The 72,089-nt window shown below is 38.8% G+C and overlaps 3 protein-coding genes and 1 pseudogene across 3 annotated transcripts in view; 2 read left to right on the plus strand and 2 right to left on the minus strand.

Moving 5' to 3' along the window:
- LOC110199668 (olfactory receptor 1S1-like) overlaps positions 1–494 on the minus strand; it is a 947-nt gene extending 453 nt beyond the window's left edge. Inside the window, 1 exon segment of the mRNA XM_020974546.1 lies at positions 1–494. This exon segment is cut by the window's left edge and continues 146 nt beyond it. Within this exon segment, the coding sequence (XP_020830205.1) occupies positions 1–494 (494 nt within the window).
- Positions 495–20,440: 19,946 nt separating this feature from the next.
- LOC110199669 (olfactory receptor 9I1-like) lies at positions 20,441–21,430 on the minus strand. Its single transcript, XM_020974547.1, has one exon. The coding sequence runs from the start codon at positions 21,425–21,427 to the stop codon at positions 20,441–20,443; it is 987 nt and encodes a 328-aa protein (XP_020830206.1). The 5' UTR covers positions 21,428–21,430.
- A 13,613-nt stretch (positions 21,431–35,043) lies between these two features.
- Positions 35,044–36,021, plus strand: LOC110199464 (olfactory receptor 9I1-like). Its single transcript, XM_020974337.1, has one exon. It carries the CDS (start codon positions 35,044–35,046, stop codon positions 36,019–36,021), a length of 978 nt encoding a protein of 325 aa, XP_020829996.1.
- A 16,554-nt stretch (positions 36,022–52,575) lies between these two features.
- LOC110199700 (olfactory receptor 9I1-like) lies at positions 52,576–53,509 on the plus strand (annotated as a pseudogene).
- The last annotated feature ends 18,580 nt before the right edge of the window (positions 53,510–72,089 follow it).

Raw genomic sequence — 72,089 nt, forward strand, 5'->3', positions numbered from 1 at the left:
AGAAGGGTATGAGTCAGGGCAACAAGGTTGCTGAGAACCCAGGAGGTGGCCATCAGCAGAGCACAGAGTCTGGGTCTCATGACTGTGACGTAGCTCAAGGGGGAACATATAGCCACAAACCGGTCATAGGCCATCACCCCCAAGAGGAAGTTGTCAATGACAACAAATACAATGGAAAAATACAACTGTGTGACACACTCCCCAAAGGAGATGGATTGGCTCTTGGTCTGGATGTTCACCAGCATCTTAGGGACTGAGGTGGAGATGCAGGAAATGTCAGCCAAGGACAAGTTAGCAAGGAAGATATACATGGGGGTGTGAAGGCAAGAGTCCAGACTGATGGCCAGGATGATGAGCAGATTCCCAACCACTGTCACCAAGTACATGCCCAGAAAGAGGACAAAGAGAAGTTGCTGTTGCTCAAGCTCTTCAGAAAGTCCCAGAAGGAGGAATTCAGAGACCTTGGTTTGGTTTCCTTGGTACATATCTCCCATGGTCATAGGCCTGAGGGAAAAAAATGGATTGACAAAGAAAACCATTGGATGTTTTCTATCATTTAATAGGCTTGGATACATAGGGTTAATGCTTCAGGCAGCTAGGTACTACAGTAAAGAGAGGACTGAGCCTGGAGTCAGGAAGACCTGAGTTCAAATTTAGCCTCAGACACTTACTAGCTGGGAGAACTCTGAGCAAGTCACTTAACCTCTCTCTGCCTTAGTTTTCTCAACTGTACAATGGGAATTATAGCAGTACCTACTTCCTGGAGTTGTGAGAATCAAATGAGATATTTGTAAAGTCCTTAGCTCAGTGCTTGGCACACAGTAGTCACTTAATAAATGTGTCCTTCCTTCCTTCCTTCCCTCCTATTTCATGCGAATGTCAGTGACTAGGATTTTGATACCAGCCAGATAGGGGGTCTAGCTAATATGGCATTTGTGGAGGAGTCAGAGATCACAGCCCATTCTTCCAGTGAGATAACCTTTTTTGTTTTTCAAAGTGATCCTAGCCTATATTAGAATGCCACTTCATTTCTTTTAAAATTTTTTTTTTTTTGCTTTTAGGCAGTTGGGGTTAAGTGACTTGCCCAGGGTCACACAGCTAGTAAGTGTCAAGTGTTTGGTCTGAGGCCGGATTTGAACTCAGGTCCTCCTGACTTCATGGCCAGTGCTCTATCCACTGCGACACCTAGCTGCCCCAGAATGCCACTTTAAAAACAAATGTAAGAGAATTCTTGGGAGATGGCAGAGTAGGTCAAAAAACTTTTGGCTTTCCAAATTTCATTTACAAAAAAAGACAGAACATCACTTCAGAGTAGAAGAAATAAACACTGGGTAAAGCAGTTGTCCTCCTAAGATAATTTGAGAAGACCGCAGGAAAGACCTGACCTTCAGGGGCACAGGTTTAGCCTGAGTGAAATGCAAACACCTGCAGGCTGACTCTGCAGAATCAACCAATGACAACCAGCTGGGTTAAGAGGTAGCCTCAGCATTAGAAACTTTCATCTCACATACAGTGTAGGGGTCAGAAGGCTAAAGAGGAAAAGATTGGAAGACCCTCCACTGTCAAGGGATGCCAAGCACAGCTGTGCTGACTGAACACATCCCAAGCTGTGGCTACAGAGGAGAAGGAGCTAGCACATGCCTGGTGAGTGCAGTAGCAAGGGGGCAGAGAACCTGTTGGCTCTGGGCACTTTAAGGACAGCTGAGTCTCTGGTTTCAGTTCCAGGGTAGAGAGGACAGCTGTAGTTTGTAGCCACTGGAGGGACCACAGGGAGCATGATCATTTGCAGGACAGTGTGGCTGGGGGCCCTAGCCATGGCTTAGGAGTGGAGAGGAGAGCCCAAGGTTGGGCCCTGAGGCAAACCTCAGAAGATAACAGTAAGAAGGACCTGAGACTTGGGGCATCATTCTCCATACCTCAGGACTATGACTTGATTACACTAATAGACACTAAAAACAAAACAAAACAATAAATAAATAAAAATGAGTAGGCAAAGGAGAAAGAACCCAACCATAGATAGTTACTATGGGGATAGAGAAAATCTGGGTTCATATTCAGAGGAAGATAATGGAGCCAAAGAGCCACTCCTTTTTCAATGAGAAATGTCAAATGGTCCCAAGCACAAAAAGAGGACTTAAAAAGGACTTTAAAAATCAAATAACAGAGATCAAGGGAAAATTAGAAAAAAAAATAAGAGCAATCCAAGAAAATCAAGAAAATTATGAAAAGAAAATCAACCACCTGGAATTAGAGGATCAAAAACTTAAGGAAGAAAATAATTCCTTGAAAACTAGAATTGGGCAAGGGGAAGCTAGTGATGTTCTAAGACACCAAGAAATCATAAAACAAAATCAATAGAATGGAAAAACAGAAGAGAAAGTGAAGCATTTCATCAGAAAAAGAACCAATCTGGAGAACAGATCAAGGAGAAATAATACAAGAATAGTCAGACTACCTGAAAATTATGATTAAAAAAGAAATCAATACAATATTACAAGACATTATCAAGGAAAATTGTCCTCAAGTTGTAGAACAAGAACGCAAAGTAGAAATAGAAAAAAATCAACTGATCACCACCTGAAAGATATCCAAGGAGGAAAGCTTACAGGAATATCATAGCCAAACTTCGAAACTTGGCTTAGGTTAAGGAGAAAATATTGGAAGTAAAAAGAAAAAAAACCAATTTAAATATCATGATGTTACAATAAAGATTACACAAGACCTAGCAGCTACTATGTTGAAGGATTGTAGGTCTTGGAATATTATATTTCATGGCATAAAAGAGCTGGAGTTATGATCATGGGTAACTTACCCAGCAAAGTTAAGTATAATCTTTCCAGTTTTAGTGACAAAATCCCCAGAAATTAAGGGAGAATTTGACCTGTAACATCCAGGAAGTAGCAGGTAGAAGTAAAGAAGAGGAGTGAGGAGAGATAGGGTAAATAGGGTTAGGAGTATAGTGAGGAAAAATAGGGAGGAGGAAGATAAACAAGTAATTGTAGCTTAGAATGTGAATGGGAAGAATTTACCTATAAAACAGAAATGGATAGCAAATTAAAAATTTGAATTCAACAATATGTTTCTTTCAGGAAACACAGATACACACAAAGATAAAATAAAGTGCAAGAGTAGAATTTAGTATGGAAAAAAGCAGGGATAGTAATCATGATCTCAGACAAATTTAAAGTTAAAATAGATTTAATCAAAAGTGAAAAATAGAGAAACTACACCACGTGTTAGGAATATTATTCAATATTGTTTTAAACCACTTAAAATACTTAGACAGTATAAAATACCCGAGTGTATACCTGCCAAAACAGACAGAGGAACTATTTGAACATAGGACACTTTTATACAAACAGACTTAGATCTAAATAATTGAAGTTATAGTTATTGTTCATGGGTAGGTAAAGCAATTATAATTTTTAAAATGACAGTTTACCTAATCTATTTATTCAATATCATCCCAATTAAATTACTAAAAAATATTTTACTGAGTTAGAAAAAATAATAATATTCATTTGGAAGAACAAAAGTTCAGGAACTTCAAAGAAATCAGGGGAAAAAGATGTAAAATAAGTAGATTCAGCAGTTATCAGGCCTTAAACTATATTATAAGATGAGAGCATTGTTGAATTGTAAAAAGGATAATATCAGTTATTTTAAATTAAAATTTTCTTGTATAAATAAAACCTATGTAGCCAAGAACAGAAGGAATGTAGAAAACTGAGAAAAAAACTTTCATAGACAATTTCTCAGATAGGATGTGTTTGGGTTGGAATATTGCTGTGGTATAAAAAATGATGAGCCGGTTGATTTAGAAAAACATGGAAAGACTTTGACTTCTGAAGGAAGATGCTATCCACCTTCAAAAAAACAGATGATAGGAGGAGATAAGCATAGTATGGTCTTACATATATGTGTATGAATGTATGTGTGTATATACGTGTATGTTTATAGATATCTACATATATGTATACACATGCACACATATATATACATACTCATTTAATTATAGCCTTATTTAGGGTGGGGGGGGAGAAAGGGGAAAAATAAAGTAAAAAGTGCATAGTAAAGAACAAAAGAAAACCAATGAGGAAGCAAAGAAATGCTAGGCAGCATTGAAATCAATGTTTAGTATTTATTACATAGGTTTTCTCAAAATGGAAATTTATTGTTTTATATTGAATTCTCTTATGGTTTGATGTGTACATGGCAATATTTCTTTTTTCTCATTTCATATTTAAGTTTAAAATTAAAAAAAATTTACAAGAAAAACAAAAAACAAATGTAAACTTCTGTTGTCTCCCTTGTAATGTATGATGTTGGGGTTAGGTGATCTCCATGGTCTCCTTCTAAGGTCCCTTCCATCCCTGCAGTTCTCTGTTCTTTGATCTAAGGTCCTTTCCAGAACTGGTATTCTGAGTTGTGTGGTCTATGGTTCCTTCAAGCTGAAATTGTATATTCAATGTTCTAAGGTCTTTCCCATCAGGGACATTCTATACTATTTATTCTAATGCCCTGTCCAGTTTTGGTATTCCAAGTTCTATGTTCTAAGGGTTTTTCTGACTCTAATCTTCCTCATTCTCAGGTTCCTCTCATCCCAGATATGGTACATTCTTTGCTTAAAGTTACTTCTAGCTCTGATAGTCTATGTTCTTCACTCTAACATCCTTTCCATATCAGACATTCAATGTTCTTTGTTCTAATATCCCTCTCATTCCAGGCATTTGAAGTTCTTTGCTTTAAGGTCTCTCCCAGCCCTGACAATCTATGGTTTTTATTTTAATGTCCCTCCTGGCTCTGATTTTCTCTATATATTTTTTTGTTGTTGTTAAAAAGTTCCTCTCATCTCAGACATTCTATGTTCTGTTTTAAGATCTGCCTTGCTCTCCTATAATATTTGCTCACATTCCTATAAGGATTATAGTTTATAAGGCATTTCTTCATTATAAATTCAATTGTACCCCCTATTTTACACAAGAAGAAGCTGAGATCAAGTGATGGAAAGTGACTTGACCAAGGTCATGCTGCTACTGAGTGGCAAAAGAGCCTTGCAGGGCTGGAAGGGACCTCAGAGGCCAGCCAGTCCAACCCTGGGCATTCAACCACTAAGTATTTGAGGTGGGATTTGAACCCAGACCTTCCTAGCACTTACTCTATTTGCTATGCCCTACTGTTTTCTTTCAGTATTTACTTAAAAATTTTGATCAGCTAGTGAAGGAATGATTTTACTGACTGGAAGAAACTAGAGGAGGCACTTTCACAGTCCAGACTTGAAGAGTAAGATTGGGATTTGGAGGGAGCCCAGATTGGACTGGCTTGGGAATGGACTATATGCATCTTTGAGTGAGAATCTCCTATCTCCTCCAGTACCCTGAGTCATATTTCCAGTTGTCCCTGAGGAGAGTGATCTTTTCTTCTGATGATCAAAGCTGATGGAAAACGCAGAAACACCTTACCTTTAAATGATGAGACATTCTCAGCAAGGCCCTATCTAGAGACTCAGGATTCTTCCCGGATATAACACAGCAGAAGTGAAGTTAGTGGCTGTGAGGATCCTTGAGAAGACCTGGAATGGCTTAATTCTTCGGTCACTAGATGTGAAAGAGTAGATGAATGTGGAGGAATATGTCTGGTTTATTCACTGGGTTCTTAGACCTCTGGGAGCAGATCCCTGAACATCTCATTATAGGAAAACTCAGAAATCCTCCCATCCAGTCCTCCTGAGTCATATTCTCTGATGGGATGGATAGGGGTAGTTAGGGATGGTTTTCTCCTCTGAATCTCTTTCTAACATTTATCATCTGGGCCATTCACATGGGGCATACCACTAGCTATCTACTCTTGCTATTTCCACATGTAGATTTCTTCTTAATAGGACTATGTAGTCAAATGGCAAAGATTTACCCTGTAACCTTCCCCAAGAGGATTGTGCCATCTTTTTATATAGCTCTCATAACACTGGGCTCATAGCAAAATCATAGAACTTGGAGATGGAAGGGAACCTAGATATTGTCCAGTCCAACTATCTTTTTTTATACTTGAAGAAGGATTTTCCATGAGATCACCCAGACAATAAATAGCAGATATGAAATTAAAGCCTGGATCTTCTAGCCTCAAATCCAGTACTGATGCCTCTTACAGAACTGAAGTAATTCAAGTGCAATATTAGGTATCACTAGCATTAGCTATCACTTTCTCCCTTCTAATCAGGAAATAGCCCAGTTGGAATTCCTTAGATTGTAAGCTCCTGGAAGGCAGGGACTGTGTTTAACCTCTTTTTGTATCTCCAGCATTTAGCATAGTGCCTAGGATTTAGTACGTGCTTAACAAATGTGTATTGATTGAAAATCTCAAGAACAATGCTTACTGCGCTGGCTTGGAGGTGAGACTTTCATCTTTAGTCCCACCTAGCTCTCTCCCTCCCTTCAAGTAAATGAAGTAAAATTTCATTTCTGGGACCTGTGCTCACATCCTTGGAGACACCATTGCTCCATGAAATATCTAAGTGAGCCCTAAGATCAAACTTCCTAGCTCTAGTTGGGAAAGTTCTAGGTTCATTCACAAAACTAAACCATGACTTGATAGCCCCCCAAAAGGTCTTTTAACCTCTCAACCAGAACTCCAATATCCTGGTATAGATGGTCTGGAATTCTCAGTACTATCCTCTCATACACACTCTGAACTCTGCAGACTATGGAAACAAATTCTTCCATAAAAAGAGGTCAGGCTTACAAAATTCCCTCAGATATCTCATCAGTACCTAGAAAGCTGAAGGAGGGGCTACACAGGGTTTAGAGATTTTTTGAGGTGGAGGTGGTACCATTTGTGTATGTCCAGGAGAATGTAAGCTTCTTGTAGGTGGGAACTAATTCATTTTTCTTTGTATTCACAAGACCTGGTACTGGACTATGCATGGTCATGCATGCAAACAATAGTTACTTAATATATTCTTGCTGATTTCCACGGAATTGAATTATATTTTTCCAAATGACAGTCATTTCTTATTATACCGTGATTTATCATAGAATCCTCTTTTGTAACAAAGAATTTCAGAGTTCACGAAGGGGGAAGTGGAACACTTATAGCTGATGGAAAGACAAAGAATATAAGTATTTCTTTGTGTAACTGATGTGGTGTGGAGAAAGTTGATCATGGGAATTGGATTGACTGAGAAGTTAGAATATTTGAGGGAGCATCCAGAAGTAGTCCTCTAGTATGAGGGCAGGAGATGGAGAGGAAAGAGACTGCATGTGAGCCTTGCACTGAACTCATTGCACAAGGAAGGAGCATGCTTTGGAGCAGGGTGTCAAAAGATAAATGTCAACAGGAGCTAAATTAGGTAACAGATTGGACCTCAAAGGAAACTGTTGCTTAGTAAAGTGATAGAGGTAGAGTGAGGAAGTGGTAGTAAGGAGCAGGTAGAATTTCTACTCCCTACAGTGACCCATGAACTGGGCAATATGAAAAAAAGTGTAGTCAGTACTGGGAAAGGTAGGAGGGAATGAGAAGTCGTGTCTAAGTAAAGGATAGGTGATGGAAGGGGTGAGAAAGGAATAGATTTAATATGGAAGGAAGATGGTAATCATGGAGCAGTTGTATCAGAGAGCATAGTGCAAAGGGCACACAGATCTGGAGTTGAGCGGAATGTCAGGTGGCGGCGGTGTTATGACTGAGGTGGATAGAAATGAGAGAGTGATGAGTTGAGGATAGAGAATAGGGTTTGTACAGCAGCAGCCAGGGGCACAGACTGACTGGAATGAGGCAGTATTAGGGGCTTGGAGTATGCTAACCAATGAGAAGTGAGTCTAGGCAGAGTATCAGTGATTGGAAAGAGATCCACTGAGGGAAGCATGAAATTAATTCAAAGGCCTCCCTTGAAGTTCAACATTTTGTGAGGTGGAGATGCATCTTGTGAGATGCAAGGAGGCCAATCTTACAGGGGCAGGAGCAAGCTGAGGTAAGAGAAACCAGTTAAGAGGCAGGTGTGTCTTGCTTATCTTAGAGAAGACTTTGAAGGAAGTAGATGGACGATGTCTTGTCTCCAATGGGTAGCCCTGGTGCTGGAGATGGTCTTGGGGCAGGACCAGGCTGAAGTATAGGAGGCAGTATGTGCTAGAGCTAGTGGTGGGACAGGAGGGTCAGATTGGAAACTTCATGCATGAGGGAAGCAGGGATTAGGTTTCCAGACCAATGGTGGGCCTGGAAGGGAAACCTTCAACTGAATGGTATTGTGTATTTTTTAGAACTTGGGTTCTGAGCAATTTGCATATTGCCTGGTGATTCCTGCATCTGGAAGAGCCTGGGGACATGTAGCTCTGTGATTTATGCTTTATTGTATATTACTTATCTTTTTAATTGACTATATATCAATAATTTCATAATCTTTTAATAAGAGTAAAACTGAACATATACAGATGAACATTTGTTTGTTTCAGTGGCAGAGAGATTCCACTGTGCCAAAGTGTTGTGACTTGTACCAATTTAAATACTGCAACTTCCATAGGGAAGAGATAAGGGTTTGCAGAGGCGTAGGCTGAGAGCTGATTCAGATTCAATAGTCCATACGTGCTAGGTAGCAAGCTGGCGCTTGGTGTGATCAACCAGAGAGGTGGAGCTGGGGCACAGATCATCAATCTTCTAAGAATTGTAGAGAGCTTGGCATTTCTCCTGCCATTCCATGCAGCAGGGTGGATAGCCATAACTGTCAGGATGAGCACAGGAATACCCAGTTCTGCAGCCTTAACAGCATCAAGCTGGTAGTTAGCACCACCTGGTGGCTAAATTGCACTTTACCATCTTTCCTAACACAAATGAGCCTCTGGTCTGCCACTGTTTTCTTCTTCTCAAGACTCAATTGTCTGGGGTGGGGGCAGAGAAGGGTTGGAAGGATAGAGACAGAATTCAGGATCCTGAGGAACAGCACAAAATGGGGCTGAAGGTACTCTGGCCGGACAATCCTGGAAAGAGGAGGACCTTAGAAATGTGCCCAAGGCTTTACAAAGAACTTCACTCTCTCACAATATTAGAGCTGGAAAGGACTGCATATGAGCAAGAATCCCTTCTACATCCCTGACAACAGATATAAGAGGACATTAGGCTAGGACAGGCCAATGTACAGGACACTTTTGAGCAGCTCGCGTGGAAAAATGCAGGGTTGCTACTGTACATTCTTTCCTGTTTGTCACGTAACCCGTGGCCATCAACCTTCCTCAGTCTGTCTCTACTCTAAAGTATCTTCAGCCTGAAGAAGTTTAGCCTATTTTATTTTTGGCCCCTACCTGCCTCCAGTGAGGGAGAACATTGAGGCAGCGAGCTGTACTTTTGGGTAGCTCTCATTGCTGGGAAGTTTGTCCTTCAATCACATTTAAATCTGAATCTTTGGAAAGGTACCCTTTGCTCCCAGTTCTGTCCTTTTGGGCCCAAAGCAATTCTAATTCCTTATCTGGTTCAATTCCCACATTTTATAGATGAGGCAACTAGAGGGTGCCTTGTCCCTTGGTGAATGACACCATCTATACCGTCTCCTTGAAATGGCCATTCATCCTCTGCTGGTAGACCTGTAGTAATGAGGAGTGACCTGTCACCTCAGACAGTCAATTCCACTTCAGAAATGCCCCAAGTGGTAGGAAATCTTTCATTACGTGGAACCAAATAAGCCTCTCTTCCACTTCTCCACCCTCACATTGTAAACCCATTATTCATTGCACAGATATGTAGTAAAATGTAGGTTCTTTCCAAACCAGACTGACCTGTGGTGGAGAAGGATACACCCTCAGAATCTATCTGGAGACACAGGTCTCTTTGTGATCCTTCAGTGAATTCAGATGCCCTTTGAAAGCACTGGGGCAGATTGCAACCTCTCCATACTATTTTGTCTGTTGTTTTCATCTATGGCTTTCTACAAACTATACATGAAGTATCACCTCTGCAATGGGCTAGAGGCCTTCCTCCAGGACTTTTAAGATTCCATGGGTACCAGCATCACAATTGGGCTTTCCATTTGTAGCTTTTACCACAATAATCATCCTACATTCTTTTAGAAATAGCTACATTTTACAAATAAAATGAGAATTGCTTCTAAAGACTGGCCAAGTGATTAATAGTAATGTAAGTGATTTAACTTTAATTTTATTTACAAGATAGGTATATTTTTAATTGAGAAATATACCAAACTACTTTTAAAAGTTGTTATCTGTAATTCTAACTTTTTCTTTAAAGCAGTTACTTTATCTCTCAGGATCAGAGTATAAATCTGAGGACTTTGCATTAATTAATTTTACCTACTCAAAGAAATATCCTACCACTATGCAAGTTTGAGGAGAAAAATTTTGTTCTAAAATGAATTTGCTTCATTTTTATCATTATCACTAAGAAAAAGTCAATTTATTATTTTAGCTCAAACACTCTTTAAAATATTTTAGCATAAAAGAGCCAGGATAGTTCACTATAATATAGAAGTGGGTTGTCTTCAGCCCTTATTACCACACAATTTTGTAAAGAGCCTTCATTTTAATGAACTCTCCCCTCCAATTGATTACTCTTGTAATAACTTGAAAAAATATATGTTGCTCTTACTGATATATCTTGATTAGCATTGCATGCTGATCATGAAGCATGCAATGTGTCAAAATTACCTGAGATGCAATGCATCATAATAGAACTGTTTTTAATTTTGATATCTATTTGAGCACTACCAGTATAAAGTCCAATGCAGTTCTCCCAAAGTATATAATTTTCATTTATAATTTTAACAGGATTAAAAAATTCTTTGAATGTATCATTCTATCAATAGGTGTGCAAAGTTGTAGTAAAAGTCAAATTGAATTTGTTATTTTTATATACACACAGATTAAAAAATCCTTTTACCTATTGATACACAGCTCTTTATGAGTTGTGTATCAAAAAACCCCGGATAATCAATTGGTGTTGAACCTCAGAAGACAATCAGATAATCTGTTTGCACTCAAGATCTTCTCAGTTTCCCACCAGCTACAAGGGCATAGATTTAAAGATTCTAGGGTCAATTTGATAATTTGCTAATTTATGCAGAACTCTGATTCTTTGTAGAATTCCTGTAGTTTTTTATCCTCTGTAACAGATGTGCAGTCATAAAATTCAGTTAACTTTCTCATTTTCCTATATTTGATATTCAGAAAAATATGAGTATCAACTCTGCCAATGATTTCTTTGGCAGAGAGAATTCCTGGTTAGGAGAGTTGCAAGTTTCCCATGATATAGGTTTTCACAGTACATTGCACACATAATCAAAAGAGCATCTTTAACTGTATATGTTGCTTTATCACTAGCAATGCAAAAGGGGAAAGATGTCAATTTCTCAATTAGTTTATTGAAAAAGTATTTAGACATACAGGCAATGCTTTCTACTCTATTATGTAGAAATGGAGAAATCTGAAGCTATGTTAGCTATCATTCTGACTATATCAATAATAGCTGGTAGTATGAATACTTCGTTGAGAGAATCATTTTATACTTTGCAATTTTGTAAAGAGCCTTGAATAATGCAAGCAATCATTGTGATGTTGCATGCATGATTTTTGGAAAAGTATGTTTTTGCTTACTCAAAACATTTAATTTTCTTTAGAAAAAATTATGTTTCCAATATATTTTTTGCATGTGCACTTTCCAGATTTTATTTCAATTCATTAGGTTTCATGTTTTCTATGGTTAATATGTTCATAAAACCAAACACATCATTATTTGCTCTCTGTTAACAATAGAACTTGTGGATCCCAATGACAAATATAATAAGTTTTGGGATCTGGGCATTTTACTCAACATTTCTGTATTTCCTCTATATAAATTGTTTCCATTGCTTTTGCTTATACTAGTTTCAGTGGATCTAGTAGATTTCTTCTTTAGAGTAGTTTTGCTTTTATTCATCAAGAAGTAATGTAATTTCCTTTTTCATTATTAAATTTTATTTTTAATTTATGGAATAAAGCAAACATTTCCTTAATTTAGTATAATAAGAAGATGATGGTACATGAAAGTTCAATTAGACCATGCACAACTCACTACTCCTTTTAACAAAGTAATATAATTTCATTAAAATTATACAATAAAAATGAAGGCAGTCTGTTTTAAATTCAATTGCTGAAGATATCAAATAATTATCTGTTGACTGTTCTCTAATTGTTTCATTTTTTAAAAAAAGTTGCAGCTTTTATGGAAAGCAAGTGATTTTTGTTGTACTTAGCAAGATGAATTCCTCTGAAGAGCTGCATGGTGAAATGGTAACTTGGGAATTGGGAAGGCCTGAGCTTGAATCTTCCTTCAGATATCCATGGGCTGCATGACTCCAGTCCAATAACTTAGCCTCTTAGTGTCTCAGTTTCCTTACATGTGAAATGTGGGAGTTGACTCATCGACTTTAACATCCCTCCAGACTCAAAGTCTGTGGTATTCTGAGAAATAAATTGTATCGATGTTATAGTACCTCCATCCAAAGACTGTCCAAATTCAAGCTTTCACATTTCACAGTCAAATGTAGAAAGCACTACAAAGAAATTATGCATCTGTGCTGAGTCTGATGTGACTAATGATGATGGTGCCCACAATGAGAAGCAGCATTTGATTTGGGATGCTTATATCATATTAATTAATATACTTTACCCGCTGTCAGTTGGAGGGAATTAGCCATGTTAATCTCACTTTTGTTGACTTTCCTTTGGACTTCGCTTCCACTAGAACAGTAATATATTTACATGTGAACTTTACTTAAAATACATAAAAATCATGGCCATTGCTTTGTGTTCCTTTCCTCTGGAAGGTCTCTCCTATCCAATCCCCCCATTTAGGGGATAGGTGCACCCTCTAGTTTGGAAAACTCTGAGTTAGGCTAAGAGATAACTATGTTTATATGACATATAGTATTATAATTAATATAGCCTCTGTAACATGGGAATCTTGCCATAACAAAAAGATTTCCAAGTCTCTACCCTTGACCTACTTAGTACAGTACTATTCAGAAAAATAGCATTCCAGGGCAGAGCAATAACTGAAATATCTCTTCCTCTGAAAATAATTAAAATTGGAACAGAATCTCTCATTTATATTTACATACCTACACATACCCATACATACCTACAAAGTTATGTTCTTTGGGGGTAGCTAGGTGGCACAGTAGATAGAGTACTAGCCTTTGAATCAGGAAGATCTGAGTTCAAATGTAATCTAGGAGTCTATTTGAGATGGCAGACAGGAGTTCAGGAAAGACATAAGGACTAGATTTGTGAGTCATCTGTATAGGGATGATAAAAACTTAGAAGCTGATGAGATAATTGAGAGAGTGGATAGAAGGAGAGGAGGAGAGGGCCAGGACTGAGATCTAGGAGACAGCCCTAGTTTGGGAGTGGTTATAGATGATGATCAGAGAAGCAGTGGCCAGATAGGTAGAGGACTAGGAGAGGGTTCTAGATGGTGACAAGGAGCTTTCATGATCATTCATCTATCTGAGTTTCACAAAAGACCGAGACTTGGGTTAGCGTGATTCTTATTATCTCTATTTTGCTTACATGAACACAGAGGTAGAGAGAGAGGAGAAGGGACCTGTTCAAGGCTGTTCAGCTCACGAGGAGCAGTGTCAAAACTCAAACTCATACCTTATGATTTGAAGACTAAGGTTCCTTTGGCAATACCAAACTGCTTTTCACATAAAGAAAGCTCTGGTGTGAAAGACCAGAGAAATGGATTCCAGTCCCAGATCTAGTTCCATTGAACTTGCCAATCTACTTAGGAGATATGGGTCTCAGTTTCTCCATTTTTCAAATGAGGATAATGTCTTTCCTACATACCTCAGGTAGAGGCTTAGTTGCTAATATAACATAGAAACTGAGGTATAGAGAGAAGAAACTGACCTTTTCTAGTCATACATTTACTATGAGGACAAAGCCAAGACTCAAAACCAGATATTTTGACTTCAAATCCACTGCTCCATTGTTTCAGCCACTTCTCTTGATAAGTGTGGAAACTAAGGTTCAAGGTTAATATACACACAGATATCTAATGCCCTTGGCCTCCCTTGTCCCCAATGCCAGGAGCTCTGAATCTTATTTCTTCTTTCTTAAAATATATGTTTTATTTTTCTCCAATCACATGTTAAAACAGTTTTTAAACAATTGTTTTTTTTAAAGTTTTGAGTTCCAAATTCTATCTTTGAATTTACCCTCCCTCCCTTACCCTCCCCCTTCCTGAGATTGTAAGCAGATATAGATTAGACATATGCAATCATGTAAAACCTTTCCATATTAGTCATTATGTACAAGAAGAATCAAATAAAAAAAAGAATGAAAGAAAGTGAAAGACAGCATGCTTCAGTCTTTATTCAGTCTTTATAAGTTCTTTCTCTAAAGGTGGGTAGTAGGCTTCATCATTACTTCTTTGGGATTGTCTTGGGTTATTGTACTACTGAGAATAGCTAAGTTATTCACAGTTTTTCGCAGTACAATATTACCGTTACTGTGTACAGTGTTCAAGTGGTTCTTTTGACTTCACTTTGTATCAGTTCATGTAAGTCTTTCCAGGTTTTTCTGAAATCATCTTACTTGTTTCTCATAGTACAATAATATTCTATCACAATCATATCCCACAGCCATTCTCCAATTGATGGATATTCCTTCAATTTACAATTCTTTGCTACCACAAAAAGAGCGGTTATGAATATTTTTGCACAAATAAATACCCCCCTCCATTTTCTGAAATCTTTGTGATATAGACCTAGCAATGTTATTGCTGGATTAAAGGGTATGCACAGTTTTATAGCCCTTTGGTCATAGTTCCAAATTGCTTTCCAAAATGATTGGATCAGTTCACAACTCCACCAACAGTGAATTAATGTCAAAGGTTCCCCCTGTCCCCTTCAACATTTATTATTTCCCTTTCTTTGGTCATATTAGCCAATCAGATAGGTATGAGATGATATCTCAGAGTCATTTAAATTTTCATTTCTTTAATCAGTTGTGATTTAGAGCATTTTTTCCATATACTATAGATAGCTTTGATTTCTTTTTCTGAAAACTGCTTGTTCATATGCTTTGACTATTTATCAGTTGGGAAAAGATCTGTATTTTTTTGTTTTATAAATTTGACTCAGTTCTCTACATATGGAGGAAATGAGGCTTTTATCAGAGATACTTGCAAAATTCCCCCCCCCCCGTTTTTTGCTTGTCATTTTGGTTGCATTGGCTTTGTTTGCACAAAACTTTAATTTTATGTAATTCAAATGATCTATTTTACATTTTGTAATGCTGTATATGTTTTCTTTGATTCTAAATTCTTCCCTTATCCATGGATCTGATAGATGAATTATTCCATGTTCTCCTAATTTGGTCATGGTATTACTCTTTAAGCGTAACTCATGTCCCGTTTTGATCTCCTCTTGGTATATGGTGTGAGATATTGGTCTATGCCTAGTTTCTGCCATATTGTTTTCCCCGGACCTTATTCTAATTCCAGTTCTTTCATTTATTACTTGTGTGACCTTTCTCAAGTCACTTAATACCTCTCCCACTTTATTTCACATGAGCTCTATGGTCTCTTCCTGCTCTAAATCTATGACTATTTCATTCTAAAAGGAAAAATTCTCACTGGAGAGCCAAATTGTTCCTTTCTAGGCTAACACATTTCCTGGTTAAGGGCAGAACATGACATTTACATTAGGTGCTCTGAGTCCCAAAGAAAAGAACTATTCTAATTCATAGCTCAAGCTCCATGGCAGCTGCAGTACACTCAATGAATATGATTTAGCATTTACCAACCCTATTCAGAGACTGGATCCTCAGCCCATGAAAGATACTTGGTGGTCTGGAACATAGGCCTTTTTAATTTTATTGACATCTACATAATTCTGCCCAGAGACAGGACAAAGAATGATTTTGGGAGAGATTATTTTTAAGGGTCCTTGGACCAGAATTTTACCACAAATCTGCTAAGATGGGTTTCAACTATAAAAAAAATTATAATTCATAAATAGGAATATATTAACAGAGTGTATCTACAACTCTAGAATCTGTTTTGAGGCATTATTTTAAAATTGTTCAGAAGGGAATTTGGGAGAGCTCAGGTGAATCCCTGCTTTTCCTCTACCAAGTTGGCTGTGCCTCCAATAATGGAAAGAACATTGAGTTTGGTGTCAGAGGACATGAGTTCAGATCTGGGTTTTGCTACTTACTACCTGTGTGACCTTGGATAAATAATTTAACCTCTTTGTGACTCAGTTTCTTCATATATAAACTAAAGGAGTTGCTTTAGATAGTTTCTAATGATCAATCCTGCCATCTCTTAATCTATAATTGAGAGACATTGTGGTACAGTAGAAAGAATGGTGGACTTGGAGTTGGAAGACACAGTTTTGAATACCAGATCTGTCCCTTACTACTTGTGTAAACATGGACAAGTAACTTTACCTCTCTGATATTCAGTTTCTCCACCTTTTGAGATGAGGGGCTTAAATCCAGTGGCCTCCAAGATTCCCTTCAGTTATAAATCTATTAATCTTCAATTCAGCACTTCTTAAACTGTTACTAGATCAACAGGTCCAAATCTGGGCTCAGCACCTGAAGATGTCACATTTGGAAAGCCTGGATAGATTATGTAAGTTTGGAATAAGAGGAAATGAGTTAAACTAATGCTTGAGAGAATTGGCTGGATATGTAGAATGGTACCTTGCCAACATGGATTTTCAAACATGATACTAGAGAAGGATAGTCATGGGATTGCCTTCTGTGCTTTTCATGCCTTTCGTAAGCACTTACTGAGCAGTATATTTTAATGTATAAAAAAAAAACCTGAATGGTTGTGTGCAGCATATTTCCTTATCTGTGAAATGGGGTAATACATTTCTTGCAGGGGAGATGTGCCTTAGCTAAATTGATTGAAGGGGAAAGCAACAAATGTTGGAGGGGATGTGGAAAAATTGGAACACATTCATTGTTAGTGGAATTGTGAACTTAGCTAACTGTTTTGGAGAGCAACCTGCACTGCCTGTACCCTTTGACCCAGCAATGTCACTATGTGGTCTAATTCCAAAGATGATAATTGAAAAAGGAAAAGAACCTATATGTTCTAAAATGTTTATACCAACTCTTTTGTGGTGGCAAAGAGCTGGTAATTGCAGGGATGCCCATTAATTGGGGAATGGCTAAACAAGTTGTATATGATTGTGATGGACTACTACTGTTCTATGAGAAATGTTGAGCTCAGTGTTCTTAGAAAAACATGGAAAGACTTGACACAATAATGAAGAATGAAATTAGCAGAACCAAGAGGACATTGTGTACAGTAACAGCAAAAGTATTTTAAGAATGACTTTAAGTGAATAAGTTATTCTGACTATTATAAATATCCACATTACCAATAAAGGAAATATAAAGAAAAATGCTATCTACATCTAGAGAAAGAACTGATAACTAGAAGTATATATAGAATAATGTTATACGTATATGGATATACATACATGTTATGTATAACATACTTGTTGCTTACACACACACACACACACACACACACACACACATACATATGTAATGATTGAAATCTCTAGGGCAGGTGCCCACAATGGGAAGCTCTTGGCATTTGTGGGGGTTTGGGGTAAAGGTTTTTTTTGTGAGAAAGAGGTGGCAAGGTGCTGAAATCAAACTTTGCCTGGATCACAGGGTTGCTGGGACTGAATCTATCCTGCAGGACATTTGGGAAATGTCCCAAGATTGAAGGAAGAGAAGTAATCTATGGTTCATGGAATAGAATAGAACTCTTGGGCCCAAGCAGGGGTGGGGCCCATCGCTTTATTCTCAGACACAGAACTCTAACCCCCAGACAATTAACTTAGGAATTGGTGGACATAAAAATGGTGGGTTTAGACACAGGAAAAGACTAGACACAGTTTTTACCACCCAGGAAGATATCAGTAAAGATGGCAGCATGACCTAATGGGAAGAGCCAGAAGACCGGGAATTTTGTTTTTGGTCCAGACACTTCTTGAATATAATACTCTTAATTAAATACCTTCCCTTGGCTAAGCATCAGATGTAGATGCAATTATCTGTAAGGTCCCCTGAAGTTCCACATTATATTATTGCAGGAAGTATCCTCATGAAAAAATGAAGACTAGAAAGTCATAGTCCTCCTCTTTTATACTTATACCTACTCTTCTACTCTTTTCTCTTATATCAATCATAGCATCTCCTCCTTAGTCATTTGGTCAATCAAGTTATTAAATTATTAAGTGCCTATTATGGGCTAGGGCCTAGTGGCTAGGCACTATGATAAGCATTGAAGAGAGAAGAAAGGGGAAAAAGAGGGTTTTCTCTCAAAGGCTCAATGTCTAATGAGGAATACAATAGGTATTCCTCCAAAAGCCTACACTCAGTCACCCAATTCTGTAAGAAATGCCTCCTGTTATCACTCTTCCAACAGGGGTTTCTAAAGATGGCTAGAAATAAGAACTTTCTCTCTTTCTTGGACTTATTTTCCCCTATCCTCCAATCTAACTCATAGATACGCCTTCACATAGACTCTCAGGCTTCTTGAACAGAAAACAGACTTGCCTATCCTGTGGGGAAGGTGCTTGGTTCAATAACAGCTGGTTTCTCCTCCTCAGTTTTGTGTCCCAGAAGTGACCATGGAAGAAGAGGGCTGGGGTTAGCAGAAGACAAGGACATAAAAAGTCCTTTGTTTCTGGGCAAAAATGGTACAGGGTCAAATGGGATGGACCAACCTTCCATCAAGTGGGTATGTCTCCCAGAAAGACAGCTCTCTCCCAGTTATCCCCAACAGTGTGGCATGTGAGGAAATGATTCCAAAGGTCATCCTCCTTTTCCTAAACATCACTTCATGCTTAAGTTCAGTTCCTTTCCAAGCCCTTGACTCAGTCACTGCTGGGAATGCTACAGACTTTGGGTTTCCATTTCCCTCCCAGACTACATACCACTGCAGAGAAGCCACCTTCCAGAGTGAACCACATGGCCCTAAGGCAGACATCAGAAGCTTAAAGGGGTAGAAGAGCAGAGTATTCGAAGACAAATACAGTGTTTTTATGAGAAAAAAACAGACAGTGAGAACAATACAAAAGAGGGTGATATATGTCTTCAAAGTGATCATAGAGGTTAGCTGCTCCAAGGCCCTCATTCTAGAGTGAGGCTCAGAGAGCAATGACTGGCCCATGGTCACACAAACCACAAATGCAGTAAGTGCAGAGGGAGGATTTGAAGCCAGATAGTCTAATTCCAAATCCAATGGACTTTCCTAGAGTGATAAACAGGGTAGTGTTGTCAGGACTCTGTCCAGGGTGCTGAACCTGGATGGTGCTTACAATATTTCTTTCTACTCCTTAGCACATAATATGAATAATTAGGAATACTTGATAATTAGGCTCCCTGATGATGGGCTGAGGTCAGATACTTCTCTACCTGCTGCCCACTCAAGTGTGCACTTTCTATGTGGCTTCTGTTGTGTACAGGTATAGAAATGCCTCCAGCACACTGTTTCTACTACACCACAGTGCCTCTCAGAATGGAGTCAAATAAGCCTCAACTAGGAAAGATTATTTGAAGATAATAACAATAAAATTTTTCAGTTTTTGCCATTACAACTCATATTTTATAGAAGGTAGGATTGACAAAGCACAAAAAAAGGGTCATTCAAATATCATCCCCAATAAATATTAGCAATTTTTTTTTCACGGGGCACCCACCTGCTTCCTGCTGCTTGATGTCCTGGTAAATCACTGTGCCTTTCATGTGTCACTCTTATGCATTTACCACTTCTTGTCTTGCAGTATAGTTATCTGGATATGGAGAGTCATTGAATAATAGTTCTACCCAACTCTCAACCTTGTAGAGGTGGGAATTAAGGCCAAGAGAAGAGTAGTGATATTTCCCAAGTCACACAGCAAGTTTTTGGCACAGCTGCATCTCATGACTCCTACTTCAGTGGCCTTTCATATCACCACACCATGTTTACCTCTCTTAATTTCTTCCCTGCTAAGCTATAACGTTGTTGAACGATTTTGTTTTACATATGCAAATGAGACATATGCAGGTAATCTCTAAGACCTCTTCCAGTTCTAGACCCTATGATCCTTCCCAGATTTTAACAGAGCATCTGTAAAAAAAAAAAAAGAATTTCATAAATGTTCGCTATTCTTACTTCTGAGCAGCTAGGTGCCACAGTGGATAGAGTGTTGGCCTTGGAGTCAAAATGAGCTGTGTTCAAATCCAGCTTCAGACTCTTACTAGCTCTGTGATCCTGGGGAAATCACTTATCCCTGTTTACTTCTGTTTCCTCATCTATACAACAAGTTGGACAAAGAACAAGAATACCACTCCAATATTTTTGCCAAGAAAACCCCAAATGGGGGTCACAAAAAACAATTTTTACATGGAGAAAACAGTCAAGATGAATAATGACTCACCCAGAACTACATCTCCTGGGTTACCCGGAGTCTATTGATGACTTTTTTGAAGGCAGCTTTCACCTCCTTGTTCCTCAAGCTGTAGATAAAAGGGTTCAGCATGGGGATGACAACTGTATAGAAGACAGACACCACCTTGTCCTCTTCCAGAGATTTATTTGAGTTACTGCACATATACATGAATGTGAGGGTCCCAAAGAAGAGCATCACAGCTGTGAGGTGGGAGGCACAAGTGGAGAAGGTCTTGGCTCTGCCTCCAACTGACTTGATATGCAGGATGGCCCTGATGATGAACAAATAGGATACAAGGATCACTACAGCATTGGCCAAAATCACAAAGTTCCCAAAGAAGAGAATCAGAATTTGGGTAGTGGTGGTATCACTGCATGAAAGCTCCAGCAGGGGTGGCAGATCACAGAAGAAGAAGTTGATCTGGTTGGGCCCACAGAAGGAAAGTGTGAATGTGCAGACTGTGCGAAGGATAGCTCCTGATAAACCACCACCATAGGCCCCTGCCACCAAGCCCCAACGGGTGCCCAGTGTCATGGCTGATGAGTACAGGAGAGGACTGCTAATGGCAACATAACGGTCATAGGCCATCACTGATAACAGGAAACACTCAGTGCCAGCACAGACTGTGAAAAAGAAGAACTGAGTAGCACAAGAGTTATAGGAGACACTCGTTCTGCCAATAATCAGTGTGACCAAGATCTGAGGGATGATGATTGAAGAGTAGCAGGCATCCAAGAGGGAGAGGTGGCTCAGGAAGAAGTACATGGGGGTGTGAAGATGGAAATCCAAGCGAATCAGTAGGACCATGCCCATGTTGCCCAGCAGGGTGATGAGATAGAAACTGAGAAATATCAGGAAGAGAATAACTCCCAAATTAGGATGGTCAGTGAAGCCAATGAGAACGAACTCTGTCACAGTGGAATGATTCTGCTCAGCCATTGACTCCACTATTGCCTGATTGGGTAAGGGAGAAAATGGCATTAAAGATCCTGGATCTGGCAGGCCATGACAATCAATCTTGCTGGGAAGGAAACTGAATGAGGGGTTAAGAGAAACTTTAAGGAAAAGGGTAATTATCTCATATCACACTAGGCAGGGTGAAAGTATATCTATGATTATTGAAAACATTGTCATAGGGTGTGGGAAGGCTAGGGTGATCACAAGTGGGAGTAGAGATGGAGTTCTTAGTCAGGAATTGATCTAGCCAAAACCAAATAATGAGATTGCAATAATGATAGCAACAAGAACAACACGGGGCAGCTAGGTGGCACAGTGGATAGAGCACTGCCCTGAAGTCAGGAAGACCTGAGTTCAAATCCAACCTCAGATCAAATACTTGACACTTACTAGCTATGTGTCCCTGGGCAAGTCACTTAACTCTAATTCCAAGAAAAAAAAAGAACAACAACAACAATTATAACACACTTACTAAGTGCCAGGCACTGTGCTAAGTGCTTCACAGTCATTATTTTATTGGAGCTTCACAACAACCCTAAGAGGTAAGTGCTGTTATTATCCTCATTTTACAGATGAGGATTCTAAGGCAAACAAGTTAAGTGACTTCCCCAGAATCAAACAGCTAGTTAGTGTCTGAAGCTGGATTTGAACTCATGTCTTCCTGCCTGCAGCCATCTGCAGCCCAGTTTATATTTAGTGTTAAAAAAAATCTAAAAGACTAAGACAGTCAGGAAGATTGATTCCGGTAGCAGGACATTCAGGCTGAAAAGTCATAAAGGAATCAAGAGACAAAATACGGAGCACAGTAAAGGAGCTGACCATTTGTTTGATAGTGTGGAATAAAGGGACATGAATTTAGAGAGAGGGGGATCTATTTTCCTGTAGAAGACAATCCTAAAGGCAATGAATAGCAGTTAAAGAGAGCAAGATTTCAGTCTTTTAAGAAAAAGGTTCCAAGAAGTATGACCCCCCTGAAGTGCCTTGAGGAAATAGAGCCCAATCACTGGTTGTCTCTAATTCCAATGCTGGAAGACTACCTAAGAGGAGATGCCTGTTCAGATAAGAACTGCATCAGATGACATTTGAGATCCATTCCATCTCTGAGATTCTACATGATTCTAAAAGGATGCCGACACTGAGGGCTTAATTACCAGACAGACATACAATTTGGAAGACCAATTTGCCTCATTATTCTGCCTGCTTAATTACTTGAACACCTTGAGTGCAATGATTTTATTTTGTCTTTCTTGTTTCCCCAGCACCTAGCACCATGAGTGACATCTAGTAGTCACTTAATAAATACGAGTTGGTTGATTGTTTGACCATATGGTAGCTAGAGTTTCTGCACAGAAAATAATCCCATATTTCTGAAGGAAATGACTTTAAATATTCTAGTGCAAATTTATAATTTCATCACTCTGGGTTATCTCCATTGGATCTTGCTTTACTCCTCATAATGAACTTGCATTCTAAGGATCAGACACATGTATGCAAGTGTGTCCTCATGTACACATTATTCATAATGTTTACAAAAGATACTGTCACCACAATTACTGACTCTCCCCTATATTTTATCATCCCTCTGGCATCAATGTAGGATTTACAATACCTGTGCTGGTAAATAATCTTTTCTCAAGTTCCTGCAAGGTGGAAGGATTCCTTTGTAAGACACTACATGTATTTCCTCAAATCTTCTCAATAACAAAATGGTCCACGGAGATCAATGCCATAGAGGATTAGAAGTCACAAGAGATGTAATTATTCATTTTCCCTTTTCCATTGAATTACTGAAATCCAGATTCTGAAGAGCTTTCCCACAAGTTTACAGGCTAAGATGGCAGACCTGGCTGTTACTTTGGATACATATGATTTCAGATGATGTATCAGTGGGGTGATTCACCAACAACTTTGTCTGAATTGTTTAGTCAAACAACGAATGGGATTGATTTGTCCTCTCTGAATTTAAGAGGCATGTGTCTGCATGATCCACCATGGTCCAGGTGAAAGTCAGAGTGGCAGTAACAGCTTGCCTTGCTATATAGAGCAAAGGGGTGTTGCAATTACCTCTCATGATGGCTGTGGGCTAGTGGTTTGAAGCCCATACCTTTGCTACTAAATCCCAGAGAAGTATAACAGATAGACTCCCAATCTAAGGAAAAGGGGAGCAGAACCTCAAATCCAAGGGACAACTCATCAAGGAATTCATTATCTCCTCCTCTCCACAACAGAGGAAGGAATCTACATCTTGAGAAATCACGAGGCTCAGGGGAGCTGGTGGCAGCATGTTCCTGATGTTACTTCTGTGAGGTGCTCTGTGGCCCATGAGAAATGCAGCTTTGTCAATGCTTCAGAGATTGCACCACTGATCTCACCAATACAATCAGGACAGCCTGTCCTGGATGAACAGCACCTGAGCAAGGAAGCTAAGGCACATCTCCACAGCAAGAAATGTATTGCCCCATTTCACAGATAAAGAAATATGTTCCGAATAACTCACACACAATCAGTCAGTGTTCTTTCAATTAAAATACACTGCCTCAGTAAGTTCTTAGTAAAGGCCTGAAAAGTACAGAAGGCAATCCCATAACCATCCTTCCCTAGCACCACATCTGAAAACCCATGTTGGCAAGGTACCATTCTTCATATCTAGTCAACTCTCTCGAGCTTTAATTTAATTCATTTCCTCTTGTTCCAAGCTTATGTAATCTATCCAGGCTTTCCAAATGTAATGTCTTCAGGTGCTGAGCCAAGATTTGGACTTGTTGATCTAGTAACAGTTTTCAAAGTCCTGAATTGAAGATTCAAAGATTTATAACTGAAGGGAACCTTGGAGGCCACTGGATCTAAACCCATAATATCAAAAGTTGGATAAACTGAATATCAGAGAGGTAAAGTTACTTGTCCATGGTCACACAAGTAGTAAGGGACAGACCTATTATTCAAAACTATGTCTTAAAAAAACTATGTATTCCCACTACCATTCTTTCCACTGTAACACAATATCTCTCAATCATTGATTAAGAGCTGGCAAAATAAGTCATCTGGGGTCATCTAGTTCAATTAGTTTTTTTTGTTTTGCAGATGAAGAAACTGAGCGAGAAAGAGGTTAAATGATATATCCAAGGTCAAACTAGAAGTACATAGCAAAACACAGATCTGAACCCAAATCCTCTGACACTGCATTTAATGTTCCTTCCATTGTTTTGGGGCAGAGCCACAATGGTGGAGTAAAGGCAGGAGCTTATCTGAGCTCTCCTAAATTCCTCTCTGAACAACCTTAAAATAATCCCTCAAAATGAATTCTGCAGCTACCTATCCATTATGCCAATATGCTCCTATTTATCTATTATAATTTTTTATTTGAAACTCATCTTTGCAGATTTATGGTAAAATTGTGATCCTCTGGTGCCTTAGAAATAATTCCTCTCAAAGATATTCTTTGTCTTGTGTCTGGGAAGAACTATGTAGATGCAGATAAAATGGAATACCTCAGTCCAGGTTATAATTCTTTGGTAATCTAAAGCTGAGCTTAGACATTAGCCCCTAAGGAACCAAACTTTAAGGCTCTTCTTCCGAAGCAGCTTTCTTTCAATTCTACAATTTCAATTCAGAATGCTTCCTCAGGAAGATAGAATGGGGAAGTGGAAAGTACAGCAGATTGAGTCACAGAATCATAAATTTAGAGCTAAAAGGGAATATAAAAGCCACAATATTCAAGCCCTTCATTTTATAGGTGAGGAAAACCGAGAGTTAGAGAAGCTAAGTAATTTTCCCAATCATAAACTGAGTGTTACCAGCAGGATTCAAACCTAAGTCCTCTGGACAGAATGTCTAATGCTCTATCCAAGACCTGAGCTAAAATTCTTTATTTACCACTTATTACACATGGTGCCAAGGACAGCTCACTTAAGTTCTTGGAGCACAATTTTCTCATTTGTCAAATGAGCATAGTAACTCTTGCACTAACTTCCTCACAGGGTCGCCTTAAGGAAAGAATTTTTTAAAACTTTAAATCACCATGTAAATGTGAGCTATTATTATCTAACTAGGTCCCTTAGAGCTAATTTTCTAATGGGCTACCTTGTAACAATGAGGCATCTATGATGGAGAAATGGAAAAAAATAAATAGCTTTCACGGCATCTCCCCTGAAGACAATATTTTAAAAGCTTGATTAATTTTCTTCATTCTTATATATTAGCGACTGTCTAATATGTTCCCTTAATACCTGTTTTAGCCTCCCATCAGGGTTATTATGAGAATCAAATGAAATAATATCTGTAAAGTGCTTAGCATAGGACCTGGAACTTAGCAGGTGTTTAGTAAATACTTGTTCTACTAAAAAATTACTTGAAATTATTAATGACTTTAGCTAACTGGCAGGACGTAAGTAAAGCCACATAAATCATCAGAATTTCTACATATTACCAACAAAGTCTAGCAGCAAGAGATAGAAAGAGAGCTTCCATTTAAAATAACTGTAGACAATATAAAATACCTGGGAGTCTACCTGTCAAGGCAAACCCAGGAACTATATGAACACAACTATAAAACATTTTTCACACAAATAAAGCCAGACCTAAACAATTGGGAAAGTGTTATTTGCTGATCGGTAGGCTGAGCCAATATAATAAAAATAATTAATTCTGCCCAAATTAATGTATTTTTCAGTCCCATACCCATCAAATTATCAAAAAGTTATTTTATAGAGCTAGAAACAATAATAACAAAACTAATCTCAAAGAACAAAACCTGAACAATATCAAGGGAATGAATGGAAAAAATGTGAAAGAAGGTGGTCTAGCCATATCAGACCTCAAACTTATTATAAAGCAGTAATTTATCAAAAACAATCTGATACTGGCTAAGCAGTAGAGTGGTAGATCAGTAGAATAGATTAGGTATAAATTACATTAAATGACCATAGTAATCTAGTATGTGGTAAACACAACAATCCAAGCTTCTGCAACAAAAACTGATTATCTAACAAAAATTGTTTGGAAAACTGAAAACAGTTTGGCAGAAATTAGGTATAGAACAACATCTCACACCATATACCAGAATAAGGTCAAAATGGATACATGATTTGAACATAAAGGGTGATGCTGTTAGCAAATTAAGAGAGTACAGAATAATTTATCCATCAGATTTGTTCTATCAGATTTTTGGAGAATGAAAAAATTTAGGACCAAAGAAAATATAGAGAGCATTATGAAATGTAAAAGAGATCATTTTGATTACATAAAATTAAAAAGTTTTTGCACAAACAAAACCAATGCAACAAAAATTATAAGGAAAGCAGAAAACTGGGGTGTGGGGGTTGCAACAAGTATCTCTGATAAAGGTTTCAGTTCTCAAATATGTACAGAACTGAGTGAAATTTATAGGAATACAAGTCACTCCCCAATTGATAAATGGTCAAAGGATATGAACAGGCAGTTTTCAGATGAAGAAATCAAAGCTATCCATAGTCATATAAAAATGCTTTAAATTATGACTGATTATAGAAATGAAAATTAAAACAATTCTGAGGTACCACCACACACAACAAGAAAGGAAAATGTTGGATGTCGGAGGGAATGTAGGAAAATTGGGACACTAATGCGTTATTGGTAGAGCTGTGAACTGAACGAACCATTATGGAGAACAATTTGGAACTATGCCCAAAGAGCTATAAAACTGTGCATACCCTGTGATCTAGCAATACCATTGTTAGGTCTGTATCCCAAATAAAAAGGGGGAGAAGGACCTATTTTTAGAAAAATATTTATAGCAGCTTTTTGTTGTGGCTTAAGAACTGGAAATTGAAGGGATGCCCATTAATTTGGGAATATCTGAACAAGTTGTGGTATATGATCGTAATGGAACATTATTGTGCTATAAGAAATGACAAACAGGTGATTTCAGAAAAACCTGGAAAGATCTATATGAACTAATGTACAGTGAAGTGAACAGAACCAGAACAACTTGAAAAAGTATGTTGCCCTCATTAATATATCTTGATCAGCATTGTAAGCTAATTATGAAGGAGGCAATGTGTTAAAATTGTATGAGAGGCCATGCAATAAGCTAATGCTTGTAGAACTGCTTTTAATTTTGATATCTATTGAGCACTGGTAGTATAGAGTTCAATGCAATCTTCCAAAATTATATAATTTTTATTTAAAATCCCAATAGAATTGTTGAAAATTTCCTTGAATGTGTCATTCTATCACTGCATGTGTAAAATTATATGTTTGCAATGCTGGAGATTCCCTGAACATATTGGACACATCTAATCAATTAGCATCTCTAACTATATCTGTTCCTCCATCCACTTGCAGTGCAAATGTGAGAATATCAATTTCTCAATTAATTTATTGAAAAAGTATGTAGACATACAGGAAATATTTTTCACTCTAGTTTCTATAAATTGAAAAATTAGAAGTTACTTTGCAAATGATTCATCAACTATCATCCTGACTATAATCAATGGTTGCTAGTAGTATGAATGTTTTTCTCATTGAAAGAATCATTTTATACTTAGCAATTTCATAAAACACCTTATAAAATGCAAGCAAGAATGATACTGCATTTATGATTTTAAGAAAAAGTATGTTTTTGCTTATTCAAAATATTTAATTTTGTTTGGAAAAAATTTTATTTTTCCAATATGTTTTTGCATGTTTACTTTCCAGATTTCATCTCAGTTTATTAGGTTTCATGTTTTCCCTGGATAACATAACCATAGAACCAAACATGTTGTTTTTTGCTTTCTTTTAGTAATAGAATTTGTGAACCCCAATGATAAACAGTCAGTTTCAGGGTCTGGGCATTTTACTTGATGTTTCTATATTTCCTCTATATAAAAGGTTTCCATTGCTTTTGCTTACACTAGTTTCAGTGAAGCTAGTAGATTTCTTCTTCAGAGTAATTTTGCTTTTTTTGTTACAGAGAACTAAAATTTCATTAAAATTATATAATACAAATAGAAGATGACTTGTTTTTAATTCAGTTGTTAAAGATATCAAGTAAGTATCTGGTGACTGTTCTCTAGTTGTTTCATTTTTAAAAAAAAGTTGTAGTTTTTATGGAAAGTTGATGATTTGTTATTTTTAGCAAGATGAAATTCACTGAGAAGCTGCATGGTGAAGGGATGGAGTGCTGAGCTGGAAGTCATGAAGGCCTGAGTTCAAATCTTGATTCAGATATCCTGTACCTGCATGACCCCAATCAGGTCAACTAGCCTTTTTATGCATCAGTTTTTGGACTCAGTTGACTCTGACAACCTTCCCAACTTTAAATCTATGATATTCTGAGAAATAAATTATATCAGTATGATGACACTTCCATGCAAAGATTGTTCATATTTAAACATTTATTTACTTTTCAATTTTTTTACATTTTTATGTAAAATTTTAAGTTCCAAATTCCACCCCTCCCTCCTTCCGTACCCTTCCACTTCCTGAGATTATAAGCAATCAGATGTGGGTTTTGCATGTACAGTTCTGTGAAACATTTCCATATTAGTCATTTTGTATAAGAAGACAAACAAAAACAGAAAGTGAAAAATAGTATGCTTCAGTCTGTATTCAAAAATATCAGTTCTTTCTCTGAAAGTGGATAGTATGCTTTATAATTAATCCTTTGGGATTGTCTTGGATCATTGTATTGTTTAGAATAGCTAAGTCATTCACAGTTCTTTATCAAACAATATTGTTGTTACTGTGTACAATGTTCTCCTGGTTCTGTTCACTTCATTATGCATCAGTTCATGTAGGTCTTTCCAGGTTTTTCTGAAATCATCCTGTTTGTCATTTCTTATAGCACAATAATATTCTATTCCAATCATATACCACAGGTTGTTCTTACATTCCCAAAGTGATGGACAGCCCTTCAATTTCCAATTCTTAAGCCATCACAAAAAGAGCTGCTATAAATATTTTTGTAAAAATGGGTCCTTCTCCCCTTTTATCTTTGGGATAGAGACCTAACAATAGTGTTGCTAGATCACAGGGTATGCACAATTTTATAGCCCTTTGGGCATAGTTCCAAATTGTTCTCCATAATGGTTGTGTCAGTTCACAACTACACCAGTAGTGCATTAGTGTCCCAGTTTTCCTACATTTCCATCAACATCCAGCGTTTTCCTTTCTTGTTGTGTTAGCTGATCTGATAGGTGTGTGGTGGCACCTCAGAGTTGTTTTAATTTTCATTTCTATAATCAGTAATAATTCATCACTTTTTTCTATGACTATGAATAGCTTTGATTTCTTCATCTGAAATATCCTTTGACCATTTATCATTTGGGGAATGTCTTGTATTTTTATAAATTTGACTCAGTTCTGTATATATTTGAGAACTAAAGCCTTTATCTGAGATATTTGTTGCAAACCACACAGCCCAATTTTCTGCTTCCCTTATAATTTTTGTTGCATTGGTTTTGTTTGTGCAAAAACTTTTTAATTTTATGTAATTGAAATGATCTCTCACATTTTGCAATGCTCTCTATATTTTCTTCGGCCTTAAATTCTTTCATTATCCATAAATATGATAGATAAGTTATTCTGTACCCCCTTAATTTGATTACAGTATCACCCTTTGCATTTAAATCATGTATGCATTTTGACCATAACCTTGTATGTGGTGTGAGATGTTGGTCTATACCTAATTTACGCCATACTTTTTTCAGTTTTCCAAGCAATTTTTGTTAATCAGTTTTTGTTGCAGAAGCTTGGATTGTTGGGTTTTCCATATACTTGATTACTATGGTCATTTAATGTAGTTTATACATAATCTATTCTGCTGATCCCCAACTCTATTGCTTAGCCAGTACCAGATTGTTATTGATAATTAGTGCTTTGTAATACAGTTTGAGGTCTGATATGGTTAGATCACCTTCTTTCACATTTTTTCCCCATTGATTCCCTTGATATTGTTCAGGTTTTGTTTTTGAAGATTAATTTTGTTATTATGGTTTGTAGCTCTATAAAATAATTTTTTATAGTTTGATATGGCACTGAATAACTGGATTAATTTGGGCAGAATTAATCATTTTTATTACATTGGCTCATCCTACCCATCAGCAAATAACACTTTCCCCATTGTTTAGATCTGGCTTTATTTGTGTGAAAAATGTTTTATAGTTGTGTTCATATAGTTCCTGGGTTTGTCTTGGCAGGTAGACTCCCAGGTATTTCATATTGTCTACAGTTATTTTAAATAGAACCTCTCTTTCCATCTCTTGCTGCTGGACTTTGTTGGTAATATGTAGAAATTCTGATGATTTATGTGGCTTTACTTTATGTCCTGTCACTTTGCTAAAGTCATTAATAATTTCAAGGAATTTTTTAGTGGATCAAGTATTTATCAAACACCTACTATGTTCCAGGTCTTTTGCTAAGCACTTTACTGATATTATTTCATTTGATATTCACAATAACCCTGATGGGAGGCTAAAAAAGTTATTAAGGAATCATATTAGACAGTAGCTAATATATAAGAATGAAGAAAATTAATCAAGCTTTTAAAATATTGTCTTCAGGGGAGATGCCCTGAGAGCTATTTCTTTTCTCCATTTCTCCACCACAGATGCCTCATTGTTACTAGATAGCCCATCAGAAAATTAGCTCTAGGACCTAGTTAGATAATAATAGCTCATATTTACAGGGTGATTTAAAGTTTTAAAAAATTCTTTCCTTAAGGGGACCCTGTGAGGAAGGTAGAGCAAGAGTTATTATTCCCATTTGACAGATGAGAAAATTGTACTCCAAAAACTTAAGTGAGCTGTCCTTGGCACCATGTGTAATAAGTGGTACATAACTTTAGCTCAGGTCTTGGACACAGCATTAGACTTTCTGTCAGGAGGACTTAGGTTTGAATTCTGCCAGTGACACTCAGCTGTAGGTTTGGGAAAATTACTTAGCATCTCTAACTCTCAGTTTTCCTCATCTACAAAATGAAGGGCTTGAATATTATGGCTTTCATATTCCCTTTTAGCTCTAAATTTATGATTCTGTGACTTAATCTGCTGTACTTTCCACTACCCCATTCTATCTTCCTGAGGAATCATTCTGAATTGAAATTGTAGAATTAAAAGAAAGCTGCTTCTGAAGGAGAGCCTTAAAGTTTGGTTCCTTAAGGGCTAATGTCTAGCTCAGTTTAGATTAATAAAAATCATAACCTGGACTGAGGTATTCCATTTTATCTGCATCTACATAGTTCTTCCCAGAGACAAGACAAAGAATACCTTTGGGAGAAATTATTTCTAAGGCCCCAGAGGATCACAGTTTTACCATAAATCTGCAAAGATGGGTTTCTAATAAAAAAATTATAATAGATAAATAGGAGTATATTGACATAATGGATCGGTAGCTCCAGAATTCATTTTGAGGCATTATTTTAAAGTTGTCAGATGGGAATTTGGGAGAGCTCAGGTAAGTTCCTGCCTTTACTCCATCATTGTGGCTCTGCCCCCAAACAATGGAAGGAACATTGAATGCAGTGCCAGAGGATTTGGGTTCAAAACTGTGTTTTGCCACGTACTTCTAGTTTGACCTTGGATATATCATTTAACCTCTTTCTTGCTCAGTTTCTTCATCTGTAAAACAAACAAAAAAAATAATTGAACTAGATGACCCCAGATGATTTATTTTGCCAGCTTTTAATCAATGATAGAGAGATATTGTGGTACAGTAGAAAAAATTGTGGACTTAAAGTTGAGGACATAGTTTTTTTAAAGACATAGTTTTGAATAATAGGTCTGTCCCTTACTACTTGTGTGACCATGGACAAGTAACTTTACCTCTCTGATATTCAGTTTATCCAACTTTTGAGATTAGGGGTTTAGATCTGGTGACCTCCAAAGTTCCTTTTAGTTATAAATCTTTGAGTCTTCAATTCAGCACTCCTCAAACTGTTACTAGATCAACAATTCCACATCTGGGCTGAGCAATTGAATATGTCATATTTGGAAAGCCTGGATAGATTACATAAGCTTGGAACAAGAGGAAATGAATTAAATTAAAGCTCGAGAGAGTTGACTAGATATGAAGAATGGTACCTTGCCAACATGGGTTTTCAGATGTGGTGCTAGGGAAGGATGGTTATGGGATTGCCTTCTGTACTTTTCAGGCCTTTACTAAGAACTTACTGAGGCAGTGTATTTTAATTGAAAGAACACTGACTGATTGTGTGTGAGTTATTCGGAACATATTTCTTTATCTGTGAAATGGGGCAATACATTTCTTGCTGTGGAGATGTGCCTTAGCTTCCTTGCTCAGGTGCTGTTCATCCAGGACAGGCTGTCCTGATTGTATTGGTGAGATCAGTGGTGCAATCTCTGAAGCATTGACAAAGCTGCATTTCTCATGGGCCACAGAGCACCTCACAGAAGTAACATCAGGAACATGCTGCCACCAGCTCCCCTGAGCCTCGTGATTTCTCAAGATGTAGATTCCTTCCTCTGTTGTGGAGAGGAGGAGATAATGAATTCCTTGATGAGTTGTCCCTTGGATTTGAGGTTCTGCTCCCCTTTTCCTTAGATTGGGAGTCTATCTGTTATACTTCTCTGGGATTTAGTAGCAAAGGTATGGGCTTCAAACCACTAGCCCACAGCCATCATGAGAGGTAATTGCAACACCCCTTTGCTTTATATAGCAAGACAAGCTGTTACTGCCACTCTGACTTTCACCTGGACCATGGTGGATCATGCAGACACATGCCTCTTAAATTCAGAGAGGACAAATCAATCCCATTAGTTGTTGGACTAAACAATTCAGACAAAGCTGTTGGTGAATCACCCCACTGATACATCATCTGAAATCATATGTATCCAAAGTAACAGCCAGGTCTGCCATCTTAGCCTGTAAACTTGTGGGAAAGCTCTTCAGAATCTGGATTTCAGTAATTCAATGGAAAAGGGAAAATGAATAATTACATCTCTTGTGACTTCTAACCCTCCATAACATTGATCTCCGTGGGCCATTTTGTTATTGAGAAGATTTGAGGAAATAAATGTCGTGTGCTACGAAGGAATCCTTCCACCTTGCAGGAACTTGAGAAAAGATTATTTACCAGCACAAGAATTGTAAATCCCACATTGATGCCAGAGGGATGATAAAATATGGGGGGGAGTCAGTAACTGAGGTGACTTTGTATTTTTTTATGAACATTATGGATAATGTGTACATGAGGACATCCTTGCATACATATGTCTGATCATTAGAATGCAAGTTCATTATGAGGAGTAAAGCCAGATCCAAGGGAGATAACCCAGAGTGATGAAATTATAAATTTGCACTGGAATATTTCAAATCATTTCCTTCAGACATATGTTGCTACTTTCTAGTGCAGAAACTCTAGCTACCATATGATCAAACAATCAATGAACTCGTATTTATTAAGGGACTACTAGATGTCATGTACTGTGGTAGGTGCTGGGGAAAGAAGAAAGGAAAAATAAAATCATTGTGCTCAAGGGGCTCAAGTAAATAAGCAGGTGGAATAATGAAGCAAATTGGTTTTCTCAATTAAGTAATGAAGCCCTCAGTGTCTGCATCCTGTTAGAATTATGTAGAATCTCAGAGTGTGAGTAGATTTCAAATGTCATCTGATACAATCCTTATATGAATAGGCATCTCCTCTTATTAGTCTTCCAGCATTTGAATTAGAGAGAACCAGTGATTGGGCTCTATTTCTCAAGGCAGTTCAGGAGGGTCATAATTCTTGGAGCCTTTTTATTAAAATGTTGAAATCTTGCTCTCTTTAACTTCTCTTCATTGCTCTTAGGATTGTCTTCTACAGGAACATAGATCATCTCTCTCTCTCTCTAAATTCATGACCCTTTATTCCACACTATCAAACAAATGGCCAACTCCTTTACTGTGCTCCATATTTTGTCTCTTGATTCCTTTCTGACTTTTCAGCCTGAATGTCCTACCACTGGAACCAGTTTTCCTGACTAACCCTTTGGATTTTTTTTTTTAACACTAAGTAGAAACTACGCTGCAGATCGCTGCAGGCAAGAAGACCTGAGTTGAAGTCCACCTTCAGACACTAACTAGCTGTTTGATTCTGGGGAAGTCACTTAACTTGTTTGCCTCAGAATCCTCATCTGTAAAATGAGGATAATAATAGCACTTACCTCTTAGTGTTGTTGTGAAGCTCCAATGAAATAATAATTGTAAAGTGCTCATCACAGTGCCTCGCACATGGTAAGTGTGCTATAAATGTTGTTGTTGTTTTGTTGTTCTTTTTTGACAATTAGTGTTAAGGTACTTACCCAGGGTCACATAGCTAGTAAGTGTGAAGTATTCAATCTGAGGTTGGATTTGAACTCAGATCTTCTTGACTTCGGGGCCAGTGCTCTATCCATTGTGTCACTTAGCTGCCCTATAGTTCTTGTTATCATTATTGCATTCTCATTATTTGGTTATGGCAAGCTGAATTCCTGACTAAGAACCCTGCTATCTCTATTCCCACTAGCAACCACCCTAGCCTTCCTACACCCATGACAATGTTTTGGACAATCATAGATATACTTTGACCCTGCCTATTGTGAGATGAGATAATTACCCTTTTGCTTAAAGTGTCCCTTAACCCCTCATTCAGTTTCCTTCCTAGCATGATTGATTGTCTTGGCATGCCAGATCCAGGATCTTTAATGCCATTTTCTCCCTTATCCAATCAGGCAATAATGGAGTCAATGGCAGAGCAGAATCATACCACTGTGACAGAATTTGTTCTCATTGGCTTCACTGACCATCCTAATTTGGGAGTTATTCTCTTCCTGGTATTTCTCAGTTTCTATCTCATCACCCTGCTGGGCAACATGGGCATGTTCCTGCTGATTCGCTTCGATTCCCATCTTCACACCCCCATGTACTTCTTCCTGAGCCACCTCTCCCTCTTGGATGCCTGCTACTCTTCAGTCATTATTCCTCAGATCTTGGTCACACTGGTTATTGGCAAGACGAGTGTCTCCTATAACTCTTGTGCTACCCAGTTCTTCTTTTTCACAGTCTGTGCTGGCACTGAGTGTTTCCTGTTATCAGTGATGGCCTATGACCGTTATGTTGCCATTAGCAGTCCTCTCCTGTACTCATCAGCCATGACACTGGGCACCCGTTGGGGCTTGGTGGCTGGGGCCTATGGTGGTGGTTTATTAGGAGGCATCCTCCGCACAGTCTTCATATTCACACTTTCCTTCTGTGGGCCCAACCAGATCAACTTCTTCTTCTGCGATGTGCCACCTCTGCTGGGGCTTTCATGCAGTGATACCACCACTACCCAAATCCTGATTGTCTTCTTTGGCAGCTTTGTGATTTTTGCTAATGCTCTAGTGATCCTGGTATCCTATTTGTTCATCATCAGGGCCATCCTGCATATCAAGTCAGTTGGAGGCAGAGCCAAGACCTTCTCCACCTGTGCTTCCCACCTCACAGCCGTGATGCTCTTCTTTGGGACCCTCACATTTATATATATGCGCAGTAACTCAAATAAATCTCTGGAAGAGGACAAGGTGGTGTCTGTCCTCTATACAGTTTTCATTCCCATGGTGAACCCTTTCATCTATAGTCTGAGGAACAAGGAGATGAAAGCTGCCTTCAGAAAAGTCATCAATAGACTCTGGGTCACCTAGGAGATGTAGTTCTGGGTGAGTCATTATTCATCTTGACTGTATTCTCCTCTAAATAATTATTGCTATTGTTAAGTTGTTTCAGTTGTGTCCAACTCTCTGTGACCCCCATTTGGGGTTTTCTTGACAAAAATACTGAAGTGGTTTGCTTTTTCTTTGTGCAGCTTGTTTCAAAAATGAGGAAACAGAGGTAAACAGGAATAAGTGACTTTCCCAGGAACACACAGCTAGTAAGAGTCTGAATCTGGATTTGAACACAGATCCTCCTGACTCCAAGGCCAACATTCTATCCACTGTGTCACGTAGCTGCTCAGAAGCAAGAATTGCTGACGTTTTTTTTTTACAGATGCTCTATTAGAATCTGGGAAGGATCATGGGGTCTAGAACCAGAAGAAGTCTTAGAGATTACCTGCATATGTGTCATTTGCATATGTAAAACAAAACCGTTCAACAACATTATAGGTTAGTAGGGAAGAAATTAAGAGAGATAAACATGGTGTAGGAATATGAAAGGCCACTGAAATAGAAGGCATGAGACACAGATGTGCCACAAACTTGCTGTGTGACTTGGGAAATATCACTACTCTTCTCTTGGCCTTAATTCCCACCTCTACAAAATTGAGAGTTGGGCAGATCTATTATTCAATGACTGTCCACATCCAGATAACTATACTGCAAGACAAGAAGTGGTAAGTGCATAAGAGTGGCACATGAAAGGCACAAGGATTCACCAGGACAGCAGACAGCAGGAAGCAGGTTGGTGCCCCATGTACATAAAATTGCTAATACTTATTGAGAATGATATTTGAATGACCCATATTTTGTACTTTGTAAATCTTACGTTCTATAAAATATGAGTTGTAATGGCAAAAACTGACAAATTTTATTATTATTATCTTCAAATTATCCTTCCAAGTTAGGGCTTATTTGACTCCATTCTGAGAGGCACTCTGGTGTAGTAGAAACTGTGTGCTGGTATGAGGCATTTTTGCACCTGGGGAACACAACCGAAGCCACACAGAAAGTGCACCCTTAGGTGGGCAGCAGCTAGAGAAGGAGCTGACCTCAGCCCATCGTGAAGTAGCCTAATTATTAAACATTCCTAATTATTCTTATTGTGTGCTAAGAACTAGAAATACTGTAAGCACCATCCAGGTTCAGCACCCTGGACAGGGTCCCCAAACCACTACCCTGTTTATCACTCTAAGAAAGTCCATTGGATTTGGAATTAGACTATTTGGCTTCAAATCCTTTCTCTACCACTTACTGCCTTTGTGACCTATGTGACCATGGGCCAGTCATTACTCTGTGGGCCTCACTGAAGAATGAGGGCCTTGAAGCAGCTAGCCTCTGTGTCTAAATGCTATGATCACTTTGAAGACATATATCACCCTCTTCTGTATATTGTTCACACTATCTCTGTTGTTTTGTTTTGTAGACACTTCATTTGTCTTCTCAATACTCTGCTCTTCTACCCCTTTAAGTTTCTGATGTCTGTCTTATGTGGTTCATTCTGAGAAGTGGCTTGTATGCAGCGGTATGTAGTCTGGGAGGGAAAGAGAAACCCAAAGTCTGTAGCACTCTCAGAAGTGGCTCAGTCAAGGGCTTGGAAAAGAACTGAACTGAAGAATGAAGTGGTGTTTGAGAAGGAAGGTGACCTCTGCAATTAATTTGTCACATGCCATACTATTAGGGATAACTAGGAGAGAGCTGTCTTTCTGGGAGACATACACATCTGATGGAAGGTCGGTGATCCCATTTCACCCTGTACCATTTTTGCCCAGAAACAAAGGACTTTTTATGTCCTTGTCTTCTGCTAACCCCAGCCCTCTTCTTCCATGGTCGCTTCTTGGACCCAAAACTTGAACCAAGCACCTTCCCCACAGGATACGCAAGTCTGTTTTCTGTTCGAGAAGCCTCAGAGTCTTTGTGAAGGTGCATCTGTGAGTCAGATTGGAGGAGAGGGGAAAAGAAGTCTAAGAAAGAGAGTAGGTTCTTATATCTAGCCATCTTCAGTCACCCCTGTTAGAAGAGTGATAACAGAAGGAATTTATTACAGAGTTGGGTGACTGATTGTAGTCTTTTGGAGGAATACCTATTGTATTTCCCATTAGACATTGAGCCTTTGAGAGAAAACCCTCTTTTTTCCCTTGTGCTTATCATAGTGCCTGGCCTGTAGGCTGTAGCCCATTGTAGTCACTTAATAAGTGCTTCTTGATTGGCCAAATGACTAAGGAGGAGATATTATGATTGATATAATAAAAAAGAGTGTAAGAGTAGGTGTAAATATAAAAGAGTAGGACTATGACTTTCTAGCCTTCATTTTTTCATGAGGATACTTCCTGCAATAATATAATGTAGAACTGGAAGGGACCTTAGAGATAATTATATCTAAATCTGATGCTTAGCCAAGGGAAGGTATTTAATTAAGAATATTATATCCAAGTAGTGGCAGTGCCATAAAGAGCCTCCTGACTCTTCCCTGTATATCATGCTGTCATCTTTACTGACAGCTCCCTGGGTGGTAAAAATTGTGTCTAGTCTTTTCCTATGTCTAAACTCACCATTTTTATGTCCACCAATTCCTAAGTTAATTGACTGAGGGTTAGAGTTCTGTGTCTGAGAATAAAGCGATGGGCCCCACCCCTGCTTGGGCCCAGGAGTTCTATTCTATTCCATGAGCCATAGATTACTTCTCTTCCCTCAATCTTGGGACATCTCACAAATGTCCCTCAGGATAGACTCATTCCCAGCAACCTTGTGATCCAGGCAAAGTTTTATTTCAGCACCTTGCCACCTTTTTCTCACAAAAAAAAATACATTTACCCCAAACCCTGAGAAATGCAAAGAACTGCCCATTGTGGGCCCCTGCCCTAGAGATGACTAACATTGTATATATGTGTATGTAACATGTATATTATACATAACTTGTATGTATATCCATATATGTGTAACCTTATTCTATATATACTTCTATTTATCAGTTCTTTCTCTGGATGCAGATAGCACCTTCATATTTCCTTTATAGGTGATGTAGATATTTATAATAGTCAAAATAGCTTATTCACTCAAAGTCATTCTTAAAAGCAATATTGCTGTTACTGTATACAATGTTCTCTTGGTTCTGCTAATTTCATTCTTCATTATTGTGTTCAAGTCTTTCCATGTTTTTCTAAGAACATTGAGCTCAACATTTCTCATAGAACAGTAGTAGTCCATCACAATCATATACAGCAACTTGTTTAGCCATTCCCCAATTAATGGGCATCCCTGCAATTACCAGTTCTTTGCCACCACAAAAGTGTTGGTATAAACATTTTAGACCATATAGGTTCTTTTCCTTTTTCTATTATCATGTTTGGAATTAGACCACATAGTGATATTGCTGGATTAAAAGGTATAGGCAGTTAACTCTTTCGGCATAATTGCAGATTGCTCTCCAAAATGGTTGGCTGAGTTCACAATTCCACTAACAATGAATGTGTCCCAATGTTTCCCAAATCCCCTTCAACATTTGTTGCTTTCCCCTTCAATCATTTTAGCCAATCCTGTAAGTGTAAAATGATATCTCATGGTTGTTTTAATTTGTATTTCTTTAATCAATAATGATTTAGATCATTTTTTCATGTGATTATAAATTGTTTTGATTTCTTCATTGGAAAACTGCTTGCTTATATCCTTTGACCATTTATCAATTGGGGGATGACTCATGTTCTTATAGATCTGACAAAATTTTTAAGTATATTTTTGATACACAACTTTCATCTGAGAAATTGTCTATAATCATTTTCCCCAATTTTCTCTTTCTGTCTGATTTTGGTGACATTTGTTTTATTTGGACAAAATCTTTTTAATTTCATGTAATCAAAATTATCCATTTTTGCACCTAATTTTACTTTCTGTCTCTTGTTTACTTATAATTTTTTTGCCTATCCATAAGTCTGCTAAGTAATATGTTCCATGTTATAATTTTCTTTTAATATTTCTCTTCATATCTAGGTCATATATCCATTTTGATCTTGGTAAATGGTATAAGATATTGGTCTGTGTTCTGTTTCTGCCATTCTGCTTTTCAGTTTTCCCACCTTTTTTTTTGGTAAATAATGAATTATTATCCCAAAATCTTAAGTCTTTACACTTGTCAAATAGAAAGTTATTATGTTTATTTGATGTTGTAACTTGTATGTCTATTCTGTTCCATTGATCCACCTTTCTATTTCTTAGGCAGTGCCAGATAATTTTGAGAATTACAGTCTTGTAGTGTAAGCTCTGGTACTGGTAAACCTACTTTCTTTATTTATATATTTTTCATTATTTCCTTTGTTTGGCTTGACTTTTTGGTCTCCCAAATGAATTTTGTTATATATTTTTTCTAATTCTGTAAAATAAGTTTTTGGCAATTTAATTGGAATGGTATTGAATATACAAATTAATTTAGGTAAAATTGTCATTCTTAGTATATTGATCCTGCCAAACCATGAACAATTAGTATTTTTCTAATTATTTGAATCTGACTTTATTTGTACAAAAGCTTTTTTTAAAAATAATTTTGTTCATGTAGTTCCTGGGTTTGTTTTGGCAGGTGTATTACAGGTATTTATACTGTCTAGAGTTATTTTGAATGAGGTATCTCTCACTATCTCTTCTTGCATAGTTTTGTTTGTGATATATAGGAATTGTGATGATTTATATGGATTTACTTTATACCCTGCTATTTTTGAAAGTTATTACTTGTTTCAACTACCTTTTTAGTTCAGTCTTTGGGGTTTTCCAAGTAAATCATCATATCATCTGCAAAAATTATAATTTTAGTACCTCATTCCCTGTTCTGATTCCTTCTATTTCTTTTTCTTCTCTTATTGCTATTGATAGGATTTCCAATATAATACTGAATAATATTGATTACAGTGGGCATCCTTATTTCACACCTGTTCTTACTGGGAAGCCTTCTAGTTTATCCCCGTTACAATAATGCTTGCTGATGGTTATAGATAAATGCTTTTTATTAATTTAAGGAAAAAATCCATTTATGCCAATACTTCCAAGTGTTTTTAATAGAAATGAGTGTTGAGCTTTGTCAAGAGCTTTTTCTGCATGTACTGATATAAGATTAAAAAACCTTTTATTATTGATGTAATCAATTATGTTAATAGTTTTCCTTATGTTTAACTGTCTCTGCATTCCTGGCATAAATCCCATTTGATATTAATGTATAATCTTTGTAACAGTATCTTTCAGCTAGTATTTTATTTAGGCTTTTTGCATCCATATTCATTAATGAAATTCATCTATAATTTTTTATTCTGGTTTTATTCTTTGGGCATCAATATAATATTTGTTTTTATAAAAGGAGTTTGGTAGGACTCTTCTTTTTCTATTATTCCAAATAATTAATTTAATATTGGAATTAGTTGTATGATAGAATTCACTTGTTAAATACATCTGGTTCTGGTACTTTTTTCTTAGGGAGCTCATTTATGGTCTATTAAATTTATTTTTCTAAAATAGGTTTATTTAGATATACTATTTTCTCTTTTGCTAATCTAGGCAATTTATATTTTCATAAACATTTTTCTATTCCACTTAAGTTATTAAATGTATTGGCACACAATTCTGAAAAATATCTCTTTTTAATTAATTTCATCTTTGTTAGTGGTATATTCACCCTTTTCATTTTTGATATTGTTGATTTGTTTTCTCTCTTTTTAAAGTCAAATTAGCTAATTGCTTATCTATTTTATTTGTTTATTCATAAAACCAATTCTTAGTTTTATTTATTAATTCAATGGTTCACTCTCAACTTTATTAATGTCATCTTTAATTTTTAGGATTTTCAATTTTGTATTAATTGGGATTTTTAATTTGTTCTTTTTCTGATTTTTAAAATTACATACCTAATTTATTCATCTGCTTTTCCTCTCTTTTATTGGTGTAAGCATTTAGAGATATGAACTTTCCTCTAACCACTGCTTTTCCTGTATCCCATAGGTTTTGATATGATGTCTCATTATTGTCATTCTCTTTAATGAAATTATTGATTTTTTCTATGATTTGTTCTTTAATCCACTCATTTGAAAGATTATATTGTTTAGTCTCCAGTCAGTTTTTAATCTAGGTTTCCTTGGTCCATTATTAAATACAATTTTTATTACATTATTATCTGAGCAGGGTATTTTTAATATTTCTTCTTTTAACTACAAAATTTTACATACTAATTTATGATCAATCTTCATACATTTAAATGTACCATAAGCCATTGAGAAAAATGTGTATTCCTTTCTATTTCCAATCAGTTTTCTCCAAATATCTATCATATTTTTGTTTATCTAAAATTCTATTAACTTCTTTAACTTCTTTCTCACTTTTTTTTGGATATCTAGTTCTGGGAAGGGAAAATTAAAGTTCACTAGTATTAGAATAATACTATCCATCTCCACCTGTAATTAATTTAACTTTTCTTCTAAAAATTTAGGTGCTATATTATTTGGTGCTTATATGTTCAATATTCATATTCTTTAATTGTCAATGATGCCTTCTTATTAAAATATGGTTACCCTGTTTACCTCTTATTTTTAGGGAATTGGGGTTAAGTGACTTGCCCAGGGTCACAGCTAGTAAGTGTCCACTGTTTGGTCTGAGGCCGGATTGGAAGTCAGGTCCTCTTGACTTCAGGGCCGGTGCTGTATCCACCTATGCCATCTAGGTGCCCCCCTGTTTATCTCTTTTAAATAAATCTACTTCAGTTATAACTTTATTTGAGCTCATAATTGCTACCTCTACCTTTTTTATATCAGTTGAAGCCTAATAAATTCTACTCCAACTATCCAGTTTAATTCTCTGTGTGTCGTTCATTCTTAATCGTGTTTCTTATAAAAAACATATTGTTGCATTCTGATTTTTAATCCATTCTAATATCTGTTTTTCTTTTATGGGTGAATTCATTCCATTCACATTCTAAGTAATGATTACTATTTGTGAATTTCTCTTCATCTTTATTTTACTCACTATTTTCTCTTCTTTCACCTCTCCTTCACTTCTCCAACTTCACATTGTGAACCCATTATTTATCCCGCAGATATATCGTAAAATGTGGGTTCTTTCCAAACCAGGCTGACCTGTGGTGGAGATGGATACATCCTCAGAGTCTAGCTGGAGACACAGGTCTCTTGGTGATCATTCAGTGAGTTCACTGGGACCCTTTTAAAGCATTGAGGCAGACTGCAGCCCCTACATACTATCTCATCCTATGTTCTTTTCACCTATGTCTTTCTATAAACCATACATAAGGTATCACCTGTACAATAGGCTGGAAGCTTTACTGGGTACCAGTATCACACTTGGGCTTTCCATTCATAGCTCTAACCACAAAATCATTGAGAAATAGCTACATTTTAAAGAAAATAGCTACATTTTACAAACAAAATAAGAATTCCTTCTATAGACTAGCCAAGTGATTAATAATAAGGTAAGTATTTTAATTTTATTCATGAAATAGGCATCTTTAGAATTGAGAAACATACCAAAGTGTTACTGCTAAAATTTGTTATCTAGAGTTCTAACTTTTTTTTAATGCTGTATTAATACTCTCTGGAACAGAGTATATACTTGGGAACTTTGCATTAATTTATTTAACCTACTCAATTTAAGAAATATCCACCTACTGTGCAAGTTTCAGAAGAAAAATTTTGTTACATAATGAATTCAATTCATCTTTATTATTATCACTGAGAAAAAGTCAATTTATTATTAGGTCAAAGTATTTTGGCATGAAAAAGCTGGCATAGTTCATAGTAATGTAGAAGTAGCTTATCCACTGCTCTTATCATCACACAATTTTGTAAGGAACCTTAATTTTTAACAACCCCTCCAACTGATTACTCTTATAACCACTAAAAAATGTATGTTGCCCTTATTAATATATCTTGATAAGCATTGCATGCTAATTATGAAGGAGGCAATGTGTTAAAATTGTATGAGAGGCAATGCAGTAAGCTAATGCTTGTAGAACTGCTTTTAATTTTGATATCTATTGAGCACTGGTAGTATAGAGTCCAATGCAATCCTCCCAAATTATATAATTTTCATGGAAAATCCCAACAGAATTGTTCAAAATTTCTTTTAATGTCTCATTCTGTCAGTGCATGTGCAAAATTATATGTTTGCCATGATGTAGATTCCCTGAACATATTGGACATATCTAGTCAATTAGCATCTCTAACTGTATCTGTTCCTCCATCCACTTGCAATGCAAATGTGAGAATATTAATTTCTCAATTAGTTTATTGAAAAAGTATGTAGACATACAGGAAATACTTTTCACTCTCATTTCTATAAATTGAAAAGTTAGAAGTTACTTTGCAAATGATTCGTCAACTATCATCCTGACTATAATCAATAATTGTTAGTAGTATGAATGTTTTTCTAATTGAAAGAAACATTTTATACTCAGCAGTTTCATAAAACACCTTATATAATGCAAGCAAGAACGCTACTGCATTTTTGATTTTGAGAAAAGTATGTTTTTGCTTATTCAAAACATTTAATTTTGTTTAGAAAATTTTTTTTTCCAATATACTTTTTGCACATGTACTTTCCAGATTTCATCTCAGTTTATTAGGTTTCATGTTTTCTATGGATATGTTATCCATAGCACCAAACACATTGTTTTTTGCTTTCTTTCAATAATAGAACTTTAAATAGACATTTTACTTGATGTTTCTATATTTCCTCTATATAAAGGGTTTCCATTGCTTTTGCTTACACTAGTTTCAGTGGATCTAGTAGATTTCTTCTTTGGAGTAATTTTACTTTTTTTTGTTACAGAGAAATAAAATTTCATTAAAATTACGTAGTACAAATAGAAGACAGTTTGTTTTTAAATTCAGTTGTTAAAGATATCAAATAAGTATCTGGTGACTGTTCTCTAGTTGTTTCATTTTTTAAGAAAAGTTGTAGTTTTTATGGAAAGTAGATGATTTTGTAGTTTTTAGCAAGATGTATTTCACTGCGAAGCCGCATGGTGAAGGGATGGAGTGCTAAACTGGAAGTCATGAAGGCCTGAGTTCAAATCTTGCTTCAGATATCCTGTGGCTGCATGACCCCAGTCAAGTCAATTATCCTTTTTATGCATCAGTTTCCTTACCTGTGAAATGAGGGAGTTGGACTCAATTGACTGTAATGTCCTCCTCAACTTGAAATCTATGATATTCTGAGAAATAAATTATATCAGTATGATGACACTTCCATGCAAAGATTGTTCAAATTCAAGCATTTATTTATTTTTTGTTTTTTTTACATTTTTAGGTAAAATTTAAAGTTCCAAATTCCACCTCTCCCTCCTTCCCTATCCTCCCCCTTCCTGAGATTATAAGCAATCAGATATAGATTTTACATGTACAATTCTGTGAAACATTTCAATATTAGTAATTTTGTACAAGAAGACTAAAACAAAAAAAGAAAGAAAGTGAAAAATAGCATGCTTCGGTCTGTATTCAAAAATATCAGTTCTTTCTCTGGAAGCTGATAGTATGCTTCATCATTAATCCTTTGGAATTGTCTTAGATCATTGGATTGTTTAGAATAGCTAAGTCATTCACAGTTTTCATCAAACAATATTGCTGTTACTGTGTACAATGTTCTCCTGGTTCTGTTCACTTCCCTATGCATCACTTCATGTAGGTATTTCCAGTTTTTCTGAAATCATCCTGTTTGTCATTTCTTACAGCATAATAATATTGCATTACAATCATATACCACAGGTTGTTCTTACATTCCCAAATTGATGGACAGCCCTTCAATTTCCAATTCTTAAGCTACCACAAAAAGAGCTGCTATAGATATTTTTGTAAAAATAGGTCCTTCTCCCCATTTATTTTTGGTATACAGACCTAACAGTGGTGTTGCTAAATCACAGGGTATGCATAGTTTTATAGCCCTTTGGGCATAGTTCAAAATTGTTTTCCATAATGGTCGATCAGTTCACAACTCCACCAACAGTTAATTAGTGTCCCAGTTTTCCCACATTTCCTTCAACATCCAACGTTTTTATTTTTTGTTGTGTTAGCTAATCTGATAGGTGTGTGGTGGTATTATCATTTTTATAATCAGCAATAATTTATCACATTTTTATATGACTATGAATAGCTTTGATTTCTTCATCTGAAAACTGCCTGTTTATATCCTTTGACATTTATCAATTGGGAAATGATTTGCATTTTTATAAATTTAACTCAGTTCTCCATATATTTGAGAACTGAAGCCTTTATCAGAGATACTTGTTGCAACCCCTGCACCCCAGTTTTCTTCTTTCCTTATGATTTTTGTTGCATTGATTTTGTTTGTGCGAAAAGTTTTTAATTTTATGTAATCAGAATGATCTCTTTTATATTTTGTAATGCTCTCTATATTTTCTTTGGTCCTAAATTCTTTCATTATCTACAAATCTGATAGATAAATTATTCTGTACTCTCTTAATTTGCTTACAGTTTCACCCTTTACGTTTAAATCATGTATTCATTTTGACATTATCCTGGTATATGGTGTAAGATATTGGTCTATACCTAATTTCTGCCATACCGTTTTCAGTTTTGCAAACATTTTTTGTTAGATAATCAGTTTTTGTTGCAGAAGCTTGGATTGTTGTGTTTACCACATACTAGATTACTATGGCCATTTGATGTAATTTATACCTAATTTATTCTACTGATCTACCACTCCATTGCTTAGCCAGTACCAGATTGTTTTTGATAAATTACTGCTTTATAATACAGTTTGTGTTCTGGTATGGCTAGACTGCCTTCTTTCTTATTTTTTACATTGATTCCCTTGATGTTGTTCAGGTTTTGTTCTTCCAGATTAATTTTATTATAGTTTTTAGTTCTATAAAATATGTTTTGATAATTTGATATGGCACTGAATAACTGGATTAATTTCGGCAGAGTTATTCATTTTTATTATATTGGCTCAGCCTACCCATGAGCAAATAACACTTTCCAAATTGTTTAGATCTGGCTTTATTTGTGTGAAAAATGTTTTATAGTTGTGTTCATATAGTTCCTGTGTTTGTCTTGGCAGGTAGACTCTCAGGTATTTTGTATTGTCTACAGTCATTTTAAATGGAAGCTCTCTTTCTATCTCTTGCTGCTAGACTTTGTTGGTAATATGTAGAAATTCTGATGATTTATGTGGTTTTACTTTATGTCCTTCCACTTTGCTAAAGTAATTAATAATTTCAAGTAATTATTTTAGCGGAACAAGTATTTATTAAACACCTACTATGTGTCAGGTCCTAAGTTAAGCACTTTACAGATATTATTTCATTTGATTCTCACAATAACCCTGATGGGAGGCTAAATAAGGTACTAAGGGAGCATATTAGAAATAAGCTAGTATATAAGAATAAAGAAAATCAATCAAACTTTTAAAATACTGTCTTCAGGGGAGATGCCCTGAAAGCTATTTATTTTCTCCATTTCTCCACCATAGATGCCTCATTGTTACAAGATACCTCATTAGAAAATTAGCTCTATGGTACCTAGTTAGACAATAATAACTCACGTTTACATGGTGATTTAAAGTTTTTAAAAAATTCTTTCCTTAAGGGGACCCTGTGAGGAAGTTAGTGCAAGAGTTACTATCCCCATTCGACAGATGAGAAAATTGTGCTCCAAAAACTTAAGTGACCTGTCTGTACTTGGCACCATGTGTAATAAGTGGTAAATAAAGAACTTTAGCTCAGGTCTTGGATAGAGCATTAGACTTTCTGTCAGGAGGATCTAGGTTTGAATTCTGCCAGTGACACTCAGCTGTAGGTTTGGGAAAATTACTTAGCATCTCTAACTCTCAGTTTTCCTCATCTACAAAATGAAGGGCTTGAATATTATGGCTTTCATATTCCCTTTTAGCTCTAAATTTATGATTCTGTGACTTAATCTGCTGTACTTTCCACTACCCCATTCTATCTTCCTGAGGAATCATTCTGAATTGAAATTGTAGAATTAAAAGAAAGCTGCTTCTGAAGGAGAGCCTTAAAGTTTGGTTCCTCAGGGGCTAATGTCTAGCTCAGTTTAGATTAATAAAGAATCATAACCTGGACTGAGCTATTCCATTTTATCAGCATCTACATAGTTCTTCCCAGAGAAAAGACAAAGAATACTTTTGGGAGGCATTATTTCTTAGGCCCCAGAGGACCACAATTTTACCATGAATCTGCAAAGATGGATTTCAAATAAAAAAATTATATTACATAAATAGGAGTATATTGACATAATGGATTGGTAGCTCCAGAATTCATTTTGAGGCATTATTGTAAGTTGTTTAAAGGGGAATTTTGGAGAGCTCAGGTAAGTTACTGCCTTTACTGCACCGTTGTGGCTCTGCCCCCTGGAAATGGAAGGAATATTGAATGGATTTGGGTTGAAATCTGTTTTTTGCCTTGTACTTCTAGTTTGACCTTGGATATGTCATTTAACCTCTTTCTGGTTCAGTTTCTTCATCTGTAAAACAAACAAAAAAAACAATTGAACTAGATGACCCCAGATGATTGATTCTGCCAGCTCTTAATCTATGATTGAGAGATATTGTGGTACAGTAGAAAGAAAGGTAGACTTAAAGCTGAAAGACATGGTTTTTTAAAGACGTGGTTTTGAATACTAGGTCTGTCTCTTACTATTTGTGTGAACACTGACAAGTAACTTTACCTCTCTAACATTTAGTTTTTTTATCTTTTAAGATGAGGGGCTTAGATTCAGTGACCTTTAGGGCTCCTTCCAGTTTTAAATCTATGACTCTGCAATTCTGCACTTCTCAGACTGTTACTAGAGTAAGTCCAAATCTGGGCTCAGTAACTGAAGATGTTACATTTAGAAAGCCTGGATAGATTAAGTAAGTTTGGAACAAAAGGAAATGAATTAAACCAAAGCTTGAGAGAGTTGGCTGGTTATGAAGAATGTTATCTTGCCAACATGGGTTTTCAAATATGGTACTAGAGAGGAATGATTGTGGTATTGCCCTTCTGTGTTCTTCATGCCTTCAGTAAGCACTTTCTGAGACAGTGTGTTTTAATGGAAAGAACACTGACTGTGTGTGAGTTTTTCTGAACATATTTCTTCTTCTGTGAAATGGGAGGTAATGTATTTCTTGCAGCGGAGATGTGCCTTAGCCTCTCTGCTCAGGTGTTATTCATCCAGGACAGGTTGTCCTGATTGTGTTTGTGGGTTCAGTGGTGCAACCTCTGAAGCATTGACAATGTTCCCTTTCTCATGGGCCACAGAGTACCTCATAGCAGTAACATGCTGCCACCAGCTCCCCTGAGCCTTATGATTTCCCAAGATGTAGATTTCTTCCTCTGTTGTGGAGAGGAGGAGATAATGAATTCCTTGATGGGTTGTGCCTTGAATCTGGGGTTTGCTGCCTTTCTCCTTAATATTGGGAGCCTATCTATCATATTTCTCTGGGATTTATTAACAAAGTTATAGCCCTCAAGCCACTTGCCAAGGCCATCATGAGAGGCAATTACAACACCCCTTGGTCTACACAGCAAGAGAAATAGTCACTGCCACTCTGACTTTCACCTGGACTTTGGTGTAGACTTTGGTAGACTTTGTTCTACTTTCATGTAGACACACACCTCCTTAATTCATAGAGGAAAAATCAATCCAATTAGTTGTCTGACTAAACAATTCAGTCAAAGTTGTTGATGAGTCATGGCATTGAGACATTGACTGAAATAGTATTCCTAGAAACTAATAGCCTTCTCTGACCATCTTGGCCTGCCAACCTGCGGGAAAGCTCTTCAGAATCTGGATTTCAGTAATTACATGGAAAAGGGAGAATGAATAATTACATCTCTTGTGACTTCTACCCTCATCTCCTAATTCTCTATGTGACTGATCTCCTTGGACCATTGTGCTACTGAGAAGATCTGAGGAAATATATGTAGTGTCTTACAAGGGGCCGATTCCACCTGGCAGGAGCTTGAGAAAATACTGTTTCCCAACACAGGTACTATAAATCCTTTATTGATGCCAGAGGAATCATAAAATGTGGGGGAGAGTCAATAACTGAGGTGACTTTGTATTTTTAATGGATATTATGGATAATGTGTACATGAGGACACACTTATTACGTGTGTCTGATCATTAGAATGCAAGTTCATTGTGAGTAGCGACTGTTTCTCCCAAACCTAGCACAGTGCCTGACATCTAGTAGTCACTTAATAAATACTAATTGGTTGAGTGTTTGATCATGTGGTAGAATTTCTGCACCACTTAGCTGCCCCATTTTTTTCCTCTTCCTTTTTTTCTTTTTTCTTTTCTTCTTTTCTTTTTTTCTTTTTTGCTAAGCAATGGGGGTAAGTGACTAGGGCAGAGTCACACAGCTAGTGGTTGTTATATGTCTGAGGCCAGATTTGAATTCAGATACTCCCAAATCCCAGGCCGGTGCTCTATCCACTGTCCCATCCAGCTGCCCCATAGCAATGCATTTCTGAAGGAAATAATTTTAAATATTTTAGTGAAGATATATAATTTCATCGATGTGGGTTATACCCCATGGATCCAAGTCACACCTGATCCCCACCATAACAGATAGTTTTTAAGGTATTATGGTTGAAGAGACTCCTCACCTGTATTGGTCAGCCTACTGGTGATGAACTGAAGTTAGTCTTTGGAAAATAGTCTATTGCAAGGCTGGAATGCAAACCTCTGACAACTTTGTAGAATTTACCAGACCTTATACTCTGTTGTCATTCCATAGTGAGAAATAAGAGTATTTAAAAAAAATAATGAATTTCTCACAGTTAACCGACTCTTCTAGCATTAGAATAACAAAATTATTTTCTAACTTTTTGACCTTAATTTATACCAGCCAGACCTGAATTAGAAGTGAGGTGGGGAGGGCCAAGATTACTGTTGGTCCAAATTTGATGAGGAGTAAACTGAAACGCAAATTGAGTCCTTTGCCTAAGTTCACACAAAATCAGTAGAGAAGGTATGGGTACAATTTGCTGCCTTGGATGGCTGATATAACGTCATAGGATGCATTGTAGACAGTGATAAGGGCTGGAAAAAGGCAGTGGATTTGGTATTAGAAGGGGTAAAAGGGAGTTTGGAACTATCTGAGCAGGTGCTTGAGATTCTATCCAATGACCTGTGGGGATATCTCAGTTACTGTGTGTGTGTGTATGTGTGAATAAGGATGTAAAAGAAGTTAGTTACTCCTCATTGTTGCTGTGGAGCAGGGAATATCCCAACGTTTGTCATAGGAGTCATTTTAACCTTAAGGCAGGAAGCGTAAGGACCAAAGAATGCCATTGACATGGGAGAAGACTGAGAAGATCAAGGTGGGGATTTAAAGGTAGAACAAGGCACTGAATTCAAAAGTCAGTCGGTTAATAAATATTTATTAATCACCTACTATGTGCTAAAATCTATGCTAAGTGCTGGGGAAACAAGAAAGGCAAAATAAAATCATTACTCTCAAGGGGCTTATCTCCTACATAAACAGATAAAATAATGAAGCCCACTGGTCTTCCCAATTGTATGTCTGTCTGGTAAGGAAGTGCTCAGTGTCTGCATCCTTTTAGAATCACGTAGAATCTCAGAGATGGAATGGATCTCAAATGTCATCTGATGCAATCCTTATCTGAACAGGGATCTCCTCTTAGCTAGTCATCCAGCATTTGACTTAGAGAAAACCAGTGGTGGGGCTCTCACTATTTCTTAAGGCAGTTCAGGAGGGTTATAATTCTTGGAACCTTTTTCTTAAAAGGAATTGAAATCTTACTCTCTTTAATTTCTATTCCTTGCTCTTAGGATTGTCTTCTAGAGGAAGATAGATCCCCTCTCTCCAAGTTAATGTCCCTTTGTACCATACTATGAAACAGATGGCCAGCTCCTTTACTGTGCTCCATATTTTACCTCTTGATGCCTTTCTGACTTTTCAGCCTGAATGTCCTACTACTAGAACCAGTTTTTCTGACTGTCTTAGCCCTTTGGATTTTTGAACACTAAATATAAACTGGGGGCTGGGGTCTAGAGTATCAGGCCTGTAGTCAGGAAGACTTGAATTGAAATCCACACTCAGACAATAACTCTTTGACCCTGGGGAAGTCACTTAACCTGTTTGCCTCAGAATCCTCATCTGTAAAATGAAGATAATAATAGCACTTACCTCTTAGGGTTGTTGTGAAGATCCGATGAAATTATAATTGTAAAGTACTTAGCATAGTGCCTGGCACATAGTAAATGTGCTGTACATGTTGTTGTTACAATCTCATTATCTGGTTTTGGCTTGCACATTTCATGATTAAGAACCTTTTTCTCTTTACCCTTATTAGCAATCACTCTTGTCTTCCCACACCCTATGACAATGTTTTGGATAATCATAGATACTCTTTGACCCTGCCTAGGGTGAGATGAGATAATTACCCTTTTCCCTAAAGTGTCTCTTAACCCCTCATTGAGTTTCCTTCACAGTATGATTAATTGCCATGGCATGCCAGGTCCAGGGTCTTTAATACCATTCTCTCCCTCACCCAATCAGGCAATAATGGAGTCAATGGCGGAGCAGAATCATACCACTGTGACAGAGTTCATTCTCATTGGCTTCACTGACCATCCCAAGTTGGGAGTTATTCTCTTCCTGCTGTTTCTCAGTTTCTATCTCATCACCCTGCTGGGCAACATGGGCATGGTCCTACTGATTTGCTTGGATTCCCATCTTCACACCCCCATGTACTTCTTCCTGAGTCACCTCTCCCTCTTGGATGCCTGCTACTCTTCAATCATCATCCCTCAGATCTTGGTCACACTGGTTATTGGCAGAACAAGTGTCTCCTATAACTCTTGTGCTACTCAGTTCTTCTTTTTCACAATCTGTGCTGCTACTGAGTGTTTCCTGCTAGCAGTGATGGCCTATGACCGTTATATTGCCATTAGCAGTCCTCTCCTATACTTATCAGTCATGACACTGGGCACCCGTTGGGGCTTGGTGGTAGGAGCCTATAGTGGTGGTTTATCAGGAGCTATCCTTCGCACAGTCTGCACATTCACGCTTTCCTTCTGTGGGCCCAACCAGATCAACTTTTTCTTCTGTGATCTGCCACCTCTGCTGGAGCTTTCATGCAGTGATACCACTACTAGCCAAATTCTGATTCTTTTCTTTGGAACTTTGTGATTTTGGCCAATGCTGTAGTGATCCTGGTATCCTATTTGTTCATCATCAGGGCCATCCTGCATGTCAAGTCAGTTGGAGCAGAGCCAAGACCTTCTCCACTTGTGCCTCCCACCTCACAGCCGTGATGCTCTTCTTTGGGACCCTCACATTCATGTATATGTGCAGTAACTCAAATAAATCTCTGGAAGAGGACAAGGTGGTGTCTGTCTTCTATACAGTTGTCATCCCCATGCTGAACCCTTTCATCTACAGCTTGAGGAACAAGGAGGTGAAAGCTGCCTTCAGAAAAGTCATCAATAGACTCCAGGTCACCTAGGAGATGTAGTTCTGAGTGACTCATTATTTATCTTGGATGTATTCTCTTCCAAATAATGGAAATGATAGTGGTTGGCTTTTATAAATTCTTTTTTGACTGATAATCTAGTAGGATCTGGGAGGGTTCATATGGTCTAGAACAGGAAGGCACCTTAGAGATCATCTAGTCCCATTTGCGCAGGTAAGACAAGTTCCTTAAATTCAAGGAAATTAGAGTTTAGTAGGGAAGAAATTAAGAGAAGTAAACATGATGTAGTAATCTGAAAGACCACTGACTTAGGAGGCAGGAGACCCAAGTGTTCCACTAATTTGCTGTGTGGCTTGGGAAATGTCACTGCTCTTCTCTTGGCCTTAGTTCCCACCTTTACGAAATTGGGAGTTGAGCATGGGGATCCAACAGATCCTTCCAGCTTTATTATTCAATAATTTTAAATGCACAAATAACTGTACTGGAAGATGAGAAGTGGTAAGTGTATAAGAAAGGCACATGCAAGCACAATTACCAGAATAGCAGGCAGCAGGCCACAGGGTGGTGCCCTATGTACAAAAGCTTGCTAATTCTTATTGGGGATAATATTTGCATGGCCCAATTCACAGCATTATTGTAGTTTATAAGCCTCAAATTCTATGAATTTTGTAAGAGAAGAAGTGCCTACTTTCATTATTATTATCTTCATATCATCCTTCCAAGTTGGGCCTTATTTGACTCCACTCTGAAAGGCACTGTGGTGTAATGGAAGGAGTATATTGGTACTATGTGTTTTTGCACTTAGGGAGCACAGCACAAGCCACACAGAAAGTGCACCCTTAGGTGGGCAGCAGGTGGGGGAGCAGTTGGCCTTAGCCCTTCAAGGGGTGGACTAATTATAAGGCATTCCTAATTATTCCTTTTATGTGCTAAGGATTAGAAATACTGTCAGCACCCTCCAAGTTCAGCACCCTGGACAGAATCCCAATCATATTACCCTGGTTATCACTCTAGGAAAGTGCATTGGATTTGGAGTTAGAGGACCTGGCTTCAAATCCTGAATCTGCCACTTACTGCCTTTGTGACCTGTGTGACCATGGGCTAGTCATTACTCTCTGGACTTCAATGTAAAATAAGGACCTTGGAGCAGCTAACTTCTATGTCTAAATACTGTGATTTGTTTGAAGACATACATTACCCTCTTCTGTATTGTTCACACTGTTTCTGGTGTTTTCTTTTATAAACACTTCCTTTGTCTTACCAATACTCTTTTCTTCTATCCCTTCAAGCTTCTGCGCCAGCCTTAGGGCCGGGTGGGTCACTCTTGAAGGTGGGCTTCTCTGCAGGGCTATGTAGTCTGGGAGGGAAGGAGAAACCCAAAGTCTGTAGCAGTGGCTCAGTTAAGAGCTTGGAAGAGAACTGAACTTAAGCATGAAGTGGTGTTGGAAAACGAGGGCGACCTCTGCAATCAATTCCTCACATGCCACACTATTGGGGATAACTAGAAGAGATGTATCTTCCTGGGAGACATACCCATTCAATGGAATATTGGACCATCCAACCTGTCCCTGTAGTATTTTTGCCTAGAAACAAAGGGCTTTTTATGTCCTCGTCTCTTGCTAATGCTTGCCCTCTCCTTCCATTGTCACTTCTGGGATATGAAATTGATGAGAAGAAACCAGATGTTTTTGAACCAAGCCCCTTCCCCACAGGACAGGCAAGTCTGTTTTCTGTCCCAGAAGACTGAGAGTCTCTGTGAAGGGGCATCTGTCAGTCACATTGGAGGATGGGGGAAGAAAACAAGTCTAATAAAGAGACAAGGTTTTTATACCTAGCCATCTTCAGACACCCCCATTGAAAGTGATAGCAGGAGGAATTTCTTACACAGTTGAGTGACTGAGTGTGGGTTACAAGTAAGGCTACTTGTTGTATTCCCCATGAGACTATGAGCCTTTGAGATAAAACTCATGTTTTTGCCCTTTTTCTATTCTCACTGATTGTCACAGTGCCTAGCCCATGGTATGCACTTAATAAATCCTTCCTGAGTGACTAAATGACTAAGGAGGAGATACTGTGATTGATGTAAGTAAGGGAAAAGTAAAAGGAAAAAGTAGTAGGACTATGAATTTCTAGCCTTCATTTTTTTTTTCATGAGGATACTTCCTGGAATAATATAATGTGGAACTGGAAGGGACCTTAGAGATAATTGTATCTAAATCTGATGCTTAGCAAAGGGAAGGCACTTAACCAAGTACACTATATTCAAATAGTGGCAGGACCAAACAGGGGTTTTTCTCAGACACAGAAGTCTATCTCCCTGGTTAATTAACTTAGCAATGGGTGGGTGTAAAAATGGTGGATTTAGACAAAAGAAATAAGTAGACCACAATTTTTCACCACCCAGGGACCTGGTCTTCTGACTCAAAATTATTTTTTCTTTCCATCATGACATGCTGTCATCTTGACTGACAGACGGATGTTGAAAATTGAGTTTAGCATTTTCCTGTGTATAAACCCACCATTTTTACACCTACCCATTCCTAAGTTAATTGACCAGGGGGTTAGAGTTCTGTGTTTGAGACCAAGGCCACGGGCCCCACTCTTTTTGGGCCCATTAGTTTTATTCTGTTCTGTGGACCATAGATTACTGCCCTTCCCTCAACATCTTGGGACATCTTCCAAATGTCACACAGGACAGACTCAGTCCCAGCAACCTTCTGACCCAGCCAAGTTTGTTTCTAGCACCTTGCCACCTCTCTCTCATGAATAACTTTTATCCCTCCCCACCAGAAGTGCCAAGAACTACCCATCTTGGGCATCTGCTACATTCCTTAATGGATTAGGTTCTGGATTTGGATTCAGGAAGACCTGCATTCCAAACCTATCTCAGAATTTACTAGCTATGTGATCTTGCACAAGTCATTTATTCTTTCTCTTTGTTCCTTACTCTTTTATCTATAAAATAAATATATTGTTGGACTGGGCTTGATGGTCTATAAGTTTGCTTCTAGATCTAAATCCCTAACCTTATGATTTGGGCAGAATTGAGAAGCCGCTATTATTCATTTTCATGGCACGTATGCATTCTTTTTCTGTCCTGTGTTCGATTTTCCCAAACATGGCATGCCTCTTGTCTCTTCACTTTCTTTGGCCAGAAAAAACTCTTCATCTCTCTCCTTTCCCTCTAATAAAGCCTGCTCTCAGGACACAATCTGCCATCTATGATGTCCAATTGAGTAGGAGTTCTAATCACTATGATCTGTTTCTCTGTTGGATCTAGTTTTTAAAGTCTATTTTTTTCTTTCTAGATTATAGAATGTAAAATCTGGAGGAGGCTTTAGGCATTATCGAAGTTGAACCCCCTCATTTTACAGAGGAGAAACCAGAAGTCTGGAGATTTGCCCAAGGTCACAGAGATAATACGTAGTAAAAGTAGGGTTCAAAACTAGGCATTCTGATTCCCAGTTCAGTGGCCTGCCCACTGAACCACACTGTCCCTTTGTTGACTGGCATAGGGATTTAGGGATTTGCCAGCATTTGGGCACATGATAGAGCTGGACCCTTTCCAGACCTGAAATCTACCCACACAGTGTTTGTTTGCATTTTAGTTTGGGAGACCAGACAGAGAACTACTGCCAAGTATCCAAGGAGTGGTGTGGACAGGGGTGGCTGTGGGAACTCAAGGAAGAGGGGTACTGCCAGCTGCGTTATCAGTGATGGCTTCTCAGAGGACATAGGTTTGGAGCTGGGCCTTGAAGTAAGAGAAAGATTTGGAGGTGGAGATGTGGGAAGATCAGGGCAAGAAAAGGCCACCCAACCCCACTCTTTTACACTACCTTTCCATATCTCACCAGGCTAGAAGTGCCACTCATGGGTTTGATCCATCTGAACAGATGAGTCTCTGACTTGGACTTCACCCCTATTAAATAACCTCCCTGTTCTTAGGGGCTTAATTGGCTTAGCCCAGTGCAGCTCAGAACTCCTGAGCTCAAGCAATCCACCAGCCCCAGCTTCTCCAATAGCAGTGGTTATAGGCATATTCTCCTTGCCCGCCATGGACAGGGCCTTTTAAGAGACAGCAGGCAAGCACAAGATTTATTCTGGGGATGGTGACTAGAATAGTCTGATTTAGGAGCTCTCGCATTTCCATGTCTTCTTATGGGTTCTTCCCCCAGCCTCGAATGCATTCCTTTCTCACCTTTGCTTTTCTGATTCCCCTGTTTTCTTGCAACTTCAGATTAAGTGCTATCTCCTATATGAGGTCTTTTTTTCTGCCTTGCGAGCCCCAAGTTCCAGCACTCTATCTCCCCAAATTGCCTTGTACGTATTTTTTGCGTACTTATCTATATACATAGTCTCTTCCATTAGAATGTAAGCTCCATGAAGACAGGAACTGTTTAACTATTGTTCTTGTATCCCTGGTGCCTGGCACATTAATAAATGCTATTGATGGATCAATTGAGTTTAGACGAGTAGTGAGAAATAAGGTTGAAAATTCAGGGAGGAGGTAGATTGAGGAAGGGCTTACATGTCAGATTTTGTCTCATGCCTCTCAGCAGCAAGGAGTGCAGGCTTTTAGTAGGAGGAGACTGGGTTGCCCAATCAAGGTGATGTTTAAAATAAAAGAACTTAGCAGGCTGGCAAAGGGTTCATTGGCAGGGCAAGGGGCGGGTATGAGGTGGGAGGGGGTTGAGTCAGGCTACAGAGATAATCACAAGTCAGGGAGGGCCGTTCTTCGCTCACAGTAGCATTTTATTCATATTAAAAACAAACTTTAATCTTAAACTCCTTCCCAAAGCCATCTCCTCTCTTTTGTGAGCCAAATGCCAAAAGGATTGACGTTGTAACTCACAAATAATTCACTTTATTAATCCTTGACTCTTTATTCCTTTTAAACCTACAATGGTGCTTGACTTTCCCTCAGGAGTATACTGGAGCTAGCTCAGAGAGCTGATTGTTAAATTGTTGATGCAGCATGAGCGTCAACACCTCAGAAAATGGCAATCGCTACAAATCATGACTTGGTTTATGCAGATTAAACTTCAAAGTGTGTCCTCTGTACTCCTCCCCACCCCACCTCCCATAGAGCCAGTTGTTAAACATTTATTAGTTCACTCTTTCTTCCCCTAGAATGAAAGCTTCTTGAGTGCAGGGACTATATGTAACATTGGGCTTGGCATACTGGGTTGGGCAGGCACTTAATGATGAATCTGAAATAGAGCAATAGAGAACTGTGATTCTGTCCTCCACGCAATGATTCACAGAATATTCAGGGCAGGAGTAGTGGTGTGTGATACATAGACCTGGTCTGAGGTTCCAGAAGAGCTGGGCTTTGACTCCACCACTTACTCAGGGTGTGCCCTTAGGTAAGAAAGCCACTTCACATATGCCTCAGTTTCTTCATCTGTCATTTTTCAGGAGATAATCTCTGCCCTACCTACCTTTCCTGTGGGATTGTATTTAGAATAGGAAGTTCTCTGTAACCAGAGTCTTCTTAAACAGAAATATCAAGGTGGTTTTTGGCAGTAGGTAGCTCACCTCTGCTCCCAGCTGAGTGACCCAGGAGAAGTCATTGAATGCCCTTTTATAGCAGCTGTGTGATTGGTGTGGTGTGGAAGCCATTTACCCTCCTGAGCTCTCCGTTTCATCACATATAAAAGAGAGATAATCCTACCTGCCTTCTGCCTCACAGGGTAGTTATGAGAAAGGAAGGTGATTTACAAACACTTTACAGACCATCAGAGAAATGGAGGCTGTTCTTATTGGTACAGCCAGCCTGATTCTTTAGGCCATCCTGAGCTCATGAATTACCCAGTAAAATGAATCCCAGACTTCAATCCCATGTGGTTCATTCCCTTTAGTGGAGGTGATCCATGGTGCCAGACAGCCTGAGACCTAGAAATTTGCCCAGTGGCTCTGGAGGGATGGATCAGGTACAGTTGTTTTCCCTATTTATCCAGGTGTGATGGTGAGCCCTCTTGAGATCCTGAGGGCGGCCTCAGGAAAACCTTGAGACCAGTTTTGTCTGCATGCTACTCAGTCTAATTTTGGCTTTGCAGATTACAGGTTTGCTCACACCCTGGAGGCTCTGGAGTTGTGGGGGGGGGGTGTGGCGTGGGGCAGGCTGAATCCTTCATAAACACAGGTCTAAGAGCTGGCTTTAGGAAAGGCTCCTTCTATGAGGGAGGTTAAGCTCTGTCCTGATTGGAGGGGCCTGGCAGGGGTATAGCAGGGGAAGTCTGCCAGGCCTCATCTGCCAGGGCCTAGGTCCTGCTCAGCATAAGGGACTTGGTGCCTCAGAAAGCTCCAGCTCAGCCATGATGAAACAGGGGGAGAAGTGACCTGAGGACTGTCAGATTGTGACCAGAGCTGGCACAGGCTTTGCCTGAGGAAGATTTAGGAGGGAAAACCCAGAAACTACATCCACTAAGAGATTATTCTAGGGAAATAGCAAAGTGGTCATAATGCCAGAGTCCTGAGCAGGGCTTATTCCTCAGTCTCCTAATAGCAATGATCCCTGAATTCTGGGGCTTCAGAGAAGAAGTGAACTCCAGATGCTGGCAGGGGATTCTCTGAGGACTGAAGATCACCGGTTATACACAGGAAGAACCCATCACCATGCTCTGCTCACTGCTGTTCCTCACCCTGATCTCCTTCCCCTCCCCATTCAAAGCTGTCCAATCTCCTGCCAACTACCTGCCCCTAGTACCACTGAACAGCTTTCTACTGAGGGAGACGTGCTCATTGGAGCTGTCACCCCCTTACATGCCCAGCTTGTTTGGCAGAAGGTGACCTTTCACCAGCCTCCAGAACAGCCACCATGCCAACAGTAAGTGTTGTCCTGGGGAAGGACTAAAGGTGAGGGGCAGCCATGCTGTTAGTGTTAGGGTGGGGGCACAGAGAGGGAGATAGAGGAGAGAGAGGGAGGGAGGGAAGGAGAGAGGGAGGGAGAGAGACAGAGAGAGAGAGAGAGAAAGAAGAGAGAGAGAGAGAGAGAGAGAGAGAGAGAGAGAGAGAGAGAGAGAGAGAGAGAAGGAGAAAGAGAGGGAGAGGGAGGAAGAGAGAGGGAGAGAAGCTAAGAGGGAAATGATCATATTAGTGTGAATATATATAGAATTGTGAGTAGCTGGGTCTTGTGTACTAGACAATTTCACAGTATTTCAGAAAGGAAAACTCTGCCCCCTCCTTTTTGTTAGAGATCACCTAATCCAAGGGTGGCACCCTGGAATCACTGGGTCATAATATAACAAGAATTGGAGAGACCCCAATGAATTACCTATTCTATTGTCTGTCCCCCCGCCCCCCGCCATAGCCAGCAATCTCTTCTACAATGCTGGTGATAACCTTTCATTCTTTGCTTGACCACTTCCTGTGATGAGGAAATCACTACCTCTCGTGGCAGCCAGCTCCATTTTTAGACAGTTCCAGTTATTAAAGACTTCTTTCTCATGTTGTGCTAAAATCTCCCTCTGTAGCTTCCATCCTTCAGGTGCAGTGTTGTTCTTGGAAGGCCAAGCAGAAGAGTTCCCAAACCTCTTCTACCTTGTGTCTGTTCACACATGTGAAGGCAGATATCTTCTCCCTAGCACCCCCAAAGAGAACAAGGCAAAACCCAACCCACACCCAGCAACCACCTTCTGGCCCTTCACCTTGCTTTCTTTTCTCCAAGACAAACTTCCCGTTCCCTTAGAAAGCATGCCCCCATATTTTTGGGCAGTGACCCTTCTGAAGTGGGATGCCAAAAATCCTAAAGTTTAATTTATTTCCATTAACATTCATTAAGTCCCTTGGAGTTGAGGGGAAGCTGAGTGAATACTGATTTCAACCTCTTCCAAATGATGATTCTTATAAAAAGCAAGAGGCAGCTAGGTGGTTCAGGGGATAGAATACTGGGCCTGGAGTCAAGAAGACCTGAGTTCAAATCCAGCCCCAGAAAATTAGCTGTGTGACCCTGGGTGAGTCCGTTAACCTCTGTTTGCCTAATCCACTGGAGAAGGAAATAGCAAACCATTCCAGTAGCTTTGCCAAGAATGCCCATTTGAGGTTGTAAGGAGTCAGACAGGACTGTACAACAGCAACAAATATAAAGCAGCCCTTACAGGTACCTAACCAGCCTATATCAGAGAGAGCTGCTTTCAGCTCATCCAGTTTTCTGTTGGATCTAATTGTTAGGAATTTGAGATTACTCATGGTAAGTCTATATCTGCCTCCCCTCTAGCTTCTCCCTTTGGGTTCCATGGAGCCAAGAGGACTGCTTCAGATGGGGCCTGAGCAGGGCAGAGCACACAGGACAGGAATCCTTCCCTTTTGATCAATGCAGCCAAACTTTTCAGTTTTCCCCCCTGTTGCTCTGTCACACTGTCTGCTCACCTTGGTCCTGTCGTCATTTTCCCTTGAGCCCCTTTCTAGTCAAGTCTCCTTCATCTTACTCTCATACACACCTTTTTTTAAGTGCAAAAACGCCCTTATCTTTATGCCAGCTGAATTGTATCTTGTTGAATTTGGCCTATTCTCACGGTCTGTCTGGTTAATAATCCCCAGTCCCTGTCCAGTCACATATTTATCTTTGTGTCAGCAGCTAGTTTAAGAAATGTTACCAAGTCATCTGTCTAGAGATGTATTACATCAACAATAATAGTAGCTCATACTTAAGTTGCTAACGCACTTTATGTACCTTATTTCTTTTAAGCCGTATTCCTTTCTACAGGTGACAAAACTGAAACAGTGGGAGATGAATTGACTCCTCTTGGGTCACACAGTGAGTGTGTGAAGTGAGATCCGAACCAAAGTTTCCTGGTCCCAAGGCTTACATACTATCCACTATGCAAAAAATTTTTTTTTCTTTTTGTGGCAATTGGGGTTAAATGACTTGCCCAGGGCCACACAGCTAGTAAATGTCAAATGTTTGGCCTAATCCTGGATTTGAACTCAAGTCCTCCTGACTTTAGGGCCGGTGCTCTATCCACTATGCCACGTAGCTGCCCTTGACTATACAAAAATCTTAAAGGGAACTTAGAAATCACCTAGTTCAGATATTCTTAACCTGGGGAATAAGGGTAGGGTGTTGTCTATCAGCTTGTATAGGAAAAAAAAAATCCCATCTTTAATTTCACTAACTTTTGGTTTCCTTTGTAATCCTGTTTGTTTTATGCATTTAGAACCATTATTGTGAAAAGGATTTCAGAGGGAGTCCATGGACTGCCAAAGGCACCTATGACATTGATGTAGTTTAATCCTCTCATTTTAAAGAGGAGGAAACTGAGGCTCAGTGAGGGGAGGGTATGACCATAGTATCACCATAGAAACAGGAATATGTCCAGCCAACGGGGAAGGAGGGAGCTTTCTAAGATTTTGTAACACACTGCCACCCAAGGCTGTGGCCGCCGTGAGCCTGCTGTGTTTTGTTCCTGGGCATGCTATTTGCTGTGGAAGAAGGAAATAGAGATCCCAGCTTCTTGCCCAATGTCACAGTGGGATTCCAGCTCTATGACTCCTGTGTGTCTGCCACCCGGGCTCTTGGAAGCACTCTGGGCCTTCTGTCTGGACAGCTCCTCCAGTGCCCAACTTTGATTGCTACCCCCAGCACCGAATCCTGGGAATCATAGGTGGGATGACTTCCCCGGAATCGGAGGCCATGGCTCACCTGCTCCTTGTTTACCAAGTCCCTCAGGTGAGTGATATATGTAGAGACAAAATAGAGAATTCATGGCTAGTGAGAGGTGCCTGCTCTAGGGTGTTTCTTCTTTAAGACTAAAAACCCTTCTTTGTTCCCAGAGACCCTGGGCCCTTCCCACCCACAGCCAAGGCATGTGCACTCCAGGGTGCAATGGATGGGTGGTCACATAATGTGATTTGAGGAGTTCCAGGAAAAGGCAAAATAGCTTTCTGCTGGGTTTTCAATGATACCTGACATTTTACCATTAGAGATCCATTCCTTTGGGTTACAAACTATTAACCTGAAAATACTCCATGGAAGAATAACACATTGAAAGCATTTACCAAAAGCAATAATTTACATTTAAATCATACTTTTAGGATTATCAAGTGTTTTCCTCACAAAACCTTTGTGAGCTAAGTAGGAAAATGAATCTCATTTTACATGTTTCTAAACAATAGGCCCAGAATGTTTAAATGACTTGCCCAGTGCCACACGGTATGGTTCTTTGGACTCCAAGGCCACTTGTCTTTCTACTCCATCACTAAGATGCCATGGGCAAGTAAGTCACTTAACATCTCTCAGTCTCACTTTCCTCATCTGTAAAATGGGTAGAGCAATGGCAGCTATTTCACAGGGTTGCTGTGAAGATAAAATGAGATAACATGAGCAAAATGCTTTATAATCTTTAAGCACTATTTACCTGTTAGCTATTATTATTAATAATATTTAAATAACATAGAATAGAATATTAATATTATTATTATTAACAAGCACTTTGTTGTTAATGGTTCCTTCGTTGACAGCTAGCTGGGAGGTGGGCAAATAGGGGGAAATCAGGAGAAGAGCTAATTTTAGAGCAAGCACAGCTAGCGTGTGAGCCCCTTTATTCCAGGTTCAACACTACTCAGGCTTATCTGGCTGCATTAAAGAACAGTGACTTTAAATTTCATTTTGTCCTTGAGAATCTTGGAACCTTTTACAATTACTTAGGATGACTGCCTACACTCTAGGATATTGCAGGGGCTATAATTCCCAGAATGCCCATCAGCAGAGTGAATTGGATAAGTTTCGGTTGGGAACATGAACCTAGTGGGGGTTGGCTCTGTGAAATAGCTGAAGCCAAGGATTTCACAATTAGTTATAGGAACATGCACTCTTAGGGATAAGAGCCAGGAGGCACCTGAGAGGTGATCACATCCAACTCCTGTATTTTTCAGAAGAGGAACAGAGAAGTGAAGTAATGCGCCCAAGGTCACATGGGTAGTAAGTAGGAGAGTTGCGTTTCAAGCCCAGATGCTAGACTCCACAATGAACTCTCCACACTGAGTATGGTCAGATTACCTTGAAGTTTCTCACATACTCAATGATGTCCTTCTACAATAAAATTCATGTTCTTCTATTTACTTTTTAAATCCTTTTACAGCCTAGACCCAAACCACCTTTAAATCAATCAGTCAATCAGCATTTTTTTTGAGGCAATTGGGGTTCAGTGACTTGCCCAGGGTCACACAGCTAGCGCGTGTCAAGTGTCTGAGGCCGAATTTGAACTCAGGTCCTCCTGACTCCAGGGCTGATGATCTACCCACTGTGCCACCTAGCTGCCCCCTATCAAAAAGCATTTATTAAGCACAGCTGTGTTCTAAATACTGGAGTTGCCGATATAAAGAATGGAAAAATCCCTGTTCTCAGGAAGCAAACATTCTAAAGATGAGATAAGTACATAAGTATATGTATATATATATATGTATGTATATATACATATATATACATTTATATATATGTGTGTATATATATGTATACATGTATGTACATACATATATATATATATATATATATTTAAGAAACACAAAGAGGACAAATACAAATAAACCAGTTACATATATAGGGCAGCTAGGTGGTGCAATGGAAAGTGCGCTGGGCTTGGAGTCAGGAAGAGTCATCTTTGTGAGTTCATATCCAGCCTCAGACACTTACTAGCTGTGTGACACTGGGGAAGTCACTTAACCCTGCTTGCCTCAGTTCCCTCATCTGTAAAATGAGCTGGAGAAGGAAATGACAAACCACTTCAGTATCTTTGCCATGAAAACCCTAAATGGGGTCGTGGAGAATTGGACATGACTGAAATAACAACCAACAAAAGAAGATGAAGATTCAGTTCATGAATCAGAGAGGAAACTTGGTGTAATAAAAGGACGTTGCTACTTAGGACCTGTGTGCCCTTGGGCAAGTCATTTAATGACTTAGTTTCTCTTCAATGTCCAGATCAAGTTCTGCCCTTCTCAGGAGGCCTCAGTTAGTTTCCCATAGTCCTTAGTGTTCTACCCTCCAAAAATCACTTTGTGTTTGCTTTGTTCTCTTTCCAAATTTACTTACCTGTGCACATGCTGTTTGGCCCAAGTAAGCTTCTTATGGACAGGGTCTATATAATTTTTGTTTGTTTATCCCTTGTGTCTAGCACATACATAATAAAAGGCTTTTTGAACTGAATTTTCTTTTATCAAGAAATTGGGTGGTTCAAGTAACTTGCTTAAAGAAACATAGCATTAAAATGGTGAAGCCAGGCCCCAAACCTTGGTCTCCCGATTCACAATCCAATGTGTTTTCCACTGAATTAGTACAAATATCCCTAGGTTAATAAAGGTTCACCCCATACCTCATGCACATGCTCACATGAAGGGATAAAGCATTAATTATAGCACTTCAGGTTTTATTAATAAGGAAGAAATTAGATGCATAATTGGTCTATCAAATCATACCAATGCCCATTCTGCTTTAGAGTAAGAGCAGCCTTGCTTGGCATCAACCCTGGTGCCAATGATCATTTCCCCCTGCCAACAGTCTTCTACATGGAACCTTCTTCTAAATATGACTTTGACCTATGACCTCCTTTCTCAGAGATGAAACCACCTTTATCAAACTGGCTGAAAAGATACCTGTGATTTCAGGTTACAGTGTAATCTTTCTAAGGGATAGTGGGTTCACCATTGACACATCCTTCTCTGAAATGGAAAAAAGTAGCCCTTTCCACTCCCATTTCCCTATGTTAACATATGTTATTGGGAATAGTTCTGTAGTATATAGAGCTCTACACTTGGCACCAGGAAGATATGGTTTGACTCCTGTCTCAGACACTTATTAGATGTGTGACTGTGAGAAAGTCACTTCATCTCTCTGAAGGGATGATAGCCCCTAAATCACAGGCTTTTTGTGAGGATCAAGTGAAATGATATGGTACCTAAAGTTCTTTGCAAACCTCAAAATTCTATGGCAAGGTTATGTGTTGTTATTGCTGTTGTTACTTACTGTCATCCAGTCATGGTATTTTGTTCCTCATATATCTGTATTAGGCCCAGCCCAGTTGACGTAATTATAGAAGGTAAGAGTCACATAACAAACTAATAAATTGCTGCTGTGTTAAAAAAAATGCAAAGACATACTATACCATGTTTTATTCATTTACAAAAATGTGAAGAAATTTCCCTGATGGAATTAGAAGATCAGCTAGACAAAAGAAGGGCCATGCCTCTAGTGAACTTGAAAAATTTAATGCTGGCAGCCTAAGGAGAAGCTGAGACATTCAAGGCAGGCAGCAGTTTTGTGGAGTGTGACCCCTGTGTCTCTGTCAGAGGGGGAGGAGGGAGGACTTGCTCTTCCCCATCTCTTGTCTTCATCAGTCAGGGTTCCTTGCAACAATTCTTTACTCTGTAGGAGACACTGCATCCAGTAGGGAGCGCAGTGAGACATGTGGGGCGGGGGGACGGTTAGGAAAAATCAGGAAGCAGCTCTAAGGAAGGTAATCTCTGTCAGCAGAGAAGAGAATTGACAAGACCTTTCTGTTTATCCCTAGCACTTAGCACAATGCCTGGCACATAGTAGATGCTTGTGAAATGTTTATTGACTGACTGAGCATAGATTTAAAAGAGAACTCTCCCTGGAAATGGTGAGTTGAGCTGCAGAGAGGAGCTAACTAGAGAGCCCAGAGGAGTGGCCCACATATTAAGGCTAGGGAGGAGCAGTTGAGTACCTAATGAGAAGAGGAAGAACACTGGGACCCCACACTGTGGGAGGAATGAGTTTGCCTTGGCCGTGTCCCCCCTACATGTGTTCCCCAGTGCCATTATGCTCCAAATATGTGACCACCCTTCCCACGGGTACTGCGTGTATTTGTGAGATTGTGACCCAGATGTTTGTGTTAGGAATATTTAGCAGCTACTCTTCTTACCATTCCAGCTTAATAAAGGCCTTTGCTTGGACCTAATTGTGTCTACTAGGTGACTGTTGAGGGTTAATTTACTGGTCTGGGCTTGTGAGCTATAGCTTTAGGAAGGCAGACCCATAGAGTCTGTGGCCCCCACTTACAAACTTGTGAGTTCCCAGTGATAGTCCCAGAGTAGTGGGAGAGGGGACAGGACAGGGCATTCATGGGACAGTTGCTTAAATAATAATGCCTTCTATTTTTATTTTAGAACTTTTGGGTTTACAAAATGCTCTTTTCACAAACTCTAGGGGTTAGGTGGTACATATATTACTACTACTACTACTACTACTACTACTACTACTACTACTACTACTACTACTACTACTACTAATCTCAAGCATTCATGTAGTACTTTGAGGTTTACAAAGCATATAACACATATTACCTCATTTAAGTCACAGCAATCCTATGAGGCAGGTGCTATTATCCTTATTTTACAGATGAGGAAACAGGCTAAGACAAGTTAAGATGCTTGCCCATGATCATGTAGCTGTGTGATTGAGACACGATTTGAATACAGGACTTCTTGAGTCCAAGTTCAGAACTCTGTTCTTTCTGCCACCTAGCTCCCTCTATAGTTTATGCATGAAAGGTCAGTCAGCTTAAGTGAGAGGTTGAGAGTAAGGTTTGGTCCCCAGACAGCTGCTGGGAGGCCTCAAGAAATATCAAGCCAAGTTCTGGGTTTTTCAGGCCAGGAACATTTCACCCTTTTTCCTCCCCTAGATAAGTCATGGATCTCAACATCCCCAATTTTCTGACCACCACCGGTTCCCTTCCTTCCTCCGAACAGTCCCCAGCAGAGCCCACCAACCTCAGGCCATGGCCAAGATAACTTCTCTACTTCAACTGGACCTGGGTGGGCTGGTGGGCTCAGATAGTGGTGCCTTTGAGTGGCTGGATCAGGAATTCCGGAAGGCAATTGGAAAGAATGGAGGCTGTGTGAGCTTCTCAAAGAGGATCGATGGCCATGTCAACAATGTGGGTGATGTGGCTGATGCCATCCAAGACTCCACTGCCAAGGTGATCGTCTGTGACTGCTACCACATTCACTTCATTCTCCTTGCCAAAGCTCTTCAGAAGAAGAACATGACCAACAGGATCTGGCTCGTGTCCACTTCTTTTTCACCAGACGCCTCAGTGTTGAGCAGGGAGGCCAGAGAGATGCTCAATGGGGGCCTGTTTCTGAGGATACACTCAGGACCAGTGCCTGGCCTTGAGCACTTCCTGTCTACTCTGCACCCAGCCAAGTACCCGGACAACCACCTGATAAAGTTGTTCTGGCAAGAGCTGTTGGGCTGCACCTGGCCTGGGCTAAAGGCTGGTGGTCCTCGAGCAGGATATGTTTCCCCTAACTGCACTGGGCTGGAGCAGCTGACACCTACCCATCTGTCTGTACTGAACCTGGATAACTTAACTGCCACGTACCAAGCCTACCTGGCAGCCAAAGCTTTCCTGGTGGCCTATCAGAATCTGAGAGCCTGCTCTCCTGGGCAGGGACCATTTACTGGCAGCAGTTGTGCCAGGACAGGAGATGTCAGGCCATGGCAGGTGAGACAGAGACAAGGAATGCATGTCCCTATAACTTGCTCTATCTAGGATGGGATGAATACGCATGGGCACTGAATAGAATAAAGGAGGCTATGAGCAGCAAGGAAGTGGCAAAGGAGGTTGGGAGGGCTAAGAATCTTTTGGGTAAGTCTCATAAATCTCTTTGACCTTCAGTTTACTCATCTGTAAAATGAACAGCTTGGACTAGCTCTGTGATCTATGATCTATGAATGAAGGACAAAGAAGAGGTAGGAGAAATATCAGAATAAAAAGATTTGGCACAGAGCCAGTCACTGCTGCCATAAAAGGCAAAGCTAGAATAACCCTGGGAATGGGCAGACATATACCTCCTCTCCCACATTCAAATTTTTCAACCAATCAGAGAACCAGGCATGGAAGGGGCATATGTCAAAACCATCCCCAAGAGACTTTGGTAGAAAGTTCAATTATAAAGGTAAGCAATGATAGTGGTAAGAGCAAAGGGATTCTCAGGCTGGCAAGAGACTTGATTTTCTGGGGTTTTCAGTCTTTCCTGAGCCAGCTTCTTTAATCTTGTGGTGGAATGAGTGGTGAGGAGGTCTCTGAGGATCCTCTGTTCTTACTACCTCTGTATACTTAGCTTAAAAAGATACTACTTGAGGCAGCTAGGTAGTAGAGTGGATAGATAGTAGGGAAGATCTGAGTTGAAATAGGCCCTCAGACATTTATTAGTATTGTGTTGCTAGAAGTGAATTAACCTCCTGTCTTCCTCCATTTCATTAACTGTAAAATGGGGGTAAATAATAGTGCCTAACTTCCAGGATTGTTGTGAGGATCAAATGAAATAATATTTGTAAAGCACTTAACACAGTGGCATACAGTATGCACTCAATAAATGCTTGTTTCCCACTTTCCTCATTTCACTCTCACCATTTTCCTAACCTAAGCATGACTGCACAAAGCATTTACTTCTTCTGTATAAAACAGCTCTGAGAATAATATTAAGATAGAATATGATGATTTTATCCTAAGGTACTGATACCCATACTATTCAGAGCCATTATTTATGGCCATTTCACCCCCTAAATAACCAATCAAAATTGGACTGATAGACAACCAAAAGAAATGGTTCTTGGGTGTTTGCTCTCCAAGGAGACCAAAAGTGTCCATATTTTTTTCTCTGACAATATCAGATGCTTAGGCAAGGTACATCTCGTATGAGTCCCCAAGTGACTTAAGGACTATTTCAGGAAACTTGAATATTAGCCTTGGGTGTGTGACTACTTACATTGTGATCTTGGCAAGTTACTTAATAAATATTTGTTGCTTCACCATATAGCAATATTCCCCTCTGCCCTGAAGAATCTTAAGTGGTTCTCCATGGCCTACAGGATAATCTACAAATTCCGCTGTTCGGTCTTGAAAACCCTTCATAACCTGGCTCTAGTCTGTCTCTCCCAGGCTTATTGCATATTACTGCCCAAAGCAGATTGTAAGCTCCTGGAGACAGGTAGTATCTCATTCTTGTGACCTGTGGTGGAGCCTTCCCAGCTTGTACTGGTCTGCTCAGCCACAGTTGGACACACTGTCCCTTGACCCCAACATAGTGATGTCATTTTGGTCCTCTTGAAGAACAGAGGACAACAACTGATCACCTCATTTTTGTATTTGTGCCCAGCACAGAAACTGGCACACAGAAGGCACCTCAGAAATGCTACTTGATTGACTCATTAATTGGGCAAGTCCTTTGACCTTTCTGAGTGTGTTTCCTCATCTTTAAAATGGGATAAGAATACCTCTAATGTTCTGTAGCAGGTGGGTGCTGAGAAGGTATTCTTAGGGGCATGAGGGGTCTTTTACATACAGAGTCAACCTGCCTGTTAATAGACCCCTACAGCATTCCAGCTAGAAGGCAACTTAGAGAGGAAACAGAGGTCTAAAGAGATAAGTAGCTGTTTTGCCTAAAGCACTCTGGGTGCTTTATGATGCAAGAAGTATGCTCCTTAGGCTCAAGGAACTTATGCTCTAGTAGGGGAAAAAAGCTCCAGACCAAGATAGAATTCTATGCTAAGCACCATAGTCAAGATACAAAGGTTAAATCTTGGCTTCTGGATCAATGATCCAGGAAGGCTTCTTGGAAGAGATAACATTTGATAATAGCTGTTATGTAGGTAATTATTTTACGTGTGCAAACATTTAATGATTTTTATTTCATTTTATACTCACAACAGTCCTATGAGGTAGGCATTACTTCTCTCCATTTTCAAAAAGAGGAAACTGAGGCTTGGAGTAGTTAAATGATTTGTCCGTAGTCATACAGCTAAATAACATGAGTTAACATTTATATGAAACTTAAGGTTTGGAAATCACTTTACACATGTTATCTCATTTCTTCCTCCCCGTGACACTATGAGGGAGGTGCTATTATCATCACCCCCAATTTACAGATAAGGAAACTGAGGCTTAGAGAGGTTAAGTGATTTGCTCAGAGGCATCCTGCTAGTGAGTATCTGAAGCTAGATTCAAATTCATTTCTTCCCAATTCCAAGTTCAGAATGCTATCCATTACTCCACCTAGCTGTCTGTCAAAATAAGTGTCAGAAATCGGATCTGAACCCAGATTTGCTCCTGACTCCAGATCCAGCACACTTTTCACTATGCTTTATTTGTTCTTTGTTTTATTATTTTATTAGTATTTTTAGGCAGTTGGGGTTAAGTAACTTGCCCAGAGTCACACAGCTAGTGAGTGTTATGTGTCTGAGGCTGGGTTTGAATTCAGGTCCTCCTGACTTCAGGGCCGGTGCTCTACCCACTGCACCACCTAGCTGCCCCTTCTGTCTTTCATTTTCGAAGAGGAACAATGATACCACAGGGTGATCTCTTGACTCATGGGTGAATTGGATTTAAGTGAGGCAAAGTTGTGCAAAGTCACCAGCTTCCTCTCTTCCTGAGACATCAGAGTCCAGCAGCAGGGCAAAAGTCAAATCAAAAGGACTTCGGATTCTCTAGTCCAGGGGTTCTTAACCTTTGTTTTGTGTATCCTTGGACCCCTTTGGCAGGCTGGTGAAGCCTCCTGGCCCTGTCTCAGATGAAGGTCTCTGAATGACTAAAACAAATTGGGACCTGGATTATATTGAATACAGTAATAAAAAGATTTTGAAAACAAGTTC

This window comes from Phascolarctos cinereus, unplaced genomic scaffold (assembly GCF_003287225.1).
Source record: "Phascolarctos cinereus isolate Bilbo 61053 unplaced genomic scaffold, phaCin_HiC Scaffold_9;HRSCAF=440, whole genome shotgun sequence".
In the NCBI taxonomy this organism is placed as follows: Eukaryota; Metazoa; Chordata; class Mammalia; order Diprotodontia; family Phascolarctidae; genus Phascolarctos; species Phascolarctos cinereus.

Excerpts from the sequence above, each read along its gene's own strand:
- LOC110199669 (XM_020974547.1), bottom strand. The coding sequence starts at position 21,427 with ATGCCATTTTCTCCCTTACCCAATCAGGCAATAGTGGAGTCAATGGCT.
- LOC110199464 (XM_020974337.1), top strand. The coding sequence starts at position 35,044 with ATGCCATTTTCTCCCTTATCCAATCAGGCAATAATGGAGTCAATGGCA.